Source organism: Lygodium microphyllum, chromosome 13 (genome assembly GCF_053477565.2).
Source record: "Lygodium microphyllum isolate KBCC chromosome 13, Lygodium_microphyllum_v1.1.10, whole genome shotgun sequence".
Taxonomy (NCBI): Eukaryota; Viridiplantae; Streptophyta; class Polypodiopsida; order Schizaeales; family Lygodiaceae; genus Lygodium; species Lygodium microphyllum.
In genome coordinates, this window is record NC_141147.1 from 138,851,478 (window position 1) to 138,923,566 (window position 72,089).

At 38.3% G+C, this 72,089-nt stretch overlaps 1 protein-coding gene across 4 annotated transcripts; it reads left to right on the forward strand.

The window, feature by feature from the left end:
- The first annotated feature begins 19,379 nt into the window (after positions 1-19,379).
- LOC148027270 (uncharacterized) lies at positions 19,380-35,801 on the forward strand. 4 transcript variants are annotated; one of them, XM_087691843.1, is made up of 2 exons: positions 19,380-21,439; positions 35,187-35,801. In XM_087691843.1, exon 1 carries the CDS (start codon positions 19,907-19,909, stop codon positions 21,254-21,256), a length of 1,350 nt encoding a protein of 449 aa, XP_087547969.1. In that variant the 5' UTR covers positions 19,380-19,906; the 3' UTR covers positions 21,257-21,439; positions 35,187-35,801. The 4 variants fall into 4 exon arrangements, with proteins under 4 accessions (XP_087547969.1, XP_087547971.1, XP_087547972.1 ...); XM_087691845.1 differs by lacking the exon at positions 35,187-35,801 and adding an exon at positions 29,367-31,228; XM_087691846.1 differs by lacking the exon at positions 35,187-35,801 and adding an exon at positions 28,725-29,329.
- Positions 35,802-72,089: the final 36,288 nt, after the last annotated feature.

Consider the following 72,089-nt stretch of genomic DNA (forward strand, 5'->3'; position numbering starts at 1 on the left):
ACACTTGATTCCCTACGTAAGAGCTAATCAACACCTGTATGCTCCTCCTGCACCTCGTCCTACATGTGGCTCTTGAGAAGAGCCATCATCAAGGTGAACTGGCCTCAAAATCTGTTGGAGGCAAGAACTAACGTTACATCCAGCTCCGCGTCGGGGAGGCACTCATAATCTAGCCAATCCTCTACTATCTGCTCTCTGGGGATGCCGCTTGCCCCACAAGATAGTCCTCAAAGTGATCAACAAACTATTCCTGGAAGAAGCCATGTATGTAGATGACATGTTTTCAAAAACAAAAAAAAACGTAACATGTCAATATAAGAAAAAAAAACTAACACATCATGTGGCAATGAGGACAGGATCCTATTCCAGGTATTCATATTCACTTTCAGGTATGTATGTATGTATGTATGTATGTATGTATGTATATGTATGTATGTATGTATATGTATGTATGTATGTATGTATGTATGTATGTATGTATGTATGTATGTATGTATATGTGTGTGTGCGTGTGTGTGTGTGTGTGTGTGTATGTATATGTTTGTATGTATCTATTGATTCACACAAACTCTCTCTCTCTCTCTCTCTCTCTCTCATATGTCCGTCCTCCAAGAGATGGTAGTCTAACAGTAGGGATGACAGTCCGGCATGAATGCTGACATGAAGGAGCTGCTCTGAAGGGTCACGTTTCTACATAGGGGGACACCCATTGTCTTGCAGGGTTAGGTCCATACACAAGGAGATAGATATTGTCTTGGAAGCTGCAGATGTATTGGCGGTTGTTTAGGGGTCTCTGCAGGGTCAACATGGGGTTGTGTAAGGTACAAATGCAAGCACATTGATTGGATGCCTTGGATTGTGAGACATCATAGACTACTGATAAAGAAACCAATGGACATGAGACCAAACTTGACACAAAACCAATTGGGCTAACCATAGGAGGCACTGAATTAGAAGGACAATACAAGACACCCACTAAGAACTAAAAGTTCTACTACATAAAAAACAGAAGGAGAGCTCGTGAAAATGCCACTCCCACAAGCGCCAAGCGATGGACAAAGATGCAAAGGCTGATTGCAAAAAATGGTTTGGATGATATGAAAGCCCTCATAAGAGCTGAGATTGCAACAACATGTATGCCACCGATTGACAAGGTGTCAAGTGACATGAATGCAATGCATGAAACATGGGGAAAGGAATTGAATGCTAAAATGTATGCAAACCTAAAAGCATGCATGAGGGTGTGTGGCAACATGCAACAAAAAGTCATGAACGACATGGATACAAAGTAAAAAGACATGTATGAAAAATTGCAAGACATTCACGAAAGAACTAAATGATGCTGCAGAAACAAATGGAAAATCATGCTCTAATAGTTGGGATGCTGAAAAATATAAAGAAATCAAGGCTCACTTGCAAATGGATATGATAGATAACTTGAACATGGAAAGGGATGCTTGGAAAGTAGATATGGATGCATTGAAAGTTGATACAAATGCACGCATAGGAGCCAAGGACATGGAGATTGTTGAACTCAAAAGGCAGTTAGAGTCATGTAAGAATGAATTAGGGACATACAAGTCAATGATGGATGCACAAACAACAATGCCGGATGCACCAAAATTAAAGAAAGAGGTGGAAAGTTTAAAAAAAGGCATGTACACATGGGTGAATGTGGTAGAGGGAGCTCAAATAAAGTAGAAAATGTTCAGCAAATAGTGAATGAAAATGCACAATGGATTGAGGTAGTTAAAAGAAACAAAGAGATGCCTTAGAACAAAGTAAAAATGATGAATGCAACACCAGAGGAGGAACCAAAGAGAAAACTCTGTGCATTGTGTATACGTGTGGTGGGATGGGCTAAAAAAGAAACCCCCAAGAGGATGCCAAAACACTTTGTGCTAAGATGGGTGCAGAAGAGACACACATTATAGATGCTTGGAGGATAGGTGATCCAAATGACAAAAGAGGTCAGATCCTCATGCTAAAATTTGAGGACATGGATAGCAAAAGGGCCTTCTTATCAAAGAGAAAGCCTTTGAAGGGCGGAGAGATTTATCTTGATGAGGATCTCACACCGCACAGTTGGAGAATATGAGGGCTAGCATGCCAAAAGTATTGTAGGCATGTAAAGAAGGCAAGTATGCTTTGTATAGAGATGGCAAAGTAGTCATAGTAGAATGGAGGTCACAATGACAGTACGAGGTCTATGAGATGCTAAAGATGTCCCTTTGGAATTGTAATGGTTCAGTGAGACTTGATGTAGGTTATTTTGAGCATAATTTTTGTGGGAAAGACATAGCTATGTATACATAGACACATCAATGTATAAATTCTAGATTATCACATGTTGTGGGATACAAATGGGAGAGTATCTATAGACCTCAACTGCATAGACTAGGAGGAACCAAGGGGTCAGGTGGGCTGGCTATTCTTTATTGTGAGAGCCTCCAATACAGGATCCACATGGTTTCACGAGATGTGCATGCTAGATATATGTGGGTAAGGCTAAGGATAGGGCACTTGAGGGATCTATATGTTGCAGTATGTTACTTCCCACCTGTCTCTTCAACATTTTCTCTTAGGGAGGGATCACCATTTGAAGTCCTACATGAGGATATTATGAGATGTGCAACTAGTGGGGACATACTACTAGTGGGAGACTTTAATGCTCAAACAAGAAGTGAGCAATCCACCTTTTATGATACTGAACATGAAATGTTTAAGGAATTGGCATTGGATGAACTAAGGCTTGTTAGGACATCTCAAGACAAGGAGGTGATAGCATATGGATCCCATCTGTTAGCTTTAGGAAGCGCTCACAAATTGGCTATATTCAATGGCCTATTAAGATGGCCGGGGGTGGATGCATTCACTTGTTGGAACATAAAAAAAGGGGTCAGTATTGTGGCCTATTAAGATGGTAGGGGGTGGATGCTTTCACTTGTTGGAACATCAAAAAAGGGGCCAGTATTGTGGACTATGTAATGGGCTCACCAATGTTAATCCCAAAAATTAAGCATTTTGAGATATTTGATACGCCGATTGGTATAACAGTTGACCATGTGATCTTAAAATTTACTCTAACATGTGGTTAGAGACAAGAAACATGCACACATTACACACATTCTCACATTATGAATTTCTAGAGCAAACGTCGCATATCTATATTGATGCAGTACGAGATGGCTTACGCCAGCTAGACCAACATGAACCACTGGAAGATGTCACTAGATCTCTAGCAAAGGTTTTACATGCTATAGCTTCAGAGGCATTCTCATGTAAGATGGGCTCTACAGCAATATGCAGATGTATTGCCCCTCAAAATGCTTGGTATGATGATGAGTGGAGACAGACTAGGACCCGCCTATAGAGGGATATTACACTAGAGACATGCACACACAAACAAGCAAGGGATATCTTTCATCGACTTGTGCGGAAAAAGAAGAGAGATTATTTAGCCAAACTAGAGTTAGAGATGTATCAACTCTTTTTGAGCAGAGACAACAAGAAGGCATGGATGAAATTTCATGGAGACAACCCCCAATTCAGTTGACATCACCTATGGTATGTCATGAACATGCTAGGGCACTATATGATGTTCCATCACAAGAGCAGATACCCTGTACATCAAACTCTAGGCCAACACAATGTGGTTTCTTTACGAAAAAGATGGTGAGATATTCCATTTGGAGGTTGAAGAATGGGAGAGCACATGATGAAGATGGCCTTGCGATGGCAGAGCATTTTGCACATGCATGTTATGCATTGGCCTCTATCTTGGCGAATCTCTTCAATAGAGCCGTATGTGAGGGGTTTCTAGTAAGTTGGTGTGACCACACAATAGTGTTGATTTTTAAGAGTGGAGATCCATTGGTGTGACCACACAATAGTGTTGATTTTTAAGTTGGTGTGACCACACAATAGTGTTGATTTTTAAGAGTGGAGATCCATCGATCGCTAACAACTACTGTACTATTATGATTCGGCATATGCTAGCAAAGATATATGCCTCTATTGTGGAACATGAGTTGAGTTGGTGGGCTGAAACAAAGAAAATATGATTTGCAGAATCGTATGCTTCCGCTGCAAATACAACATGCTAGACCATATATTCACACTAAGGGCCTTGATTGAGGAGGGACGATCATAGAGACAAGAAATCTATTGTTGCTTTGTGGATTTTTACAAGCCTTTTGATATTGTACCACATGCAAGACTCATGCAAAGGTTGTGAGACATTGGGGTCCCAGAGCATATGTAGGGGTGCATATATGCATTGTGTGAAACTATAACAAGGAGAGTATGAGTGCCTGGAGGTACAATAGACTCAATGTCTAGCACGGTTGGTGTAAAGCAAGGTTGTCCCCTCTCTCCTCGCTACTATGTGGAATGTACATTGATGAGATTTTTTATTACATACAAAGATGGGGTGGTATGGGAGCTAGCTTGGCTGGGATACAAATACCAATTTTGTTATATGGAGACGATATGGTGCTCATCTCAAATTCACCTGAGGGACTACAACAACATCTAGATGCATTGCATGTGTTCTATGAAGATAAAGATCTCAAGGTTAATCTTGGAAAGACTAAAATTATGATCTTTAACACCTCATTAACTTGGGTGACACGTTCAGAGCATCACTTATGTATGAGAGTCAGCCTGTGGAAATGGTTAGACAATGTGTATACCTTGGGGTCACTTTCAAAGGGCCATAGTTTTCATGGAAGGAAACTTTGGAGGCTAGGGCGTATGCAACTTTGGGTACCCTAGAGCGATAGTGTTCACACATACAGTTTCAAGAGCCTCGTACCAAATTGTGGCTTTTTGACACTTTAGTTATGCCCACACTACTCTATGGGGCAACCATTTTGGGGCCCAAGCCTTTATCATACTAGACGGATGCCACTTATGGACTGTGATGGACCAGAACCACAACATTATGATGGTTGGGAGCATATGGAAAGACCACTGGTCATGATGATAGCACATATGATAAGGGCAAGAGCCTTGGTACCACAGGAGATTATCCGAGAATAATTGGGCACTGTGCCCATGGTAGTTGAGGCATTATTCCAAGCAATTACTTTCCTCTAGAGAACATGGCAGGTCCCTAAAGATCGATACCCTAGACTAGCCATGGAGTCTTCAAGAGAGCTTGCAGCAAAGGGAGATAGACAATGTTGGTATGCACATATGAGCTCTAGCTGAACTTAAATAGCATGAGTACAGATAGATTGCCACCGTTCGATTATAGGCTTGATTTCCCTACTTTCAGTCTCAGTCGTGTAGAGCTGAATAGTGTGATCAAAGAAGATATCACTAAAGTGGAGACAGGAAGAATTTGGTCAAAGCCCCCTTTCCCATTAGGCATGAAAATGGCACAATACCAATGCCACTGCTTGCAACTCTCTCGTGATGGTTTCATAGTGAGGCCGAGATACATGGATACTCAACTCTCCCATGGACTCCGAGTTGCTATTGGTTAGATTTGCACAGCATCGCATCAATTGTTATTGATTGAGACAGGTTGATGGAGCCGTATTGTAGCCAATGAGAGGATGTACCATCTTTGTGGATGGGAGCTAGAGAGAGAGGAGCACTACATCCGCAGATGTACTGTATACTATGATATATGAGACCGCTATCATTGCCTCTTTAAGGAGGGCTTTGGACCACTAAGATGGGTGATGGACTATGAGGACCAAAGTTGTTTGGGTCTTTCTTATTGGAGCTCTAGCAGCGCAGAGTAGTATTGTTATTGGATAGGAGGCGATCCCAGCTTCATCCACCCCTCTAGAGAGCAATTACAAACTTTTTCAGTGTAGCTAAACCCCCAGCCGCTACTACCACCCCAAACATTACATCTCCTACTGATAGGCGTCATCGAGGGGCATCATCAAGCGGCATCACAGCTGACAGAACTATATCATTATGCAGAGCACGATACCCTAGAGTACCTAGTCAGTGACATAGGCATGCCCATATGTGTCACATTCACATCACGATTGCTCATCACAGATGCACAATGGCGCACTGAGGTAGTCGAAGGTAGCTTGCAGAGTCTTGGTGGATTCCATAGACTGAGGAGGAGATACTCTTTTGATATTTTTAAACCTAGTTTTTTCAGCTTTTTCATCTTTTTTAGTTCTCCATACTTCTCATACCTTTCACCCAAATCCACCATGTAGACCTACACATTTATCTCTCTCTCTTCTTCTCTTATGAGAGATGATACTAGTTGTATTGTCTATGGTCTCATAGGCCATTCTGGCCTTTTAGAGATTTTAATAGATCTTATCTTGTCTTATCTCTTATATATATATATATATATATATATATATATATCTCTTTTCAATTCATATCAGGTGATGGGTCCTAGGGTGTTTGACCATAGTATGTTGCAATGTTCTTGTGAGAAGACAATTACTTGGAATGTCTTTGAGGTGCGCGTAGGGCGGCAGGGGAGGTGGGGCATGGCTGGAACAATCACACACACACACACACACACAATGTGGTGTGTGTGTGTGTTGGGGGGGGGGGGGGGGGGGGTAGGGGAAAGAGTGTGTGGGTGGGTAAGGCTCTCTCTCGCTCTCTCGTGGGCTAGGAATTGACCCACCCCACGAAGAAATTAACGACACCGTCACTTAATCGACACCATCCATATTGCAAATGTCGGTTAACGTGTCGCAATTATGCATCGCTTAAGCAACTACATTTGCAACGTAAAATTGTGCCACTTATACGATGACACTTCGAATGTCGCTTAAGCCACGTCTACTAAAAAGTAAAAATTTTTAAAAATGGGCTTCACATAGGTGATGCCAAAGCTTTGCTTAAGCGATGCTTGTCATTTCTTGATGTGTCTCTCTAACACCCCCTCTTTCTTCTAGTGAAGGCTTGTACTAGAAGGGGTGATCACTAATTACTAGGCTCTCTAGGATGTTATATCCAAACACAACTAGCTCATAAGCCATAGTATCGATGATATGGAGAGTGAGGATATGGTCAGGGGTGAGGTGACTAAGACAAGGATCCTAGGTTGAGTGCTCAAGGGGGCTCCTCATAAATATATATGTATATCATGTGGATTCAACATAAGAGATTTTTCAAATACCATTTTTACACATTTTTTATATACAAACAAGTGGCATATGAAGGGATTAGTTACATATTGAATAGAAAAGGATTATGCATTATTTTAAAAATTCACAAATAAAGGTATTTGTAAATAGGCTTTGAATGCATCTAGTATAGAGGAGATACATATAATACCCCCCCCTCCTCGAGGTTGAGTGTGGCATAAAGGCCATCCTAGAAGTAGTCTCTAATACAAGAATCGAAGAAGGCTTTGTTGGTTGTCCCCCCTATGATGCTAGGGAAAGGAGGATCTGTTGAGCTCAGGGTTGTCACTATGATGATGAGATACTGTCATTATCTCTAGAAGAGTTTCAGCAACCACAGCTGCAAGACTAATGGTGACTAACAAGGACATGACTACATCCACTCTATATTGTGTGAGCCAAGCACTTTGACTTTGATTGAAATGTCGATCATGATAGTCTTTGCTCTATTCTCTTGAGGACTCATTGTATTTTATCAATGTCCATGCCCTCCATAAAAGAGAATATCTCATCATCGGTCGTGTTATATTGGCTCATAATGGTTGTTCTAATCAAAACTTGTCAAAATAAACAAACATGTATATTTAGATTTTTTCCTCTCTACCTATCTATGTCTTTGCCCTCCTCTCTCTCTCTCTCTCTCTCTCTCTCATTTGTATCTATATCAATGTACTATCTCTATACCATTTTCTCTTTCGCTTGTAAGAAATGTTAGAAATGTAGTATGTCTACGATACATGTAAGTCTACATAGCTACACTTGAGTTTGATTAAGTATGCAAGTTTGAGTATGACATGCTATTTCCACACACCACCAAATTGATCCCTTGCAGTGCATAACCCTATTGCAAAACACAAACTAACCCATACTACCCATAGGAGTTCATCTTTAGAGAACAAACACTAAATATAGCATTGTCCATCTCACCACTGTAAAACTCAACACTTACACCCACCTATTCAGCACTATATTTTGATTATACCTGCTTAAATCGAAGATTGGCTCTCACAACACCTTCTCGATTTACTAGCATTACTAGAAATGTTTCAAAATGTTGGCATATGGTATGCAAACTATCCATGACCTTCCCTATCTTTTGAAACTAGTGTGACTAGCCAACCAACAACTATTTCCTCACATTTTCCCTTGCACCTACACTAAAAAAACCCACCCTTAGTAGTAGGAGTATTACTTCGATATCATAGAAATATAATTTCTCAAGTGTCTTGGACCAAGGTTCCAATAATCTTAAATTTTTAAACCTATTGGAATGAATTTGTATGTCTATTTCTTGTTGGCCATATTTGATATGAATTGATTCGACATTTTGTCCCATTTAAGCTCTCTTATCCCATATGCTATACCTCTTGCACATAATCAATTAGATGTGTATTACAAACTTGTTTGCATCTTATAGTATGGTTATATATGCTAGCATAGAAATTATAACTACTTACATGCATTCATAAATGTGCTACAAATAGTTATGTAAATATGTTAAGGATTCCTAAGGTCTACTATTGTCTACATCTATCAATTAGTTAATCATTTCAGTTTAAGATACAATGAGATATTGTTTTTGCCATTTAGATCCATGCTTATATATTTTTCATAATTAAAATAATAGAGAAGGAATATATAAAGTTGTAAACATTACATAGCCATTAATTTTTTTCCATTAATCAAATCATCTTGTTGAGGATTCCTTCTCTTGGACCTCCCACCATCCTAAGGGGTGAGTACCTTGCACCACCATTGCAAGGGGTATGTGCCTTACTGCTTGTCATATTTTCACATTTCATGAAATCAAAGTTTAGCTATGGTTGCTCATTAGTGGGAATATGGACTCAAAAAGGACATTGTAAGAAATTGATTAGGAATCCTTAATCTTGGATTAGTCCCTCTTCAATGGTTATCATGGCATGCCTTTTGTCCCTTGGCCCCCTATATTTCTAGGCTCCACCCACTTTTTGTGATGAACACTACCTAGAAAGGAGGGAGGTCTCCCTTTCTTTTCACCTTGGTAACTATCCTTTTTCATCCTCCAAGTTAAGATCACTACTCTTTCAAAAGTGCCATATTAGCAACTTAGATTTAATTTTACCCCAAAAGATAACTTTTTAAAATTTTTTACAAAACTGTGATATCTTTTTCCTAAAAGATACTCAACCATATTGCAAGTTGAAATACTCATTTTATATATACTTTTTTTGCTTTAAAGACCCTCTAAATCAGTTTACTCACCAAGAAGGAAACACCACTCTTCCAAATGTGCCACATTAGCAAGTCAGATTTATTAACCCAAAAATATATTTTCAAATATTTTTTTTATAAAATAGGTTTTTTTTCTCAAAAGACATCCAATTATATTGCAAGTTGAGATACTTATTTTGTATATGATTTTCTATATTAAAGGCCCTCCAAATCAGCTTATATTTTTTAATACACATCGATATGATACATGGGACCCTGCAGAGATAGTTACATACCTACTTTGTGCTCCACTACTCCTAATTGCTACATCAGTAGGGTTGACTAATTTTGATCCCAAAAAGTGACTTTCTTCCTCTCTTCTTAAAACATGGTATTTTCCATCTCTAGTGGTGTCCTAATGAGATTATATATATATCTAAGCATTTTTCAATGCTCTCTTTTGCCCTCTTATCCTTTCCTATCAATATTATACATTGAAAACTTAATAGTCTATTTCCTCTCTTGCTTTGGTGGAACCACCTAGGGATATAAGCAATCATAAGAGAAAGGTGAATTTACATGTTCGTGAAGATAAAGTGTATGCTATTGCAATGTCTCCTTATAACAAGCATGGCTTGGATCGATACAACAATTGCTTTCCAGTATTGTTTAGAGAGAATGAAAAATATTGATATTTAGGTGGATGGTTCCTTGTATCCTAATGATCCTAGAACTAGGCTAAATTCACCTTTCAATTCCAATTCTTCGTTACTCAAATTTTTTGGGAATGGTGAAAATGGTCTAGTAGGTTATTGCAAATGCTTAAATGGAAATATTAATATGTATCAATATTATCAATCAATGTTATATAGTGCTCACATCAATCTTTGTTACCATCCCAATGTTCTTTAAATGTGTTGCAAAAAGTCTTGCAATATCAACAAATCAAAGTGTAGAATCTTGAAGAAGAATTGAAGCTATGTAAAGACAAGGGACAAGACATGCCAAAAGACACACAAAGAAATTCAACCTTGGAGGAGAAGAATGATTCATTAAAATCATTTTTGGAGAAAATAGGAAAGGATAAGAATGTTGTAGAAGCAAAGGTGCAAGAAAAATCCCATGGATTATAAAAGAAAATGAGATATTGATTACTACCAATGCTATTACTATCCTTGAATAATGGAGCATGAAAAAAACATGTGCAAGCATTAAGGTTCATCATTTTCTATTGAAAGATAATATAAATCTACATTCTTTCCTAAAAATATTGTTTTTTCTTAGAAATTTTTCTGATAACGCTCGAGGTCAAGGTGAGGGTTAGTAGATGGAGCTTCTAAAGGTATTCTTAAAACACAAGCATCTAATTGGATTTTTGAGAGATCCTCAACATCAAGCCCTCTGGTTTACTACTTTGAATGAGATTCTTATGGATATTCTTAATAGTTTATTCATGGAAGAAATTCAAATAGCATGTGATATAGTCGAGGTTAGTCGACAAGGCTATGAGACCATATATGGTATGATAGCAACTACATGGGCTCATAGAAAAATAAAGCACATGAGTTTTCCTCATCTGTTTCGACTGAGAACTGTAAGACCAGCAAGAAATATGTTCATTAATGATTCAATAGGAGAATATTTTTTTATCATTGACAAAATGAAGGTGGAGGGAACTAAAGCCCAAAATCTTTCTTATGACTATGGTAACTTCAATAATAAGTTGCAAAGTGCCATGGCTTGTTTCTACAAGGTGCAATGCTTGAAAGGCATTGATTTATCCGAATATAACATTATGGATTTAATATAATACATTTGTTTCTACTAAGTTTGTGCCAGCTAGTGGAACAAAGACAAAGAGATTCTTGAGAAATATGACACTAACAAGTCATCAAAGTGAAAGTGGAAGCTATGAAAAGATTTATACAAATGCAATACAGATTTGGAAAGAGACCTTAGTCTTAAGAATACCCAAGCAAAAGGTTGGCATTCTTTTGATAAGCTAGTGTGTATAATGCTAAAACCATCAACAAATTGTTTCACTCAAGTTGAATTTCATATAGTGGTCAATGATTTTACAAAGCTAGTTGTCAATGCATGGAAAAAAACCAACATTACCCACTACATGGCATACATTCTTACATGTTTTTTAATATTTGGATAATGCTCCATACTTTTGGAGCATATACTATATGCCCACATATCATATTTTTTGAAGAAATATGGGTCTTTGGAAATTTGGAGCACCCAAAGTATGGAAAAGTCTCATTATTGGCTTGTGGTGCATATTTCAAGAACTCTTGTCATGGAGGTGGTCAAGTCAAGAAAAGCTACCTTTTAGAAATGTTCAATTGGTTTTATAGATTCACATTCGATCATGCTGTGGTCCATATTTCAAGAGCACTTGTTAAGGAGGTGGTTGCATCAAGAAAAGCTACCTTGTATACCGCATTGGCTAAATCTCTTAGGCAATCAATCCAAGTGCATAATAAGGAAAGGTGAAAAAACACATATGCAATGAATATGTATATAGGATGGCACATGACAAGGTGAAGGGAAGGGTCAAAATGGGCACATATGTAAAATCATGTGTGAATCCCTCTTAAATCCAAATACTAGGTTTCATATAAATAGAGCTCTTTTAGTTTATTTTTTATTTCATACTTCTATTCTTGTATTCTCTTCTAATCCACCTCATGGCCTGGACCAAGAAAATTGCACGATGACATCCACTACCATGCCAAGGCTAAGGACAAGTTTTCATTTCTTCACTATGGCAAGGCAAAGAGATCCCCAATTTCATCTAGTAGGATAACTTCAATATCATCATAACCTTTGTCATCTCCATGGACTCCTTCCCCCCTTGTCCATCATCAGGCTCAAAGACCCTCCCTAAATTGGTCTTGGGGAATTTGAAAAAAGCTCGCAAGCAAGAAGAATCTTCTGAAGAGGAAGGAAGAAGCAAGCGAGAATGTGGAAGTTGACAACAACCAACTAGAGAGCAATAAGGGTGACACTTCTATGGATAAGGAAGGTGGGAATAATGATGACAATGTTAACATCAATGATCACATCAATAGGTCCTACGAGAGGATAGAATGGCCCAAGGCTAGTGGAGATGCAACCCAGGGGAACTCAATAGGTAGTAAGGGACACATGTGATATCCCAAGCTAAAAATGAAGCAAGCTACTAGACAACTTCCTTGTCCTCCTCTAGTACCCCTCCTCCCTACTCTCGAACTAAGCAACCTGCATTTGAGCCCTAACCATAAGACCAACAAGCATAAGGATGGCAACCACAGTGAGGTCTAGCCAAATGAGTCTTGAGGCAAAGGTGAAAGTGGAGAAAGAACTATCACTTGGCAACTCTCAGGGAGATTTGTAAGTACAAAAAGAGTACAGACTTGATGATCAGGAAAGTGCACTTTATGTGCGAGTGAAGAAAATCCTTCACTCTTATAGATATCAATTCCACATACAAGGGATTGCAATGAAGGCTATCCAAGAAGTCATAGAAGCATGTCTTATCGCCCTTTTTGAGGATGCATATCTGTGCATGATTCATGCCAAGTAGATGACCATTATGTAGAGAGACATGTAGTTAGCTAGATGGAGAAGAGGGGAGAGAGATTAGATATACCAAGGGACTAGAGTGTTTGTAGCACACTATAGTGCAATGTACTTTGTAAACTTTGATATGTAATCAAAAACCTTTACTTTTATTGTCCCTCGCATATCTCATATTGTATTTGTACATGATGATGTAATGATTAAATTTGCAATGTCAATTGAAACCTCAATGATTAAGTAGAAAGAGTATTTGATTATCGAGGCAGATGTCCAATTAACCTTTTTGATTTACTTAATGATAAACTATGTAGGATGACTTGGATGCCATAGCACGTGAATGGGCAAGACAATAGTGTAGACCATTATTTTTTTGGCATTTTTGGGGATTTGGAGACAAAACTAAGGACTCTAGTTTGTCAAACTATAACATTTTTATTGATAAGTTTTTAATTATATTTTTTGCATCTATCGTACTTTGAAAATATCAACTTTACAACACTTTTGATAGGGCCTTCAAGATAGAGAGTTGAGCTCACTCATCTAAGGTGAATATGGCATGGATAATGGCTATGTTGTCATAAATAAGGATCTAGCCAATGGAGTGACCTATCAAGACATCCATCCCCAACACTCCCTGACTCTTTTGACAACTTGTAAAATCATTGATGTTAAGCATGGCCTACATTGACATGAACTTATCCCAAAATAGTATGCATAGTTTTTTTAAAAAATCCAGATGGACTATTGATACACTTAATTTCTCCTTGGTATTAGCAATAACTTGTAAGGGTTTGGTGAAGTTTGCACTTGACTTGGACTCATCGATCGTAGAGACTTACTACTCTTCTAAGGACACATGTCCTACCATCAAGCTAGCCTGCATTGTCTCAAACTCTTAGGTGCCAAACCATAGCATACTCAACCAAGTCCATGGCATCTCTAAGAGCTATTAGTGTGCCCTGTATGTCTTCCAACTTTGGGTTGATATACTCCATAGAAAAATCATCTGACATGAGAGGGAAGTCATTGGCGATTGCGAGCATCAACAACACCTCATCCTTCCTCACTCCAAAAATATTATTTATGTCATGGAGACACATGAATTCTTTGTCTCATCAATAAAGACTTTGCTCATGCTGTCGATGTGATAGTTTGCATCAATGATAGAGCGTGTGGCCTCTTGTTCACCACATGAGCCATCTCCTAAGATGTTTTTTACAACAACTATAGCTTTATCAACCATAAGGTCTAGAGCTTTACCTCTTCTATAGCCTCTAGTTCCTCTCTGGCATTGTCCACTAGTGAAATCTTTGGATCAAGGACATCCTTGGGAAACCCTCCCATGTGCTTTTTAGCACCCATTATGACTACAAGTGCACCCTTATCTTTATTGAGCAACAAAGGAAGGTGGTAGTCCGTGAGAGATAGGTATTGCCATGCTGATCAAAGCTATATATCCTAGCCTACCGAGGAGTGAGGTGCTTAAAGTAGGCAGAGGTGAGATTTGCATAGAAATGACCTAGTCATTTGCAAATTGCATGTACCATTGATGTAAATTAGGAGATTGGAGAGCACTCATTGTTGGAATCCTCGAACCCTAGAATATACTCTCGACTTTGTCGTAAGTATGTGTTGATGTCGTTGACAAGGTATCATAAGCTTGGACTATGCCATAATAACGTATTGTAGTACTTGATATTGGGACAAAATATATTTTAAAGAGTAGATCTCCCAATGAATTCTATGCCTTGAAGGAAATGCATAAAGCTATTAAGTGTGTGATCCATCATTGGAGGAGGGGAGTAGGAGGTAAGCATAGGGGTGCTTGGAAGAGAAGAAGTGGTTGGAGAGTTGAAAAATAAAAAAAAGATCAAGAAAATGGTTTTTATAGGACATGGACTTATATTTTTAGTTTTAAAAGATCTATTAAATTTTTAAATAGATTTTTGAAAAGTTAAAAAAATGAATTCATAAAACAAGATAAAATATACAATGTTAGACAGTTTAAAATACATATAAAGAGTTAAAATAAAACCCCTTGATCTATTCATTATAAATTTCTAATATATCTTCACACAAATTTTGACTTGTTGGAAAGCACTCAATAACATATAATTCTTATTCTTCTTTTTTGCAAATCTAAAAGAATAAAATCAAATAAGATTCAAAATATTGTGTCCCAACCAAAATTTAAAAATTCCAATATTAAGTAAGCTCACCTTTCTACCACCAATGGAGAAGTTGAAGCTCTTCGTATATGAACACTTTCCATCAAGACAAGATGTTTTTGCAAATTTAGGAGACTCTAACAATCACTAATTGTGATTAACTTGAGCATTCCACCTAGCATATGAATTTGAAAATCAAACAATTGTCCCATGTCTTTAATGGACTATAAGGGAATGCATTGACCTACTTTCTTCATCCAACATTGGTAATAAAGTGTATGTACAATGATTAATGCATAATCAAGTAACAAAATGTAATACTAGAGACCACCACTCTACATGAGAAGATGTCACCTTTGTATACTCCACCCACTTTATTCCATCATTTTTCAAAATTGGAATTAAGAAATTCCTTAGTTATGTCCTTACAAATGAACATGGGGGAACATTGATGCACATTAATGGTTTTGAATATATAAGCAAAACATGAATTAGTACAATCCACTAATCTTAAAGCTCTCCATATCTCAACAAGCTATGAATGTCATGTATGATCTTCATTTTTAATGTTTGAAGCATCCACTCATCTAAAAATGGGCCATTTCAAAGAATTGAGAGATGGACTAGAAAGTAATTCAAGAGAATCATGTAAATCAATGGATGTAGACACTATATACATGAATTTATAGAAGAAAATCTTGCGATATAAAAGATATTGCGATGGCTTTTCAATCATCATTGTCTCAACCACATCCACATATAGAGCTTTGTATATCCTAGAAAATCTTCTTAAACATTGATCCTCAACAAGATTTGAAGGGAATATATTTTATAGGAGAGAAGAAGTAAAAACCTCAATAACATATGAGAAGTTAAGAACATAAAAGCAGTGACTTACAACTTGAGGGGAAGAATTGTCGAGTAGTTCTAGGAGGTATCTTCAAGTCCTTCACACCATACACATATTGAATTGATGAAACAAAATCACCATCTCGAGTCTCTCGAAACCAAGTACTCTCCCTTCTAATGATTTTGTAGTATGCCACAACAATGAACTCGATGAGGCCCTATTGTTGAAGGTTGTATGTGGATCCATGAATCCTTCTTGAATTATTTTTTTTTCCATATTCCATGCTCATTCTTTGTATTGTGTATATAGACAATAGATATAGAATCACATGGTCATCTAACTGACATGTAGATGCCATAGGAATGGTAATGGAAGTTAGGAGGGCTATGTGGCTATGGTTGTGTGAGCACAAAAATATGAGAAATTTTGTGGAATGGAAAAAAGAGAATAACCATGGAAGAAAGACAAAAATTGTATACTGGGTGACTATATAGGGCTAGGAGAAGATGGGGAATGTATGGTTATGGCTATGCTCAGAAGAAAAAAGAAGTCGGGTGTTGTGTGGCTTTGGCTAGGAGAAGCTGGGGGCTATGTGGCTATGGCTATGTGAGGATTAAAAGATGAGAAGAATTGTGAAAGGGAGGTAAGATAATGACCATGGAAGAAAGAGAGAAGCGGGGTGTTGTGTGGCTATCATTGAGAAAAGCTAGGGGCTATGTGGCTATGGCTACGAGAATTTGGAAGCATAGAAAACAGAGAAGATTTGTGGAATGGCATTAAGAGAATGTCCAAACTAAAAGCATATCTTATAGAAAGACACCAAAAAATGTATTTTTTTTTACTGTACATGTCATAAAAAGAGGTTTTGAGAGGGAAAGCCATTTTTTAAATGGGATTTTTTTTTTGGGTCACGTTTTTGGATGCTTAGTGGGACCCACCTGACAGGGGGGTGGTAAAAGGGTTGGGGGGAGGGGGTAAAAGGGGACATAGGGGGACAAGCATATAAGTGGTAGGACAAGGGAAAAAAGGGAGTGGATAAAATTTGCACATCATCCCCTCTCCCATTGGTCCACCTCGAATCTCTATTTATTAGGAGAGTCATTCACTCTTAAGCAAAAAGTCCCTTTCTGAGTCCATATTTTCCCTAATGTGATCATGGCATTTTCTTGAGTTTGATGTAACTAAAATTTTTACATTGGTATTAGAGCATGGATTGAGCACTGATTTCATCATGTTAAATGGTCAATTTCATGTCTATTTGCATCTAGTCACACAATCAATTGTAGGCAAGGCACAATAGTTAGATTTTGATTACTAGGTGTAGTCACATCATATCTGTGACTAGATAAGATTTGTCAGGGTGAGTAGATCTAGCATTTTAAAAATTGACATAGAGCTCGTTATGGCATTTGAAGAATGGATGCGAGACTTTTTAGTATCTAACTATAACATTTCTTATACTGAAAAGAATATTGGATATCTTCTTTTCAACTCTTGAAGAGTATTCTTTATGTTGATCATAAGAAATCCTTGCTCTCTCTGATAAAAGTAAGAAAATTAAGGAATTCTTCAATGTTTTTGGAAGACAAAAGGAGAAGAGAAAGGGATTCTTGAGATGTTTCACATCGTGGACAAACCCTAATACTAATTGTTGCTACTATATCATTTCTCATGTTCATGTTACTTAATGTTCGATCCAACATAAAAGAGTGGAATATTTAGGGGTACATTAGGGGGACCACATGCTTCCAAATCTAGATTTTCATTGGTTTGAGTTCCAATAGAGATGCCACTTATCATCAATTGGTTTATGAGGGAGGATATTTTGTGGTGGGATCTATGGCTATCTAGACTCTCATATAGATCATGTCGGATTGAACTAACCTCTAATCCAAATGGTCTTGGCTAGAGCAAGCTCTCTTTGATGGATTTTGTTTAGAATCAAGGTGCATTCTCTTATCTTCTAACTTGGCTCAAATAGTTTGTGGAGTCAATTAGTTAGATCTTTGGAAGTCCCTTAGTTATTCCCATTGCTAGACCCCCTTTTTGAAGATCTTAGAGCCTTCGAAAAATAAGTGGTCAAGGAGATTATCATAGAAGAAGCTAAACCAAACAGAGCCTTTGTAGGACCAAGGAATGTTGATGCTTAAAATAATTATTTCCTTGAACTTAAACTAAGCATTCCATATATTTTTTGTTAGACTACAACCCTTGTCCATACATACCTAAGTTTTAGAGAAGGCAACTATGATGACATTCAAGTGTTTCCATTTTTAACTCCCCTTAACATCTATGTGACCTTACATTCCTATGAAGTAGAATAGCCCAATCTCAACAAGAGAAAAAGAGAACCCATGTACAAGGAAAAAGGGGAAGAGGTGGTGGAGATTCTCAAAAGCCTCCAATAAGCATTCAACATCCCCTCTAACTCCCTTGCAACATGTAGCTATCATAATGACTCGTGGAAGAAGTCCCCTTTTTTGTCAAGAAGAGAACAACTCTTAAATTTCGTGGGATTCATGATCCCCTTCACTATTAGGGTAAAAGGAAGATTAGAGTAGCTTCTCACGGCACGTCTTGAAATATCACTGAGAAGGAATAGAACTGGATCAAAAGGAACACGTTATCTGTTCTGTCACCTTCCCATGACCTCAATAATTAGTTGGAGGAATGGTGAATGTAGGTGAACCAAAAGAAAAATGCAAATATTATTGCCAATTATGCAGTGAGTAGGTTTGAAGTTTGAAGGATCTGAACATGAGACCTTTTTACTGGAACTCGTTGAGATTGAGAGGGAGATGATTCATAACTTTTTCTAAGTAGAAGTTCAAAACACAGGAATGGACACAAATTGATGAAACTCACTGCATGAAAGGTCTTAAATGAAGCGATCATGGTTTCTTTCCCATTTCAAAACACTTCATAGGAAGCCTCTCTTAGAAGGTTTTGTTGCGCTAGAAAATTCACCTCTCCAAGTACACGTCTTGTAAAACTCCTTTCCTCCACAACACTCCTTATGTTACATTGATAAGGGCTAATGCCCCACTCTTAATACTTCATCTTCATCTTCATTTATCACTAAAATTAACTAACGCCTTTTCTCGGAAAGAAGAAAATTTAGGCTCCCGGACCCCGGTAACAACATCTTTGACCCTACGAATAGAACCGAAAATAATGGAACGGAGGGTTAAATCATTGCGAGCGGTGGTATGAAGGAGACCTCGAGTGGGTGCACGAACGTGTAGTACCGTGAAAAGGCGGGTCATCGTCAGCGGAGCATCATGCCCACGAGCGCGCTGTCGCATTGCGGGCCAGGGCTTGTTTCCTGCGCGGGACCCACCCACGGGACAGCGACATACACAGGGAGAGTCTAGAGAGAGACGAAGAGAGAGAGACCAAAGTGCCGCTGCCGCTGCCGATCCCGCCCCGTCCCTTCTACATACATCTTGTCGTAACTTTAATTTTCTCCTCTCTCTCTTTTTTTTTCGTAAATTCTCCTCTCTCTCTCTCTCTCTCTCTCTCAACCTTCTTCCCGAATCCCCCTTCCTTTGATCCTTGCTCATGGCTGCCTGCCCTCACTGTGTTTTTGCACCCGCTTTGAAATTATCTTCATTTACACCAGCTCCGGGAGCGCCTTTCTGACTACCCGCCAGCCTCCAGCTTTTGCCGCACTTCTAGCCCTTCTTATATATCCATCCGGATCAAGATCCCAACTCTCCCTTTCATGCTTCCCAAGTGCTCTCCGCGCCGCAGATCCATAATACATCAGCAAATTTTGGCCTCTCATGATCATCATGGACTTCAAGTGAGTGCCATCATTCGAGACGAATAAGTAGAGAGCTGCTACTGCTACTTCATACGATCACAATAGTTTGTCGCATCCGCCCCGTGTGCTGCTCCTGCTCCAACTCATGATAACTGCACCTCTAGTATTCCTCATGATAACACCTATATTTCGTTGAATTCAAATAATCCTCTGGCTCCTGTGCGAAGCATCCATGAACGGCAAGCCGTTGTCGCAGCAGCAGCAGCAGCAGCAGCGAGGGATGATGATAAGCACTGGAATGCTGGGCCACGGCAGCGGCGGCGGCAACAGCAGCTTTGGCATGCAGGGGGTAATGGCAGCTGGATCGGGGCAGCAACAGCATCAGCTACTGCAGCAGGACCTCTCAGCGATGGTCGACGATGGTGGAACAATATCAGGAGCTGGAGGATTGACTAATCGGGAAGAGAGAGGGAGGATGATAATGAATATTGATCAAGGAGCGGGTGCAGCTGCAGCGCCAGATCATCAGAGACGAGGCGCCAGCACCAGTAATACTGCTGCTGCTGCTAGTACAGCTACTAATAATTCTAGTCAGCCGCCGAGCCGGTACGAGTCGCAGAAGAGGAGGGACTGGAATACGTTCGGGCAGTATCTGAAGAACCACAGGCCACCATTGAACCTGGCGAGGTGCAGCGGGGCGCATGTGCTGGAGTTCCTGAGGTACCTCGACCAGTTCGGGAAGACGAAAGTGCACGGAATGGGATGCCCGTTCTTTGGGCAGCCGCACCCGTCGGGGCCGTGCGGCTGCCCGCTGCGGCAGGCGTGGGGCAGCCTGGACGCTCTCATCGGCCGTCTGCGGGCCGCCTTCGAGGAGCACGGCGGTAAGCCCGAGTCCAACCCCTTCGGCGCCAAGGCTGTTCGCCTGTACCTCCGCGAGGTGCGCGAGCTGCAGGCGAAAGCTCGCGGCATCGCCTACGAGAAGAAAAAGCGGAAGCGCCCCCCAGGAGCTGGAGGAGCGGCGGCGGCTGTTGCTGCTGCTGCAGGAGGCGCCATCATCACGACTACTACTTCTTCTACAGCTGCTGCAAGCGCGCCAGCTCCTCCCTCCTCGATTCACAATACCGTTGTTCCTCATCCTAACCACCTCATCGTTAACGCTATTCCCGCTATTAATTCTAACCCTACCTGCGCCGCCTCCTCGTCTTATTCGCCCGCCCCCTTGCAACACTCGCCAGCTGCTGAGGCATCCTTTCACGCTAATTCTGCTGCTGCTGCTGCCACAACTAGATCCTCTTCTCCCGCTAATACCTCCCTGCTGATCGGCCCCCAATCTATGTCTCTCGGCCATATCCAGCAAGCGGCTGGCGCTCACCTTCCATATCATCATCATCGCGCTCTTCTCCAACAAGCGGCGGCGGCGGCACACCACGGCCTCCCTCAGCAATCGCAGCTGCACCAGCTACAACAGCAGTCGCACCAACTGGCTCTGCAGCAGCAACAGCACGAGCCATCCTCCATCAACATTAACCCCTCAGTTAATGACCCAGCCTCCTCCCTTCTCAATATGCCTCGACGCAATTGAAGATCACATTACGACGTCCTAGCAACTTCGTGGCAATTACATTATGCAGCATACATAACGGTTTTTTAAAACATATCTATGTACCGGCTCTACATGATACCGGCAAGTAATAACAAGCTATGGACGCCACCCGACTGAGATCGACGCTCTCGCAGCGGGTTTCCCCCACAAATTCTCACGCAGGTTAGACCCCTTGCACCCTAACAAAAAAGTATTCTGCTTTGATCACGATCTTATATCACAGTGCATGGCGTTAGCTTACCTTATCATGCTCTAATATTAGTTAGGAGCTGTCTATTACTCAATACCATACATGTACATCTATAACCTCCAGCACATATGGGCTACGTCTATAAGTACCATGCAATGTAATTATTCCAACTCAATATTAGACTCATGTTGCCCTATATTTGTAAAGCCTTTTCTCAATTCCTCGCACTTATGTGGTGAGTTTCGTCATGTTTCATATTTTTGAGTATTCACTTCTTAGCCTTTGGTTAGAGAGCTGCTGCCATAGTTAGACAGCGTCAGACCTTATCAAGCCAATTATGTGCATGCTCGAGTTGAAGTGAAATAGTACATTTATCGAATTCGAATCTGATGTTCAAAAGGAGCAACCAAACACATACCTGGACTTGAACTGAATAAAAAGGCAAGGGCCAAGTACCCAATAAAAATAGTCACGCTTGTTAGGCCATGCTGTGATGCCATTTGAGCTTCTTATCATCATCAATGTCATGACTACAAGGCTCGCAGCCCATAATTTGGGTGTCATTGTAGTTTAGTATTTACGTCAAAAATTTCGTTTCGTCGAGGTTCTTCGAGCCTTGTGTTTTGACCAAGCTAAAAGTACGTTGTTAGCGTACTAGCCCCGATCCCGTAGCCAAACCAATCATTCCATCATCCTTCCCGTATTTATGAACAATGTGGTAGAGATCTTCGTACAGATATGCACACCATCCTTCTCGTTGGGACTGTTGGATTCTTGCGTTCCCATATTGGCTAAATACGAAGCCATTGGTCTCAAACAGCGTGATTATAACACTAGTATCTCAACCACTATTCGGGTATGATCCTCTTTTATCAGGAGTAAGCTGCATGCATGCCGAAGCCATTTGAAGCCATTGGTCTCAAGCCAAATATCTTAACTAGTCATCAATAGTTATGACCCTCTTCTATTAGAGTAAGCTGGATGCCAAAGGCCTTTTCCACATAATCAATCCCTTGCTCCCAACCCACTACCTTTAGGTCCGTGCATTGCCACAACATCACTAATTGATTTTTGAGAAATCAACTATTCCAAACTACGTTGAAGTGTTTACATTGCCAGCTAAAGAGATAGACACAATCATCACTCTTTAATATGAGAGAAATCAACCATTGACCAAGCTTTTGTTTTAAAACTTTCACTTCTTTGTTGCTCCAATCATGATCCTCTTTACCCATGCCATTAGCATCAAGTGACAACTACTAAGAACGATGTAATATCTCTTAGTGATAAAAGCTCTCACAAGGGAAACTACCATTCATTTCAATGTGATTTGTAATGATGTACAAATTCTTGTTTGATCTCTTCACATGAGTCCAAAACATCCTCCCAACTTCCACGATGGCTTCCTTCCATTTCCTTGATATGCTAGAATTGAGACAACAAATTCCTTTTGTTATTTACCCTATAGTCTCGATGGCTATAATGAAGTAGGGCAAAGGAAACTAGTTCTACTTTACCTAATGCCACCACCAAGAAGACACTTCAACTTACTCGAGTTTGCCCTTTTGAGTTTGCATAGTACAATAACTTATCAAATTTTTAATTTAAGTAGGCTCAAAAAATGAGTGGCTTGATAAATTACTTGTACTTGTTAAAACTTGGATAGACTAATGCCCAAGATAGCATAGGTCCTTCAATCCTCAAGAGGTTCACCTTGAAAGGCTTCATCAAGAGGGGTTTTATTAAAAAATTATCAAAATTCAACTTGTGCCAACTTTCAATATAAGTCAGCTCCAAAAATGAGTAACTTGATTTCTTGCTAATACTTGGAGATACTAATATTCAAGATAGTATAGTTCCTTCAATCTTGAAGGGTTTCACCTTAAATATGTAGATATGATGACATGTGACACCATTAGCAAGAGGGGTTTCATTCTAAATTTTATCAAAAGTCAATGTAATTACAAAGCTGCTTAAATTTAAAGGAAATCCATAAGTTTAAGAGTCGAGTGGGGTCATTATATATTCATGAAAATATCTAACTGCAAGAGTTTTTAAAATAACCCTTCATCACACATAATAAAAAGGATTATACCCCTAGGCTTTAAAATATTAAGTTATGTGGAGTACTATGTTGAAAACCCTTACAAGTTCTTGATTTTGTATTGCAAACATAGTTTCATTGTGTAATATAAAGAAGTTGCCCAAGTGTACATCTAGCTACATGACATAGCTCCAAATTTCCTAGGGAAATTATTCCATGTTAAATAGCCTAAAGATTACAAGTTGATCAGCTTTTTTTGCCAGATTATTAGAGAAAGTATCATGGAAAGCTTGGGGCCAATTTTTGGGAAGTATGATGGAAGGCTTGAGGCCTACTTTGGGAAGTAGTACCTTGTTGAACCGATATACTTGATTAGTTGAAAATAACATAATATGTCAAATATTTTAGGCTTAGGTGTTGACTTGTGTCATAATGTCTTCTACTTGATGAATCCATGGAGTTGGGAATAATGGACATGGCCATTTCTTAATTCTGGATTCTTGGATATGCAATTACAAGCCTAGCATAATGTGTTAACTAGCATCCATACAACATAATATAGTGCATCTCATCAAGGAACTTTATTGCAAGATTTGGAAGGTGGTATCACTAATGGCACTTGGTTTAGGCTTCTTTTCCTGTATACAAGTTAGGTTTATACAATGATCCTACCCATCACATTAGGTGAACTTCATCTTTTGAAGAGATTATACTAGAAGTTAGTATGGATTCCATGAGGAGAATATAGCTATAATTTGTGATTGAACATGTGAAAGGTCCTATAGTCTTGCATTTAAGGATGCATTGGGTTTTGTTTGTATAAATTTTAAAAAAATCTATTAGAGTTATGATTAATAGTTGAGTACTTGTAGAAAGAAGAAACATCCACTATAAATTCATAAATATAATAGTAAATTGAATATTTCATGAGATTACAAGCCTAGCATAATGTGTTAACTAGCATCCATACAACATAATATAGTGCATCTCATCAAGGAACTTTATTGCAAGATTTGGAAGGTGGTATCACTAATGGCACTTGGTTTAGGCTTCTTTTCCTGTATACAAGTTAGGTTTATACAATGATCCTACCCATCACATTAGGTGAACTTCATCTTTTGAAGAGATTATACTAGAAGTTAGTATGGATTCCATGAGGAGAATATAGCTATAATTTGTGATTGAACATGTGAAAGGTCCTATAGTCTTGCATTTAAGGATGCATTGGGTTTTGTTTGTATAAATTTTAAAAAAATCTATTAGAGTTATGATTAATAGTTGAGTACTTGTAGAAAGAAGAAACATCCACTATAAATTCATAAATATAATAGTAAATTGAATATTTCATGAGATTATAATTGGATCATAAAGATTGCAAATTACTTTAGGTGTTAAATATTATCATTAGATGTCAATCACTAAGATAAATTTCAATATTTGGTCACTATCACCATGAGCAACTACATCATTAATGGGCACTCTTTCCATTGCTATGTGAATTTGATGTTGAGACTTTGGGTATTTTATAATAAAAAGGGAGGCTAGTTGTAAAATCCAAACAAAATATGAAGCTATATGGGGTCAATAGAATGGCTAGAGAAAAACAAGGGTGCATCCTCTTAGTAGGGTTGAAGTTGCATCAAATGGATACAAAGCCTCCTAAGGCAATTAATAAGAAATGGGGGAAAGGAGCCAAGGTAGAGCAAGTGACTCTTTCCTATAATAACTTGAAGCGTAGGGTTAGTCTCTCGTAGATATTGAGAAGTTAAGCTTCATGAGCTCCTATTTTGACATCAGTTGCCCTAAAGTTAATCCCACTAACATTATATATGCAAAATGGAGCTCCAAAGATAGGGGACTAGACATCATAGACATCTTACATTCAAGTTGGTATTGGGCTTACAAATATGCTACCTTTTGAGACTAAAAAAATATTTGTGTTGGATGCCAAAAGCTCCAAACTTGTCCAATATAGAGTCATCTAGGTCACCAAAAAATATTAAAAATCCTCGATAATGAAAGTGTTGTTGCCTACATTTGGGCTAATACAGTAATAAGTAGTGCCTAAAGTTGATAAACTAGTTGCTAATAGAAATCCTCTTACATAATGTATCCGGAGCTTTACTTTTGCTTAGTGAGAATGCCATAAGCACCTATTCAAAGTAGCCAAGTCTCCTTGCGTACCCTAACATAGTGTTTTAAAGTCTTTAAGTGATATATGGTGCAATACATGGTGTATCCTCAACAAACCATGTCTACTACATTGGTGACAACAATAATAAGTACTACATCTTGCTTCATCCATGACAATAGTAATGAGTGCATCACATTTCAATGGGACTAATTAATGAGAGGAAGGGAAAGTTTTCCCTTCAATACTCAACTTGCTAAGGGTGCTTGTAGGAAGTGCATTCAAAGGTACTCTAGTTGTACGAGTCAAATATTGTGCTTCAACAAATGCCTACTCCTTATAAGTAATTGTGCAACAAATTGATTGACCAATCTTGCTTGAATATAAGAATAATATTAAAGCTCAATAGAGAAGTAGACTCACGATAATCCAAAGCCATTTAAGCCATAAATATGAGATAAGAATATATAAAAACAAATAAGTATATTAATGCCTTGCTTGATTTTCATTATCAAAGTCAAGACTTTAGGGCATATGGGGGTTAGTATATACAACCCATCGATATAGCACTTGTATTCATGCCATAATATATTTGCAAAACCCCTATTTACATTTTTTTTTTTGGGATTTGATGGAACTCATATGTGCCTCTACTTGTACGATATGTTTCCTTAAGGTAATGTTGGATGTCCAAGAGGTTAAGTTGGATGTTATAGATTCTTAGAATAGTAAGTTCGATCAATATACAATTTTTAAAAATGTGGTGATGAGGGGACATAGTAGGACCCTTTTACTAGTAAGGGATACACTAAAGTCAAAGTCTCTTTGGGTAGAAGGGCATGAATATGCTATAGGGGGAATCCAGAAGGGAAAAAAGTGGATATATTCTAAGTTTACCCTCCTAAAATCTTTGCACAACAAGGCCATGCTTGTGGCACAAGCTTGTGAAGGTAATTGATTATCCTTCTACTATTATATTGGGGGACTAATATATGACTATCAAGGATGTTGATAGGTCACATGGGATGCATTGTGTGATTCATGAAGAGCATCACAATGTGAAAGTTAATGGATTTTGGGATGGGCTGTATGATTCATGAGGAGCACCACAATGTGGAGCTATTGATGTAAAGCCATCAACTACAACATGTCACTTTAATGATGCCACCAAAAAAAGAAATTCCTTAAGTTTGAAAATATGACTTTAGCATTAATAAGTTGTATCTCCCTAGGTTCTCTCCTTTTCCACTTGACACAACTCTCACTTAATAAGCACATGAAGAGCCACCTAGTTAGAAGGAGCTTATGTGATGAGGATGGTGACTATGTCCTCTTGAAGGTATTTCTATTAAGTCACTCTTCAATCATGATGGTAGTGAGATTGTTTACAGTACATGGTGGCCTCCTCCTTTAAATTCAATCTCTCCTTCTATAATGAGACTAGTTTTATGTATAAGATCAAAAGGTGCTAGAGTTGGATGGCAAAAGAATGGTTTGTTCTTTGACTAAGTTGGCAATCATGTATTAAGGCTATTACTAAGTTATCTAAGAGTTGTGACCATGCTAAGGCTAGGACTAGATTGCAGTGTTTTGATCTTACTATAAGATTTTGATATACTCTTCTTCATGAGGATCTTAGGATGGATCCTTCTGATAAAATTTTGTTGCTCCTTTGTTGAAGAGCATTGAATACTATAGCAAACAAAAGAAACATGTTAATATTGAAAGTGCAAAAGTAAAATTAAAGGTTAATTGGGAGTTTCTTGTTGATGCTCTATTAGGACTCTATCACAAGAAATCCATTGAAAGGTGAGCGTGGTCATACGAGATGTTGAGATGGTGGTAGTTTGCTAAAAGCATATGACAACCTTGGATGAACTATGATAGTAATGATAATGATGATTAGCGAGGACAACTTTTCCAATTCCTCGATTTCCAAGCTAACAACATCCCAGATCATGTGAAGCTCTTGGTGAATAGACATTCCTCATTAGAGGAGGTCTATTCTATTTTGAGGTCTGTGTCAAAAATCAAGCCACTTGGTCCAAACAAGTTTCAAGTGGAGTTTTTAATGGCAATCCAAGATGTTTGTGCAAAAAATTTGTGATTTTATAAAGTTGATTTCCAAATGCCAAGAGAGGAATAAGCAATCTCACTACTGTCCAATTACCATGCTAAATCTTGCCTATAAATTTTTTCTAAAGCTTTTTTGCTTAGGATCAAGATCATTCTTTCGAGGATTATGCACCTTAAACATTATGTTTTGATGTAGAAAGGAAAATTCATGGAGTGGTTGTGAATATGAGGTTTGCCTTAGATTTTGTTGTTGGGATAAAGGGCAATGCTCGTGTTTGCCCGCAAGGGCCAGGTTGTACATAGTACATATACCTATCTAAAATCATTATTGAGGTAACCTCTTCATTACCACAAATCGTGTGTCTTTGTCTCTTCTCTCTCTCAACTTGCATCTCTACACAGAAGCTCCACTGTAGTTAACTCAAGAAAGTGGTATTAGAGCTTGGTTTAGGCAATCAGGAGCTTGGCGTTTCTTTAGGTATGCAGGAGCTTGAAGTTGAAGAAGAGTTCACTATGAAGAGTCTATAGAGGTCGGCCAGCAAGGTTTGAAGCTCCCCTCTTCATTTGAGCTTGTTGGCTACCATCATTGGCCACTTGGGGACCCTCCCCATAATCTCCGACACTTGGACCAGCATTCCAATCCCTTCATAGGGTTGAAGGTACCATTAGCGTGGGTATGCAAATCTTGTTTTTAGCATGCTCAGGACCTACAACAACTGCTTCTCTTCATTTGGCATCATGGTTGTGCTTCAGACTTTGCATCTAATGCATAGGATTGAGCATTGAAGTGTAGTATTATAGTTCGGGCTGATATACATTCAGCTTTAGGTTTGAAATACATAGTATTCAGATCTATAATAGATAGGGTAGCACCTGCTCTCTTGAGATTGATGCTTATATGATAGCTATTTAGATGTATCTTAATACTAGATGATTTGGAAACCATGTGGCATTGTCTTGAGGCCATTTTGAGCTAATCTTGGCAAGGATTTGGCTCATTTTGCAGACATATTTGTGGTTGGAAACATGGCGGCAACTATTTCTTAAGTGAATAATGCTTATGATTCACTTATATGATGACTATCTGATGTCCATTTGGTGCTACATGACTTGGAGATGTTATGCCCATGATTGGAGATCATTTTAGGGTGATTAGAGTCATCGTTTTACTTGGATTTGATAGAGATTTGGCTATTGGAACAATAGGGTTGAATGACATTTTGACTACATATGCATTATGTCTTGCTTCTAGACTTGGTCTCCGGCATTTTGAACCATGTATTCATTCTTATGGTCGATGTTACATTCTTGGATTTGATTTCGAAATGTATTTTAGTGATTAAAACGTATTTTTTGGATCACCTTTACCTACATGTCTACTGATGTACATTTAGGACAATTTCTTGCATATTCAGGACAACATACCTCATTGTCAAGAAATTTGATATGTTTCTATGCAAGAACATTATAGTGATGTTTTGAGCAGCTTTGCATGATCTTTGGAGCTCAATCTCAGTCAGTCTGGGAGGTTATTTCAGTTTTGAGTTTTCAAGATAGATTTTTCCTGAATGTTAGGACTGCACTTTTGAATTGCACGATAGCCACGTGTATTGTCAAGAATTTCAAGACTGCACTCTGTTTTTGTCAGGAAATTGATATGTTTACTGTCATTAAATGCTTTTGAGGCATTTTGGGCAATGAACTGATGTATGTTCTTGCTGCTACATACTTGAGGATATTTCTCACATACTATTGAGTGGATTTTGGAGCTTCCATTGCTTGGCATTAGCTGTCATTCACTATGATACAGTTATTTGGGGGAGGTTGTTGGAATAAAGGGCAGTGCCTGTATCCACCCAGAAGAGCCAGGTTATACATGGTACATATACCTATCTAAAATCATTATTGAGGTACACTCTTCAGTACCACAAATCATGTGTCTGTCTCTCTTCTCTCTCTCAACCTACATCTCTACATAGAAGCTCCATTGTAGCTAACTCAACATTTGTGACTCTACTCACTAGGAAATCCTCATAAATATGGACTTGGATAAGGCCTACAATTGGGTTCCGTGGGATTTTATTATAGTTGTCCCATCTCATCTTGGGTTTGGTGTAGGTTTCTATAACATCATTTGTGCCCTATTCACTAATGCATTTTCCTAGGTGGCGGTGGTTAATGGGAATGTATTATAAGGTTTTATACTTAAGAGATTTATAAGGTAAGATTGTACTATTGGCCCCCTTCTCTTCACACTTTTGACACTAACCCACTTTTTAGAATATGGATGTCAAGCTTATTCGTGAAAGTTCCACTAACACCGTAAGGCTTCGTCATGGCCATCCCTTTGTGGCAGAACTTTTTGCAGCTAACAAGTCTAATTTTCTACAAGTGGAGAAAGGATCCAATGGATAACTTGCCAGCCCTGTATGAGGAGTTTTCCAGTTAGTTTCATGCTCTTTAATGAGAAAATTCAAAACTGGCACTATCTTTTTGTGGTTGGGAAACCCTTCTCTATGGTTTTTTTGCTTATGGCTTTAAATTGATCCCTCATTAGTCATGGTTAATTATTCCAATGTCTGGGAGCAATGGGAGTGGCTAAAGGTGTTCTCTCATCCTATGTTATCTATGTTGGTATGATATCCTCCTTTTTGCAGGTAGCTTGAAAGGAGGTGTATGCCATGATTTGAAGGTTTATTTAGACCTATATTAGTGATTCTCATGTCTAGCATATTTTTTCTTGGAGAATTAGGTGGTCAAAAATACCAATGATGATGGTGTGCTTGGCCTAGAGGAGACACAATAGAAGGTGGTAGGGCTCAATTTCTCCCTCTTGAAACACCTCCATTAGGACAAAATATAGATAGTTTTACTATCACATTGGCTAAGAGAAGCGCCTAGTTTTGGCTACCTATTACAACCTCTTTCTATACTTTGCAAATTACTTTTGCCTAAAGGAAAACTTAGGATTCATGCATCTATAGTAGCCCAAAGATTGGTTTAGAACTAGCATAGTATACTAAAGGATGATGTGTGGATTGGCTAGCCTAGTTTAAAGGGTGATGAATCTTTACTTATGGTCATTCAGACTAAGGAAGCAACATTTAGAACTAGCATATTATCTTGCATTGGCTACCCTAGTTTAAAGGGCAATGAATCTTTACTAAAAGTCATTTGGACTAATGAAGCAACATTAAGAGATTACTATATCTCTTATAAACTAAATCCAACCTTGTCCACTACATGTTGGAAGAAAGGCATGTAGTGTTGGGTGGACTCATGGGATTCAAGGACCTTGGAATTTAAGAATATGGAGAGGACTACTTTGGAGTTTCATCTTAACTAGCAAGAATATGATTGGGTTCGACTGATATGTGAGAATATAGTGGATTAGTGGCATACCTCTTATTTTATCAATGAATCAAACCCCTTTCATTGCTATTGTTCTAATCTTAAGGATACATACTTGGTAAAATTGAAAGGGAGGAAGGACTTTCAAAGCATGTCCTTGGATTGCTTTTGGGGGGGGGGGGAGGGGTGTCACTAATAAATATATGTGTGTATCACATGGGTTCAATACAAGTGATTTTTCAAATACCATTTTTATATATAGAAGGGTGTCATATAAAAGGGCAATTTACCGATTGAATAGAAAAGGGGTGTATTTTACTCAAAAAAATCTCACATATGAGGGTATTTTTAAATAATTCTTGAACACATGTGTAATAGAAGGTATACATATAGTGAACCCCTTGAGTCAAATTGATCATCTAAGCTTGCAAAATCATGGAAAAAGTACTTCACAAGAAATTCGCTATGGCCTAAAAAAGAAGGATTCAGAAGATATGAACGGTGACCGGGGTTCACTATATATATACTCTATATAATGTGTGTTCATGGCCTATTTATAAATATCCTAATCTATGAATTTTTCTTGAATAAAACACAACCCTTTTCTATTCAATCTGTAAGTAACCCCTTTATATGATACCCTTATGTATGTAAAAAATGTATAAAAATAATGTTTTCAAAACCCCTTATTTTGAACTCAAGTTATATATATACATATATTCATGACTGACCCGCTCTCCCCCCCCCCCCCCCCCCCCCCTTTAACATATGAGTACATTTAGTGAACATTATTTCTAGTTCATGAGGTACAAATACCTCAAAACAATATATGTTAAGCATAGTGAAGAAGTTAAAAAGATGTAATCTTAAATAGCTCACTTTGTTAGCATATTGATTGAATCTAGGTGTAAACAAAACTAAGTTTTAGTATTGGTTGAGTCTAGCCATAGATGAGATTAAGCTTAGTACTAGTCTTGTGATTTGCTACAAAAGTGGCACTAAGCCAGTTAAGCAGTTCAAATCCTATTTCGCTACATTTGAAATAACTTGTGCATATGATACAAAATTGAATGAGACTCAACAAATATTGTTAGATAGTAGAATAAACGTTTTGAACCAAGTGTGAATGAAAATTCATTATCTATACAAATGTGCTTTTTAAAAGTATATGAAAATTGGTCAAAAGAGCACTCAACAATACTATGTGAAGCTATTGAAAAAGTTAATAATTTTTATTAAATATAATTCTCTTTATGGAAAGTCATGCTATATATCAAGGTATTTTTCATGAAAGTCTTAGCTTGATGAAAAAAGTTTTGAGATGGTTTTGACTAGAAGTACTAAAAGATATTGATTTTGTGCAAAAATGATCTCAAAGATGGACATAGATATATATACTTCCTAGTGTGTTTTGACCCCTTCTATTTTCATCAACTACTTGTTGTGTTGGCGGTCAGATTTCCTTGAAAGTATTTGCTCTTAATCTTTATTGTTGAGGAGAATGAATTGTTGTAGAGGGTCCAAATTGCCACAAAAGCGGCTTTTTGCACCACAAGACTAGTGTTAAGAATTGATTAAGCCAAACAATTGTTTTCTAGATCAAGTTATTTGACAAGTGCTAGACTACTTGATCTAGGAAATAATTCCTAGTAGCTAATTTGCAAGCAATTGGTGTACAAATGTACCAATAATTTAAGTTAATGATTTGTTCTACTTGCATTTATTTTAGTGGAAATTTTCTAGGATTGTCTTTCTAGAAGGTTATATTAGTATATTGTTTCTAGAATATATCTATGTCGTCCAATCTTCAACATGGTTCAAACTTTATTCTTTCTTCGGTAGATTTACCTATGTAATTAACAAATGTGAACGAGGTGATGTAGTGCGATCTCATTATTAATCCATATTGCTAGTTTGTTAAGAGTTTTTCGTCAAAAGAATGTTCAATTGGATTTCTCTGGCTCATATTAAATCTCAGTCTCTACCTAGTGATGTGGCACCCGATCACAGCCGGTGACAATGAAAAGCCTTCCCGATGGGCCAAAACGATACGACGTTACTGCCAGGAATTAAACCCACGCAATTCCACTGATAGGGAGACACCGTACCATCTCACCCGTGCAGGTTAGGAAATGAATGTTCTATTTTTCATATATTAAAAGAACGAATGCAACACCAACATGTGGCCTATCTACAGACGATAGCCCATACTAGCAGGCCGATATATAACGTCAGCCGATTTCTCCGTAGCACTGTTTCCAATCAAGAAGAATAGTTTAAGCTCATTCGGCTTTTTCCTACCAAAATATGAAGGATATATGAAGGGGTTAGAGCTCGCACCTCTTAGGGAAGTGCCAGTTCAGTTACTCTCACTCGAGGCACCCACAAGACGTACTCTCACCGAAGCTGTGCATGCTATATACCTAGAAAGGAAGGGATTGAGCTTAACGAGTCGTATGACGATTAATGCAAACGAGCTTGAAGGTGGATTGCCCGGATGCGCAGGCGCATTCGTTTCGAACCTAGGATTACATGATTTGCCACGTGCATGCATCAAGACGTTGGACAGCAGCTAGGTAGGCTAATCAAAGTGGATATTGTCTTGGGAAACAACGTCCGACTAGTCACTAGGAGGGCGGGGCGCCTAATTATTGATCCACCTCTCACATTGACAGGATCCAATAACAGCTGTGACGTTACAGTTGGCAGAGATCAGGACGGCCGTCGATGATCGTCGACGGCTGGCTGGCGGATCATCATGGATGCTGCAAGCATCCGATCTCGCAACCTCTAATCTGATGCAACTAATTAGACGTTCGAGTGCAGATAACTATACCTTGTTGATTAACAACGAAGCTAATATAATTGCATGCAGGGCGATGTTCGCGCAGCATTTTGCTGATCTGCGCGCAATGTTGTTGGCCCTTTTTAAATGTACGTATAATAATCTAAACAGGAAAAATAAAAAATATCACCGGCTGTGTAGAATTACCAGCAATCCTTCGGTCGAAGTAGCCCATTCTCAGGACACACCCTTGGGTGATAGAGGGCAATCCTTTTACATAACCAAAAGTTTGGGAATCATGGAGTTTTAAAATGTAAAAAGGATTTGAATATGATTAAGAAGCATGCTAAGTAGAGAATTACATTGAAAGTTTTTATGAGATTTGCCCGTGCAGAGTACAGTATTTGCAATAAGAAATCGTTAGATCTAAAAATGCTGCAAACGTAGCCATCTTCGCATGCATTACAAAACAATTCCAAACATGCATCCATCTCTTGTACCTAGGAAATAAATCACTCTTGTTTTGCTCGAGCAGTTGGACTTTTCCTTTGCAACTAAGAATAGGATGTCTGGTAGGTTTAATGGCTAGGATGTAGATGCTCTTTCCCTCCTACGTGTATTTGATTGGAAGAAGAATAACTTGACTATTATAAGAGATTGATTCACTGGGTTAAAAGTGACGGGGATAGAGGTTGATCACATATGCCCCACATGTTGTTTCGTTATATCATAGGTAGTAAGTCATTGAAAGTTCTAGTCAAGGGTTGTTACCAAACATCTGTTGTGCAGCGCAACTCACAAAAGTTAGAAGGCTTATTTAGTATGCCAAAGGTGGTATATAGACTCATGAACCTCATCCAACAAGCAACAAGGCTCATGATGTCTTACTAAAGAACAAAATATTGATAGCTTTATACTTATCATGGTGTGGATGTGTGTGTGTGTGTGTGTGAAATCTTCTTAGTATGCATTTAATTGGCCTCATGTTGGATATGCATAAGATATCCTACCCTTCTATGCTCCTTTAGATATTGCATTGGTCTAGTTCCTAGGGCCATGTGCCTTGGAATTGTCAATCTACCTCTAGAGTTTGAGTTTGGTGACTTATACAAATGTGATGTTGCCTCGTTGCAAGCTACTTGCTTTAGAATATTTAGACTTAGCAATAGATATGTATAATTTTCTCTAAACATTTTTTATATTCCTACTTCAATGCCAAATCTAAGCATGGCATTAAAGCTCCATGTTTTTACTCTTGGGAAGCTTAACTAACATTGTCAACATTTCCTTTATATTTAGCCTTGTTAATTATACAAATATTTTTTTCTATAGAGTTATGCAAACTGTGGAGAATGCACTTGTGGAGGAACTCTTGCCTTTTCCTTTCAATCACACTCATTGAGTTGGATTTACTTGTATTTCCATCAATTCACCGTTTTTGAATCTCTATCCATGTGCCTTCGATGAGCATCATTACCCTTCATCTACTCCTATCTTTGTTTTGAGGTATGCCGCTAACCTTTGCAACCAAATCTAATTTCCCCTTAATCAACATTTATGACGTTGAATATAGTGAAAACATCTAGATCACTAGTTTGGTGGTGTTTGCTTGTAACATCAAAATGGGCATTGTTGGAGTTGTTTTGGGTGCTTCTATCATTTATACAAGCAAGGTTGTCTCTGGCTCTTTGAGGATGGAAAATCCCTTCTATAATCATTGTTAATTCATAAGATACCTCATTTGAATTGTATTAGGGAGTATCTTATAGAGGAGGTATTCTTGCTTGAGAAGCTTTCTTTTTAGCTTTTCCTACTAGAGCAAGGAGGGATCTTCTAGTTACCACCCTACTAAGAACGCATAATTCTCATATACCTCGTATGTGTGGAATATCTTTTTCTAACATCTCATTATAGCTACTTATCCACAATTCTTGAGATTTATATTATCATGGAGAAGTTGTGCTACATTAATGTTGTAGTAACATAATGATTCATCACATTAAGAAAAGTGATCAAAGCGTGACTAAGAAAGTTGTGTCTAAGGATTTGTGATGTTCATATTGGTTTTATGAAAAACAAAGTTCTTGTAAACATTAGCTTTTACCCCTATAAACTTGTTGGTACCAAAAGTTCAATTTATCAACTAAGTTGTGTACTCTAGAAATATGACATTATACTGATTAGGTGCTAAGCATGCCATATTCTATGTGCATTAAGTATTAAGTACACAACATTCTATGCACATTTGATCACAACCAGAAATTTTCTTCCTTTTTAATACTTTTCTTGTAGGAGAAAAGCCACTTTTTTGGCTATTCGGACCCTCAATTAAAATTTCACTCTCTTGCACCAAAAAGAGTTAGGGAAACCATTTTAGGAAAAAGTGCACACTTGTGGCATTTATAAAAACTAAGAGTTTTCTATTGGTGTTGAAAATGGTTGTCTATGTTTGGTTAGTATTGATCAATCTTTTGTCCTAATTTTGCTTATTATCTATTGTACTGCTATCATGCTTTTTTAAAGTTTTGATGCTTATTTAAGACCTCTTAAAGACTTTTGTGTAACATAGTTGGTATACACATTTGCACATTGTTTGCGTGGTTGATGCCAAGATTGTTTTGTCACTAGAGACTTGCTTCAATCTATAAAGGTCCATGATTGTTGGGTTGTCACAATACTCAACACTTTCATTATTCCTTGTGTCCTTGACGAATGACATCTAGTACCCCTTGTTCCATTGGACCTTATAAACTGATGTATAGGAGACTTGTTGGAGATTATAGTACTTGGTGTAGCAAAGTTTCCCATTGTTTCGGGCTTGGTGATACATATTCAAAACTAGAGTTCTAATATGCTACATTTGGCACAGCTCTATAATTGTGAGCAGCAAAGGAGATCCTTTCTATAGTTTCACTCCTAAAGCTTGAAGCAACATTTCCAATAATTGAATGAAGTTTGGTGCATTCATATATGCAAGATTGGCAACATATCCACCAGTTGATCCACCATTTGTAGGTGTCTCAATGGGTAGATAAGCAAGACTAGTTGCATTTGTAGCTAGAGTATTAGGACTCTGGAAGCTCCATCTTCAAACTCAAGTAGAAAAATAGTGTAGAGTTCATCAATGATTTTAAGCAATTGAGTTTGTGGTTTGTATTGACTAGCAGTTCACGCCTACAAGGAACCTTCTATTGGAAGAGTACTACCGTGTAGGAGTTGATCCCATTGGGTATTGAAGCTAAAAGATGACATGATGGTCCATAGAAAATGGGACCAATTTGAGAATAGAAACCACTAGGCACATGGTTTTTTAAAGCAGGATTCTATCTGAAGTCTAGCATAGGAAAACATGGCCATTGTGGGACTGATCTGAAGTGGCTTACTCTTGGATCTTCTAACACTATTGGGAGTTGCAAGAGGAAGGGCCCAGTCTAAGGAGAAAGAAATAAACTAGCATTTGTATCTAGGGAGTGAGTCTTGCTAATCAACACTACATATTTGTGCACAACTTCATGTCATATCCAATTCCTCAGTAAGCCATGCTGAATCACCAGTCCATGACTTCTATTATGCACAAGTCAAATGGTTGGCATGGCCAATTTATACCTCGAATATAAGACATGATGTGATAGACAAGCAAGGTAGGTCCTACGACCATGAGATAAGTGTAAGCTTCAAACTCTTTAAGATGCTTATATTTTAGATTAATTAATGAGATTAAGAGATTAAATTAATGAACTTTGTTTAGTTTTCTATTATTCTTTGTTCATGATTTTGGTCAAAATTTTGTTGTTTCCATTGCACTACATAATTCTCAAATCTTATAGTATTCTTACTACCATCTTGATACAACATATCAAATTGAGATATAGTTTGTTGCAATTGTCACCTCAAATAAGTGCAGCTGTGTCAATTTTCACCTGAACTTGATGCATTTTGTCAAGTTGATATATGTTCTTTTTTATGGTTTTTCAACTCAACTTGATGCAATGCATCAAGTTTTCATGTATTTTCTAGAAATTTTCACCTCAACTTGATATATGCATAAATTTGAGATGTATTATTACATTAGTTTCATCCTCAACTTGATGTAATACATCAAGTCCCAATGAACTTTGATGTTGTAAGAGGTCTGTTGGCCATATAACCTATGAAATACAAGTATAATTAAGAAAATATGAGAATTTCCATGATCACAACAACAATAGCTAATCCTTAGAATTCACATGAATAATTTACAATGGAGCTGTGGAATGGATAATTGGCAAGATACTCATCTCTTTGCCATCGTGGGACTAGCAACTTACATCTAATCTAGGTGGGAGGTCCTCAAGTTGGGAATCCTCAAGATGAACTTTATTAATGCCAAAAAGATCACTATATTTGGTAGACTTTCTCTCCGACACTGCATTACTCTACCCTTGGGCATTCTGTACACTCTTACATTCATTTACAACATTAATTCACTTCAAAGTTTCTTCTCTCTGTGTTTGTCTTTGTGTTTGAGTTTTGAGTTTTTACATTTTGCATTTTGCATTTAGGGTTTGAGTTTTGCTTGTCTCTATTTGAGTCTTTGTGTTTTAGCCTTGGTCATACATGTTGTGTTTCCTCAGCACAAACCCTAGCATATCTTCATAGGGAACCTATGTTGTATCTACATGTCTTGATTCAAAGTTGGTGTGAGGATATACGAAGCTACCCAATGGCATATGGTACACCATGAGACAACTGTGCATCCATGTATCTCGAGTGGACAACAAAGCCATTAGGGGATATGTGTAAAAGATGCTTCTAGTAGAAAGTCATCTTTGTCCCCAAATCCTCAGTAGGTGTCACCCATATCCTTTCTTTTTCCAAGAAAAGAAATTTCAATTAATAACACCTTGGCGAATAACTTGATATAAAATACAAAGTATAAGGAATTATGTGAAGCGTAACTAAATACATCACAAATAGAATGGTTGTGTGAACAACCAATTCGGTGGGTTGTAATGCCAAACCATACGAGGGACAGTGTGAAAAAAGTTATGGCAAATGCTAAAGGATAACCATAAATTTGAAGACTAAGGCTAATTGTCCCTACATGACAAGCCATTTCCTCGTAAAGAAGCTTTTTCCTCAACACTTAGGAGGCAGAAGACTAGAAGAATGAATCATGTGGGAAAAAACTCTACCGTGAAGTATTATTGTTGAATATGCTCCATGAAGTCATGAAGAATCTGACTCAAGAAATATGCTACATCAAAAGCTTGAAACTATGAAAAGCCTTCATGCTGTCCTAAACAGGGCTATTGAAGAAAAAATACCATAACTTGAGATATCTATGTCCAATTTTAGAAAATGAGGTATCATTGGAGAGTGAACTCTAGATAGAAGCTTCTCCATCCATAAAAATGAGACTTTGACCAAGTTAGGCTAATTTAATTTGTGATAAAATTTAATATACCAACCTATCCATTGTTGTGAAATTGAAACAATCTCATTGTTTTGAAGGATTCTTGATGCCCTTGAAAGGTCGGTTAAATGCACTTAAGGTAGGTATGGAATGTGTGTTTGAAATTTACTAAAATGGAATGTCATGAAGCTAAATACCCCTTGGATCAAATGAATAACCTTCAAAATGCACTTAAGGTAGGTATGGAATGAGTGTTTGAAACTTACTAAAATAGAATGCCATGAAGCCAAATACCCCTCGAATCAAATGAATAACCATCAAAATATTCATCACATCTAGAGGTACCCATTGTAGAAAAATGCTTTCCATCATCACCTCCTGGATCAAAAGGAAACATGTCAAATGCATTATGATATTCTTCGTAAGTGTCTTCCACATTTGCATGCATGTCCTTAATAGTTGGAATGGCCTTTATTTGATATAAATTGCCTTTATTATAGTCATCTATAATGAGCATATTAACATTTGCATTCTTGGCCTTATACTTGTCCTTATGATCAACAGTCCAATTTTCACCACACTTGGAACACAATCCTTTAGAGAGCATCTCTTGAAGAAATTCATTGCAAAGATACTTACTTTGAGTCATTTGTGAAAAAATTGTACATCACTAGTAGGTCTTGTACCACCATACTTTCCTTTATCATTATGCCTTAAATTGGTACCTTGTTTCAATACATGAATGGTGGGGTAAGTTGGAATCTCATAAGACAAAGAAAACCCTATTTCATGCTAGAAAGTAGACATATATTTTCTATAATATTGGCTATATCTCTTGGCAAAATCTTAATTTATTCATGTATGTTCTTGGACTGCATGGCCCCAACCTTGAAGAAAGATGCAAATCAAGCCTATAAGTGTACTTATTTAGCTCTGTTAAATATGTGACTCCCTCCACATACATGGATAGATTTAGGAACATGTTAAAATACTCCCATATAGACACTTCCCTTTGCTTCAAGTCATACCTCCTTATTTGCAAATTTTCCTTTTCCATGGGAGATACAAATGCATCAAGAATTATTTGCTAAATTCATTGGAAGTACCAAAATCTTCCCCGATCTTTTGTATATACCTCCACCAAGTGTGGGCATAACCTTCAAGGTGAAAGGATGCATAATAAATCTTAGCTTCATTACTCATGGGGTAGAGTGTAAAGTACATTTGATTTTTGTTGGGAGTAAAGGCGCCTTTGCCTAGCTACCCATGTATTACTACACTAACAGTCACACCGCCATTGCACACTGTAGGTGGCGGGCGCCCGTCACCGTCACTTTATTCTTTATTCTTTTAGTGACAGTTTGAATAAAGGAAGGCCTAGTGACACATTGTGACTGTTGGAGTTTCCATTTCTTGTCTCTCTCTTGCTCTTGCTCTCTCGCCATAGCTCTCAAGTCCAAGATTCGGTCCTTCTTTCCCTTTCAACTGGTATCAGAGCTCGGCTTCCCGACTCTTGAGCTTGGTTCGCCGACATTCTCAGCTTCCCATCAACTCCCTACTCACATTGGGTCTCCTTCTCGACAGCCATAGCTCATTCTCTTGAGCTCCCGTCACTCCCCAGCTTCCCAAACTTCTTCCTGGCCTATTGAGGCACCATCAGGGCATTGACATTGAGGTATTGCTTCATTGTTTCAGAGTTTTACTTCAGTTCTCAGGTCTTACAGGCTATAAACAAGTTGTGGGCAGCCATGGCTCACACCTCTTGGAGCTTCCTTCACCTGCATCTTGCTTCCAGCCTATCAAGGCTTGCTGAGGCTTAGTGTAGGTCTTCTTTGGCCCTCATTTATGCCCCCTTTGGGTCCCATTGTTGACACGCAGGACAGCAGACCCCCCCAGCCAACTCACTTTTTTTTTTGCGTTTGTTTCAAAATCTAGCCCAAAAATCTCTCTTTTTGTCATATCTTGGGCATTCGGAACCCGATTCAAGCAAGGTAAGAGTCTAAGTTGGGGTTTTGGCACGCTCCGGACGCGATGGTGATGTGGAATTTGCCAAATTTTGATGATAGAATCTTTTGCAACAGATTTCAGGTCTGAGATAGCTTGCATTTGTATGCCTATGCTTGTTTGGGCATGACTATATAACCGATTTGATGCCTATTGCATCCCGATTGATTGGGGGATTGAAGCTACATGTAATGCTTTGATTTTGGCCTGATTTTGGGGCTGGAAATACATAGTTTATAACAGTAAATGCATATTGAATACTCTTGGACTAAAGCTATCTTTCATGCTTTGACATATGCCTATTGGTTCCGGATGTATGTCTTGGGTTATGCTATGATGTATTGATCATCAAGGGACAACTTTGAGCTTGTCATTGAATCCGGATGCTTTTGGAAGCTTGAGCTTATTTCAGTCCGCACTTATTGACATTGGTATATGCTTTGACAATTATGCTTCTTGGGTTTATGCATACCCGTTGCCTACGGCTTGATGCTCATGTCACGGTTGATTACTCTATGCATATGTTGAGCTTGAGTGCTCATTGAAGCTCCACCTTGGATGCATTTTGGATTATCTGGAGTAGTCTTAAATGTTACTTGGCTTGTCAGAGTTTGGATTGGGATGCTATTTGATATCTTACATGCTTACAAATGCTACATACAGATGCTCTACTGCCTACATATTCGGGATGTACTATTGATGTATTCTCTTGGACTTATGTCATTAGCATTGTGTCTTGCCTTGGCTTGAGCTCTTGAGCTCATACATACGACTTTTGTGCCAGTGGGAGCATTCTTGAATGCTTATCAAACATTGAGCAGGTGGTACTTTTATGCATTGAGCAGTTACAGACACTTGAGACTTTGGGACTTCTTACCTTTTGGGATGATACATCATATGTCTTGATTCATTGTATGCTTATGAGCTAAGTCTCAGTTTTGGATCCATATCTTTGTGAACTGACACCTACTTGTGTCAAGTTTTGGTAGTGGCAGGAACACTTTGTCCCATTGCCTGGGGGGTGTGCCTAATCACTGGCAGATGTTTGTATGACATACTTGGATGTTAGATTTATGCTTATCGACCATCATATGCTTATGCTATGCCCGCATAATGCCGGCTTTGGTCTTGGCAGTATCTGATTGCCTTGGGATCCGATCTTGGCACTGTTAGCTCTCTTTTACTGAAATCTAAAATTTATTACAGCAAGCATATATGTATGGACTGACATGGATTCTTCATACTTAAACACTCTGAAATGATGTACTTTTACTAGTACTTGGTCGGCAGCAGCTTTGGTTTCACTTTCTTCGCCATTTTTTCTCGATTTTGGTGAATTTTTTGCAATAAACAGCAAGCAGTTTTGAACTGTCTACAGTCTTTCAGCCTGCATTATGGTGAGTTCGTCCACTGATCATGCTATTTTCAACATCACTAAGATTGATTGTACAAATTACTATTATTGGAAGAACCAGATTTGGCAGGTGTTGGTGCAAAAATTGCATATCAAACCTTTGAGATTAAGCGGGCATTCGCCTACAACTATGCCAGATGAGGAATAGCTTGAGCTTGATGAGTTATGCAAGTCCACTATTATATTGTCTATCACAGAACAAGTTCACTATAATGTCTTTGAGGAAGAACTGAGTGCATGCAGTTGTGGAAAAATATCAAAAATCTCTATGACAAGAAAAGTCCAGCGAGTCAGATATATTGGCTGAAGCAGCTTATGGATCTGCGCATGAAGGAGAATGTGACTATGTCTGCTCACTTGAGCCAGTTCCATGCTATACTCAAGAACTCGACTTTGTAGGACATCACTTTTGCAGAGGATGTCACTCCTCTTTTCTTGCTTGGTACTCTTAATGAGTCATGGGATGTATTCCGCACTGCATTATATGCCTCTACTGCTACCTTGAAATTATCTGATGTTGAGAGTGCTCTTCTGTAGGAAGAGGTTAACCGTAAGAATTTGGATGCCTCTTGTGTGTCTCATGCTATGAGAGTTAGAGGCAGGAATGATGGATATGGAAAGCATGGTAGTGGTAGTGGCCGTGGACCGGATTCTCAAAAATCTTGGTCCAAGTCACATAGCAAATCCCATGGCAAGAATGCAGATATTACTTATCACCATTGTGGAAAAAAGAGCCATATTAGGCCACAATGTCATGAATTGTGCAATGAAAGGCGTAAAGATAAGGGGAAAGACAAAGTGCAGGATAAGTCTTCTGATCGCAGCATAGTGCCTGCAATGTTAAAATTGAAGAGATCAATGTTATGTAGCCTGAGAATGTTGATGATGATGATTATATCCTAGCAACTTCTTCTAGTGCTTCACAGATGACAGAGATACACTCTATGTATACACAGTGTTGGCTCTTGGACTCAGCTGCGTCCTTTCATGTGACACCTTGCCGAGAGTGGTTTCATTCATACCGTACTATTTCGGATACTGTGCGCTTGGGTGATGACAGCTCTCTTGATATTGTGGGCATTGGTAATGTTAGGTTGCAGTTTCCTTCTGGCAGCAGTTTTGTAATGCTGGATGTACGTCATGTACCTGCTTTGACACGCAGTCTCATGTCAGCTGGACAGCTTGATGAGTAGGTTATCATGTATCTTTTGGAGACTCTGCATGGAAGATCACTCATGGCAGACTTGTGATTGCGAGAGGTGCCAAGACTGGCAGTCTCTACCCCTTGATTGTATCAGCTTCTTCCCTTGATCATGTTTTGTATGTGGGTTCTATCCCACATGTGTAGTGAAATACCTTTCAATGCTTGATGGAGATGCTTTAAATGACAATTAAAAGAAAACAGAAGCCCCCTTTGATCAATCAACAAGAAGAAATATAAAAAATTTTGCTACTATAGTGACTAGAAAATCAATGCAATTTGTGCCACGATGGCTATTATCCATGTGCACTATATAACATGTTTTCCAACAAGAATTGGCAGTGGCGCTAAAAGCATTGTTATTTGCAACACAATATAGAGCAAAAATTCATGATGTAGATAGAAACTCTTTGTGATATCAATACTAACAATGTACTAAGAAAAAAAAGCATTAAAAAATCGAGCATGAAATTTTATAGTAAATGAGTAAGAGAGGATGAGAGAGAGAGAGAGAGAGAGAGAGAGAGAGAGAGAGAGAGAGAGAGAGTGTGTGTGTGTGTGTGTGTGTGTGTGTTGTTGCTGCCATCTCTGAAGAAAGACGAGAGGGGTGTAGAGAAGGAGGCAAGCTACGAAGGAGAAGGAGGAGTAGGAGGAAGTGTGAATGGATTCTTCTTTGAGCCCTTTGAGATAGGTCCATTGTCTATTCTCTCTTGGTTTTTCTATTTTCTTATCTTCTCTCTTTCTTTTTGTTTATGGAGAAATATGTAGAGAGAGGAAGGTAAAGGAGAGATGGAGAGAGGGAGGGAGAGAGAGAAAGAGAGGGAGAAAGAGAGAGAGAGAGAGGAGAGAGAGAGATCGAGAGAACCAAAGAAAGGGAGGAGGAGAAACAAAGAGGGGGAGAGAGGAGAGAGAGAGAGAGGAAAATAAAGAGAGGGAGGGAGAGAGAAATAGAGAGATGGAGAGAGAGAGAGAGAGAGAGAGAGAGTATAATATACATGCCATATACCGACATCTAAAGCAACAAGAATATTTATCTAAACTATTATCCCCATCGTCACTAAAAATATTGATTTATACGTCTCTACAGATCCATCGCTATTAGCGTCACTATTAGTATCATCAACACAAATAATGATGCTTTTCGACATATTTACTGACATTGATAGTGACACGTGCAATAAATTAGAGTGATGGGTTACAGAGAAAAAAATTAGGTGTGGCAGGGTAGCATGCTGCCCTACCACCATCCAACACCATGCGCTAAATAATATTCCATAAGGAAATTATAAAATGAGCATATAATCATAATCGAAATATGTGCATGAAATGTTGACAAAAAAATTTAATTTAATATTCAAATAAGTACAAGATCGATGATGACAACTTATAAAATTACATGAAACGATAGAGAGGAGAGTCCAAAAAAAAAGAGTATCTATATAAATATCACAAAATGCGATTCCATACAAGGGATGAGAAATATATCCATGGAATGCTACATGGAAAGAGCCTACATGGATCATAGGACCAAAAAAGGAAAGAATGTGTGCTCCACGAATCTGAGCAACTACTACAGCTCCTCACGATTTGAGAGCTTGTTGTGATGCAATGGAGTGTCGAATGAAATGTGTAATATAAACACCTAGAGATTAATCCACGATACATAATGTATCATAAAAAAAGGAATGATTAAAATTAAGAAAGAAGTATGACTTATTGGGATTTTGCACACATACAATCTATCGATGAGTGTAGTGAGACTGTGTCTCTCAGTATACCGAGTCTTTAAACTTGTAGGATTGCAATTTGTGATCGAGTGCTACAAAGAAAACAAAGTAGCATTATTAGAAAGAAGGTTATTAGTAAAAGTGGTATTCCAAATAAGAAAGTGAGAACAAATAAAAGAAAACTTATAAAATCCTCCAAATAAGTTCTAGGGCTAGCACTCTCTAGATGATGCAGGACCCCTGCCTCTCCAATTATGCCCTTGCTACCTCCTGCTATTGCCGCCATCATCCTGGAGAGTCTATGGCCTCTTCCCTAAGTCTTTGCTAGTCCTTTGCATCCAATCACTTAGGCTTTGAAGCACCACTCTTTATTTCTTTGTGTGTATCTAATTGTCTATGTGACATGTATATACACATACAATCCATCATCCATCCTGTGGAAAACCTCTCTGCCATTGTAGGTATTGAGAGCTCCTCGTATAAGGATGCTACCACATAGTCCTTACTCCCCTCTAATATATTTTTCCAGTGGTCTAAAACATTGTGCCGCCTAAATACTTGTTGGCAACTCTCTCATGTAAGCCATCATCCTCCTCCCCTCATCATTCATGATCACAACACCTATTTTATCATCCACTAGATATCCATAGCTTGTCGGTATACATTTAAGGTGCGCCCTCACCCACCTATGACTACGCTCCTAAGCATAACCAATAGATAACCAACAGATTGTCCATCTAGCATACCTACAAGGGTGATATCTCTCAAAATAGCACCCATAGGGGTGCTACTTATAGACGCCTGAGTGAAACTTGAAGTCATGGAAGTATGTTACATGACAAATATCGTGACAGATATTTGTCATGTAACATATAAGTATGTAACATATCATGACAAATATCTGTCATGTAACACGCCTGAGTGAAACTTGAAGTCATGGAAGTATGTTACATGACAAAGATCAAATCGACACAAAATAGTGAAATACCAATTATACTTGCTATTAAGTCTAGGACAAACCTAACATATCTTGGGCTAATCATGAGATTTTAGTCATGTTAGTTGGTCATCTTTAGAAAAAGTAGACTTGAGAGAACACATCATATTTTTTGGGGTACAGATAGACTTAATAATTTTCTTTACCATGCACTCTTCCTTAGTTGATAGAACCTAAGAAGTGTAAGATAGTTGCATACAACCATTAGAGCTTCGATTGTGGCCAAATCACTTCCATCTTGCCTATCTCCTTCAAATCCATATGTACCTGTATAGTGTCTCTCCTTCCCGTGTTATGGTCCCATAATAAACTACCCACATTCTTGAAAATGTGCACTAGACCTAATAAATGGTTGATTTATAAGCGAATCCAATACGGAAACTCATAGAAAATTGAGAACTGTCGCACTTTTCTTGAAAGTGACACCTCGTGGACCATTTTGCACTCGTATCAGATTGGGGCATTCATTCATGTTGGAGATCGTCTAAGCAAACCTATGCTCAATTCATGGCCCTCTGGCAAGAAAGTGGTATGTCCTTGATATACTATCTTCTTCATGGACTTCGACCTTTGGGAGTCTACACAATACACATGCATGATAACCTAAGGTAACTAGACATGTCATCATATCCCTATCTAGACACAAATATAAATGAGCCATATTATATATCAGTAATGAGAATGGAAGCTCATTTACCTGAGCACACCACAAATCCTAGAAAGTCATGCATGGTCCACATAAGAATGGCTTTTATGTTAGTAGACTACTGATCAATATGCTTGCTCATATCTTCCAAGCAATCCCCTTCTTTTAGAAAATCTTAAGCTCATCAACTAATGGATGGAGATAGACATCCATGTTCTTGAATTTATAGCACATATGAACGAGAAAGCTAAGGATCATGTGTCTCTTCTTTATAGAAATCCATGGCATGATGTTGTAATTTATAAGGACTACATGCCATACATTGTAAGAAGTTGAGCGGAGATCAAATGTATTCATGCCATCCATAGCAAGACTGAGCCAAAGATTCCTTAGCTCTTGTGCAAAGACTAAAAAGGTGGAGTCAATGTGACTCTATGCATGTGAGTTGATGATATTCATTGGACTCCATCTATGGATTTATTTTGTGCATGTAATATTGTTAAGCTTTCTATGCTTGATATGTGAAACATGTGATATATACACAGTATAAGTAAAAAGTGTCTAAGAACCTTCTAAAAGACAGTTTACCTTACAAGTCCTATCGATACCTATGAGCATCACACTTCGGGTATATTTCTATAGTCTTCTAGTCATCTCGAAATAGCACACAATCATTGAAACATGCATGACTGTTGTTGTAGTCCATGCCAAGCTTTTGTAACATGAGACTTGATATTGTATTTTCAAGTGGTAATATGTGATATTTTAGCAATTTGAAAAAAAAAATCCAAGCACCTTTGAAGAGCATAAAAATTATTTTTACAATGGAGTCAAAAGATAAAGGAGCATAGTATGTACCTAAAATCGATCACACTCGCATCACCCCATCCGCACTTTGCATATATCAATCATATAATGGTATGGACATCTCCTCTCTCAATGGATCAGATGATCCAACATCTATGCACAGTAATGCATAGATTATTTGCTCCATCTCGGGCTCTAAAATTGGAGAGAGGTCCGAAAGACCCATCATCTCTTCTGGTGCCAAGGGTATAGTTAGCAGCATATGCTCCAATCATGGGTTTATCGACTAAGGCGCTCTATCGATTGCATACCCATGAACTCTTCTTTTACGAGCCACAATAGGTGCATTTCTTGCGATGAAATGACACCTCTCTGTAGACTTTTTCAAGATACATCTAATATTAATATATATGATATTCATTTATAGTTTGAATATAAAGCATGATTGCTACAAACTTTTCTTATCATTAACTCAAAGTCTGAGTTACTTGGTCAATGATCTCCGATTAAAACTCATCGAAGCATCGTATTACATGCTCTATAGCTTATATTGACTGCAAGGGTATTGGACACGCTAATTGAGGTACACCTCGTGATCTTGAATGTCATGATCATCATCATTGTCCATTTCATCTATGTTGCAAACATGCAATATGCTTTTTTTTCCTCATTGTTTCTCTTTTCCCATCTCCCTGTATTTTTCTCTCACTTTTCTCTCTCATTCTTCTTTTGATTCCTTTTCATCTCTCACTCACTCTCACTCTTGCTCTCTATTCTTCTCTTTCCCTCCATCTCTCTATTTGTGTCTCCCTCCCTCGCTATTTCCTTCTCATCCATCTCTCCACAAACAAAATTACAAAGAGAAAATAAGAGACTTAAGAAATGGAAAGCAATGTCTCCCTCCCTCTCTCTCTCCCCTCTCTCTCATTCTCCCTTTGTTTTCCTATTTCTCTCTCCCTCTCTCTTGCTCTCTATTTCTATCTTTCTATTCATCTCTCTAGTATGTCTCTCTCCCTCTCTTTTTCTCTCTCTCCCTCTCCCTCTCCTTCTCTCTTTTCCTCTCTCTCTCTCTCTCTCTCTCTCTATTTTTCTTTTTCCTCATATCTCTTTTTCTATCTCCTTTTATCTCTCTATAACTCTCTCCCTCTTTCTCTCTTCCTTTCTCTCCCCCTTCCTTCTATTTCTCTTCCTTTCTCTCTTCCTTTCTCTCTTTCTTCCTCTCTCTCTCTCTCTCTCTCTCTCTCTCTCTCTCTCTCTCTCTCTCACTTTCATGAAGCTTCCTTCCTTTGTCTCCCTCCCTTCTCTCTCTCCCTCTCTATTTTTATCTCCTCTTCCTCTCTACTCCCTCTCCATCTCTCTATTTCTCTCCCTCTCTTTGTTTTTTTATTTCCTCTCTTTATTTATCTCCCCAGTGTTGTTTCTCTCTCTCTTTCCCTTTCTTTGTTTCCCTCCCTTCCTCTCTCTTTGTTTATCTTTCCCCCCTCTCTCTCTCTCATTGTTTCTCTCTCTTACCCTCCCTCCATATCTCTATTTCTCTCTTCCCCTCCCTTTCTCATTCTCTCTCCATCTCTCATTTTTTCATGAAGCTCCCTCTCCTCCCCTTTTTCTTTCTCTCCTTCTTTCTCAATTAGACCATTTAGGAGCGTATCAAGAAAAACATCAAAGCAAGGGAGAAAATGGTAAACTTTCTTATTATAGTATGTATATCTATCCTTCATGTTGGGAATCCTTCATGCAGGCAGAGGCACACACGCAGCCATACATACCCAACCCACTTTCACTAGTATTTAGACAGAGTATTGCACGACTTCGAACTCGATCACACACTTTATTGATTGAGACAGATGCATGGCATGTACAGGCAAGAGAGATGAGGTTATGCAAGTTGTGTGGACTACAGAGTGTAGAATCATTGGAGCACATGATTATGACATGCCAAACATATGCACACATACGGGCTGACTTTAATATCCCTTTACAGGGACCACTTCAACAGTTTTTGACCACTACTCCTATATCGAAGTTAGGTGCTCTCATCACTTAATGTTACACTTTCAGGAGGACCACACTACATAGATCGTTCTTTTACCATAGCTAGCCCTTTCCTACCATGGGGGAGGAGAATCATTGTATATTTGGAAAGGTCCCATGAGTCATAATTTGGCCTTCCGTGGATGATAATAAACTAGTCTACTCTCTTCCTCTCCCTCCCTCTCACCCTCTCCCTCATGCATCTCTCTACAAAAAAAAGAAAAGAGAGAAAATAAGAAACTTAAAAAACAAAGAAATGGGAAGTAACATCTCCATCCCTATCTTTATCTCTCTCCCCCCCTCTCTCTACTTTTCTATCTTTCCCCTCTCTCTCATTCTCTCATTGTTTCTCTATTTCTCTCTCCCTTTCTCTTGCTCTCTAATTTTATCTTTTCCTCCATCTCTCTTTCTATCTCTCTATACCCTCTCTCTCTCTCTATTTTTTTTCCCCTCCATGTCTTTATTTGTTTCTCTCTTATTTTCACTCTTCTCCCTCTCTTTCCCTCGCCCTTCTTTTCTCTCTCTTCTCTCTGCCCTTCTTTTCTCTCTCTTATCTCTATCTCTCATTTTCTACTCTCTTCCCTCTCTATTTTTATCTCTCCTCCCTTTGTATTTTTCTCCCCACCCCTCTTTCTCTCTCTTTCTCTTTCTTTGTTTTCTCCCCTTCCTCTCTCTTTGTTTCTCCCTCCCCCTCTCTTGCTCAATGTTCCTCTCACTCACCCTCCTTCTCTCTTCCTCCCTCCGTCTTTTTTTTAATCGCTTCTCCCTTCCTTTCCTTACCCCTCTTTATTTCCCTTCTCCTCTTTCTCTCTTTCTCTCTCTCCTTTATTTCCATATCCTCTCTCCCTCTCTCTCAATGCATCTCTCCATAAATAAAAATAAAGAAGAAAAGAAGAAAACACAAAAACGAAGGAAGAAGAGGCAATGTACCTATCTCAAAGAGTTGAAGATGAAACCCTTTGTGCCTCCTTTTTGCACCTTCCTTCCCTTCTCCTTTGCACCTTCTTCTTCTTCTTTGCATACGATGATGGAGGCGATGATGAGATCTCTCTCTCTCTCTCTCTCTCTCTCTCTCTCTCTCTCTCTCTCTCTCTCTCTCTCTCTCTCTCTCTCTCTCTCTCTCTCTCTCATTTGAGCTCTCACTCTCTCCTTCATTCTCTTTAACAAATGATTCTGAGAAATGCATGCTCGGGTTTTTAGTGTCTTTTTTTCCTAGAGCAACATCACTATTTGTATCGTTATCAATGTTGCTACTATCAGTATCGTAGAATAAAATTAGCGATGCTTATATCGACACTATAATGTCAGGAATATTTTTTGTCGAAACCAGCCATCACCATTGGCCCACTTCCTTGTAGTGAGAAATAAAAAGGATGGAGAGAAAAATAAAAAATAAGAAAAAATACATAGAAAGAGAGAGAAAGAAAGAGAGGATGTGAGATATATGTATACATAAATATGCATATACATATACATGTGTGTGTGTGTGTGTGTGTGTGTGTGTGTGTGTGTGTGTGTGTGTGTGTGTGTGTGTGTGTGTGTGTGTGTGTGTGTGTGTGTGTGTGTGTGTGTGTGTGTGTGTGTGTGTGTGTGTGTGTGTGTGTGTGTGTGTGTGTGTGTGTAGGGAGGAAGGGAATGAGAGAGAAATAGAGGGAGAAAATGTAAAGAAAATGAGAGAGAGAGAAATAGAGAGAGATTAGGAAGGGAGAGAGACAAATAGAGGGAGGGAGAGAGAAAAATATATAGAGGGAGGTGGAGAGAGAGAGATGAATATATATATATATATATATAAAGAGAGGCTATGAAGGGAGAGAAAATAATAAATAGAGAGAGAGGGGGGATAGAGGAAGAGGCCATGGAAGAAAATAAATAGAGTTAGAAAGACAAGGAGAGGTAGAAAGAGAAAAAGGGATAGAGGGAGTGAGGGGAAGAAGGACATAAGGGAGGGAGATAGATAGATATGGAGACAGTGAGAGACAAATAGTGGGAGGGAGAGACAAAAATAGGGAGAGGTAGAAATAGAGAAAGAGATAGAGGGAGAGCGAGGAAGTAAATAAGACGAGAGAGAGAGAGAGAGAGAGAGAGAGAGAGAGAGAGAGAGAGAGAGAGAGAGAGAGAGAGAGAGAGAGAGAGAGAGAGAGAGAGAGAGAGAGGGGGGGAAGTATAGAGATTGAGAGAGAGGAAGGGAGAGTGACAATAAAGGGAGGAAAAATAGAGAGAGAGAGAGAGAGAGGGATAAGAAGAGAGTGAGAGATAGAAAGAGATAGAGAGAGACATGGAGATAAGAAGAGAGAAATAGAGAGGGGGAGGGAGAGGGATAGAGAATGAGAGAGAAGGAGGGAGGGAGAGTGAAATAGACATTAAATAAGAGAAAGAGAACGAAAAAGAGTTATATTTAGAGAGGGAGGAAGAGTCAAAAAGAGAACTAAGTCCAAATAGAGAGGGAGGGAGAGAGAGAGAGAGACACTAATGAATTATGAAAGAAAAATGTATTGTTCATCGTTGTGATATAGAAGAAATGGACAATGATGAGGCCACTATGTCATAGATAAAGAGGCGTATCTCAATTAGCATGTTCCTTGTCCTTGCACTTAGTGCAAGCTTGAAATTTAACAAAAATGTCTCTTGTCTATAAACCATTGTGATGCTTTGATGAGTTTCAACTAGAAATAATTGATCAAGCGGTCTTGGACTTTTAAGTTAATGATGAGTAAAGTGTGGTGACCAATCATGCGCTTTACAATCAAACTCTAATTGAAATTATTTTCAATAATATTAAATATCTATTAAAATTATTTGCAAATAGATACCGGTCCATCCCAAGCAATGCATCTATTGTGGCCAATAAGAGGAGTTTATGAGCATATAATAGAGGGAGCACCCAAGCCAATAAACCTATTGAAGAATACTACATCCAGTACACCCTTGAAATTAGAACATATTGGGGACCTTTCAGACCTTCATTAAATCTTGGAGCCTTAGATGGAGGCAATGATTGATGCATTACTACCCATGGATGTCGAATCATCTGATCCATTAAGAGAGGAGGTGTCTATACCATTATATGATGAGTGCCAAGTATCTCACTTAAAGATGATCCTTGTGCTCCTAAGTATACAAGCAAAGTATGGATGGAGTGATGCAAGTGTGATTGGGTTGTTTAGGTATGTTCTACACTCCTTTGTCTGTGATGCATAAAATTAAAAATGTTTTTTATTTTTTCAAGATGTTTGAAGCAACCAACGGCACCAACAAAGAAGCAACCAACGGCACCAACAAAGACTTCATAACCGGTCGCCAAGTATGCCAAGGCCAAGATGCCAAGGTCTATGCCTTAGTCATTGCCTTAGTCATCGGCCTTGGAGTGACGCCGCTTGACAATGAGACATGCAGCACTTTCCCATATATTCATTAAATTGGTATCCTCACATTATGAAAATGGAGCCCCTCCCTAACGTCATCAATGACGTCCTCAAGAATGCTAGAAAAAATTGTTCCCTCTTTATTATCGATGACATTATCAAAAATGCTAGAAAGCAAACATCCTCCTTTTACCCCGCGGTTACTATATAAATAGGGATAGAGTGTTATGTCAACACACATAAACACAAACAGACACAATAACGACCATGCAAAAGTCTCTCTACTGGTTGACATGACGAAGCCCTACTGTAACTAGTCAAACCTCTCTCTCTATCCCTCCACACCTACATGGGAGGGTTGCTTGAATCCATCAGCTTCTTCCATGGCTCCCAAGAGACGTCAAGATGTTGAGCTAGGTCATGCTCATAGAGCTCCCCAACACAAAGAAGTGGCCACTGCTGAGGGAAGTCAACACGATATTGAAGCGCAAGTGGAGGTTAACACCAAATCCATTCAAACCAAAGAACCAGCCATCCCACAACAAATCGAGGATACAACCATAAATCGTAATCACGATGGGTGGCCGAACGGAGATAATCAGGTTTAGTACATAAAAGAAGGATTAATTTTTAAGCTATTAATTATACAATTTTCTAATGAGGGATAAGCTAGTCCATTACATAGATTATGATAAATTAAAACGTACTTAAATTTACAAAAATATATTAGTATTATCAAAAATTTTAAAGGAAGGAACACAAAAATTTATGGAGAAGATAGATTCCATGCATCACATTGACAAGTGTGTTAAAATGTCTTATGGTTATGATTGCTTTTGGATTTGTGAATGATGAATTATGGTTCTTATGATTTCGGGCTTGCATAGCCGGAGGAGTTGTGGATCGTGGTGGTTCGGAACATTGGGATTCCCAACCCAATGCTCCCTAACACTCTGCGGAGCGTGGAAAAACTCACCTGTGGGTGGGGTCCTAAGCTCCTGAGGGAGGTGGGCACTTTTGCTCTTTGATCACTTGTGCACCTGAGAGGGCAAAGGGCCAAGTGGTAAGTTCCCTTGTTATGTAGAATGGCTCCAGAGGCTCATGGAAGCTTAGAGGGGCTCTAAGCCAATAAATTCCCTATTGACCGCGAATGGAGTGCGATCACATACAGCCCAATCCTGAGGGATTGGAAGGTCCTATCCTAGAATGGACGGTGTCTTTCTACAGAAAGATGGTTTTGTATCACTCTGCGGAGTGATGGTGAAATAAAGTATCCGATTTTCGAATTGCTTGATATGTGCTAAACATTGAGTTTAACCATCCCAGTTTAACGATAATCAAAGGAAACAGATTTTATATGTCCAAATAGTGTGGTAGTATGCTTTGCTAATTAGAAAACTAAGAAAAACCCATCGAGGAAAATGGGAGGCTTCGATCTTGACAATTGGATGCCTATGGCTAGGTGGACCCGATAAATTGGGTAACTTTCCAACATTAGATAGAGCTGATTAAATCGTGGTCCTCCCAATATTGGTAGGATTAGTTACCAGGTTTAATACCGTTTTAGGGGGCCAAAGCCAAGATTTTACCTTATGGGTAGGGGGATCAAGTTACACTCTCCCCCATCTCTCACTCTTTCCTTCGATTGATTACAAAGTGGTCTTTCTTAGATGGGTGTTAGATTGTTGTTAGGGGTGACTTGTCCATGCTTCCCCTATGAAGTAAAATCAAGATTCCCATGTTCAACTAAGTCCAAGGATTCCCATGGGGAGACAGAATAGTGATGTGCATGTATATGAATTTCAATCGACTACTAAGAGGACTCCTCCGAGTTTGTTGGAGGAGGGCCCTCACACGTGGTATCAGACCCTAGGTTTCAAAAGATCTTTTAGTGTAAGAGGAATTAATAAAATAACCACACTTGTTTGAAGAAAACTATTTTTGATTATCATGCATTAACACTAGCATTCACATTGTGCTCATCAGGAACTTAGCGATAAGAAAGCTACATGTTTGCAGGATATTTTTTCCATCATGTATCAAGTAGCCTTAGGGTCGAATAAATTCTCATATCGTGAGGCTATATTTGAGATAATGGAAATGATCTTTATTCCTTCAATTGTTTTGCAACCTCATCCTAACTCATGGTACATGAGAAATTTTTGGCCAAGGAAAAGGTCACATATGGAGATATATTATGGGCGTAACATTCTTCTTCATTAAGAACTATGGAGGGTTCGATAGGCTGAACAACTAAGGATAGTTAAGATATATATTTTGTTCAGTGCCTTTTTTGAATAGTTACTAAACATTGGGGATGAGCCTGTATCTGAAACCTTGTGGGTATATCGGAAAATGTTACAAATAGTAGCACCCGAGAGAGTTGTTGTAGTACCAAGAAGGTCTTATTTTGGTTTAGGATGTTTTGGTTATCCCCAAGGGCCACCACATTATGTTGTTTGCCATGTACATGAGAATCCCCCAAGATATGAGAGTATAGACCTTGATACTTTTCATGAGGATTTTCATGAGAAAAGGATCCATGAGATGATGTATTGGTAGATCATGGTATGATCAATACATCTTTGTAAATAATTTTCATAAATATAAAGTCTCATTATTATTTTTGAAGAGTGTGAGTTATGAGCTTATGAGATGATAGTTGAGCTGCTTTGACAAGTTAATGATGAAGTACACTTTATGCAAATGATTTTTGAGATCATGTACTCCACTACTTGCTAGTCAAACATGTTGGAATTAAGAGAAAGCGTAATGGATTTCTTAGAGAAGACTCATTTATGGAATTGTTTAATCTTATGAAGGGGCTAAAGCTGGAGCCCAAACATGGGGAAGAGACAACCCTTACTTTTCCTTAGACTCAACTTTGTACAAAGATGTGAAAGTCCATCTCAAGTTATTGAAATGGCTTGAGAACCGCAACTTGATAAGACTTTATAAAAGTACGATACTCTTTGAAATGATAAGGCAAAATATATAGATGGAAAAATTGTAATGAGAAATAAATGGGTGTATGACCAATATACAAAGGTTATTTCTCCCGATAGGTTAACCCTTATAGGAGTGTAAATTCTATGAGCTTCCAAAGGATCCCAATCTCTCAAAATCTTATCGATTCATAGAAACAAAGGCCAAACCATCTCGTTTTGTGAAAAAGAAGTTACAGAGATAATTAGAATTGCCAACTGGTGCAAATTGATGAAACATACAATGAATTCCAAGAGAAGTTCTTCTCAAGCAAACACCAACACCTAGGTTTAGCGGTGAAGGACCCAAGGTGGAGCAAGATGCATAAGCGTGGATTGAGACTTTGGACGACTATTTCCTAGCCACTGAAATTACTGCTATAAATTAGTTCATGACTGCTTGTGACTTACTAGCAAAGCTAAGCTTTGGTGGAAACAGTTTTGCCAAGATAAAGGGGTAACAGAGGCTTCCCAAACTTCCTCTTCTGGCCCTCCAAAACGGGTAACTAGAAAAACATCTGAACAACCAAAGCTTGCTAAAAATATAATCCCAAATCAAGAGATGGAAGATGTGCCACAAACAAAGGAGACCGAAGGAAAGGAGAACGGTAAGCAACCAGGCTACAAATTACAGTCTGACATAGAATCTGCAACCAATCTCAAACGAGTCCTAAAAGAACAAATTCTAGGAAGAAAAATCAAATTCACCTTAGGCGAAATTCTTGGAATTGCCAAACGTGAATTCCATGATGTAATTATTAATGTAATAAAAAGAAAAAGACAATATGTTGGTGATGAACCTGAAGAAAGAGTGCATGCTTTTCTGCAAGTTCTTTGAGTTTTTGTGCAAGATGAAGAGAAGCTGACTTCACAAGGAAGAATCAATTCAGAAATTGAAGCTGAAGATGAAGAAAACATGAATGCAAAAATTAAAGAAGTGAAAGATGAAGATGTAATGGTCGGCTCGTCCAAACTAGATGGGTAGCCCACCTCTCAAAAAGAAGGCCGTTTACAAAAATTAAAGAAGTGAAAGATGAAAATGTAATGGTCGGCTGGTCCAAACCAGATGGACAGCCCACCTCTCAAAAAGAAGGCCGTCTACAGCACATGCATGAGGAAGAAGAGGCTTGATTCCAAGCAGTCACTACTCCTGTTCGCATTGGGCAAGAGCAACAACAAAGACAGTCAAAACACCATATATTGCACTCTTAGACCATGGCTCGGAGATAAACGTCATGGCAAGGAGTCTCTATGAAAGTGGCGGATGGCCCATATATGTTGATCCAGGTTGGCGAATGAGAGCTGCAAACAACTCTTCTAGAGAGTTATATGCTACATGTCCTAATGTGTAGGTAACTATTGGAGACATAAAAGACAATTTTCACTTTTTTATTCAAGACTCTTGTAGTTACCTTATCATTCTTGGGCAACCTTACATTTCTGAAGCCCGCTTGGAAACCAAAGCTCTTGATGATGGTTCTCCCTATGCTCGAATCCGAAGGAAGGATAATGAACAAGTTGTCCAATTTCGTACTGTGTGTGTTAACTATCATCGAAACAGAGATCGACTGCATGATTATCCTGTGCCTCCTAATGCTTGAGAATTCAAGGGTTTTCGGGCTACACTACTATAAAGGGAGGCTATGGTAGTGCGTCATGTAAAAGGATTGAACCTCCTTATGCTACAGAAATTGTGTCTCTAGCAAATTTATATGTATGTACAAACAATAGTATGGGCTATTATAAGTCTCTTTCGGCCATGATTAAGGCTGAAAGAAAATATTTATGGCATGTAAAAAGGGAGCTGAAAAAGATTGAAAATGAAGATATTTCGAGCTTTTTTTTTTTACTGATTACTATTGACACAATGGCTGAAATATATGCAGCTGCTCATGTAGAAAATCAGGGTGAAAATCAGTCCATAGAAGTATGCACATTGGATTTTTATCAAATAATTCAAGATTTTTTTGAGCAGGAAGACAATGGTTTACTCAACAAGGTTGAAGTACAAGTGGAGATAAAATATAAGACAGTGGATAAGAAAGTCAAACTTGTGGCAGTCCCACTGCCTCCTAAAAATGAAGGGATCACTGATAGAGCAGCAAATCAGCCAAGTCTTTGTGATCCTTCCAACATTGGTCACAAGTTCACATCTAAAAGTATAAAAGAGCTCAAAATAGGTGAAAATTATTTCCTTTCATTGGCTAAAAAACACTCATTTATGCAAATGCTAATGAAACATGGAAAAGCTTTTTCATTTCAACCAAGTGAAATAGGCTATGTGGATCCAAATATTGTGGCTCCTATGGTCATTTTTATGGTCCCACATGTGCCTTGGAACCTCAATCTCATTCCCGTTCCAAGGGCGCATCTGCCCAAATTTTTGCAACTTCTAAATGAGAAGATCAGAATGAAGATTTTAGAACCTTCATCAGCACCTTACTCAAACCGATGGTTTACTGTGCCTAAGAAAAATGGATCTTTACGATTCGTTCAAGATCTACAATTTGTCACTCGTGTCACAATCCGAAATGTTGGTTCAGATCCAATTGTTTATGAGTTTGCTGAAGCTTTTGTAGGTAGAGTAATTTATTCTATGGGCAACCTATATTTAGGATATGACCAATTTCAGATTTCATTAGAAATCCAAGACATTACTATAATGAAGACACCTCTTGGATTGGTCCACATGTGCACTCTACCACAAGGTGCAACAAACTCCTTAGCCCATATGATGAATGCCATGCACAAAGTCGTAAGGGACTTTATTCCACAACTTACTCTTCCATTTCTTGATGATGTACCTATCAAGGGATGTGAATTCAATGAAAAGAATGAGGAGCTTGACGAAGATAGTTGCAGGACATTTTTACTTAATCATATTCATGATTGTGACAGGATTTTGACAAGGCTAGAAGAGGTACATCTTACCCTTTCTGGAGCTAAGTCGATTTTTGGAGTAGAAGAAGTCCTAGTGGTCAGTTATCTATGTGGCCCCTATGGACACAAACCTTCTCCAATCAAGATAGATGCCATCAGCAAAATGCAAGAAAAATGCACAAATGTTTCAGAGGTGAGAAGATTTCTTGGCACATGTGTATTCTATCTCATATGGATTGGCCAATATTTGAGCACAATGAAGAAGAAGGAGACTTGAACTGATGAGGAGTTCAAGCACATCAAGAGGAAAGCTTATGGCTTTTTACTTAAAGAATGACATCTATGGAAGCACGCAAAGAAGAAGAAAGGAGAAACTGTCCGAGTTTTAGGTAACAAAAGATTGCAACAACAGGTGTAATGAAGGAATTTCATGAAAGCCTATGGGCTAGCCATAGAGGCATATGGGGAACCTTTAGTAAAGTAAAAGAAAAATATTGGTGGAAAAACATGTATCGGGACATAGCACATTTTATTGAAACCTGTTATGTGTGTCAAATGTATTCTATGGTCAAGTATCGAGATGGGTTACAACCAACTTATCCTTTGTCTATACATTATAGATGGGTTATTGATCTTGTAACTAAGCCTACAGGAATATGAAATATGTGGTATTTAGTGCTTACAAGAGAGGATCTAATCAATCAAGTTGAAGGCAAAGCCTTAACAACCAAATCCACTCAAGTTGTTTGTCGTTTTTTGCTTGAAGAAGTGTTTTGTAGATATGGTTGTGTGGGTAAAGTAACTGCATATAGAGGAGAGTTGAATGCTGATGAGGCACGCAACTTCTTTGCTCAATTGGGTATTAAGTTGGCTTTAACATCATCCTACAACCCTAAAGGCAATGGAAAGAGTGAGAGAGGTCATCAACCTATTCTCAAAACTCTAGCAAAGTCTTGTAGAGGAATGTCCTGAGAAAGGGGAATCATGAGCTTCCCACAATATCTTCTGCTTAAGTGACTGGCTTGCCGGTATACATAGCCTCGTTCTATAGTAGACAAGTCCACTATTGACACAGAATTCATGATACTTAGCCTGTAGCTTTTGGTCTTGGTCCTTGATAGAGATTTCCCTTAGCATCTTTTGAAAGGATGAATCATGGCATGCTTCCTCTCTAGCTAGCTCAAGTATTGATGGATCAATAGTTAGATCTCTAGCAAAAAAAAATCAAATCCAACGATCTAGGAAAATACATCATCCTCCAAATTCTTCAGATTCCTCAAATCATAACCACACTAAAAAATGTTCAAATCCCACAAATCCCAACCATAATCCGAAATCTTTATATCCCACCCATCCTCCCTAGGAAAAACCATGTTACTTTTAGAGCCTCTAAATAAATTTTTGTCCCTTTCTTTGTTGCCAATCTCAAATTCATCCGCTGATTGATCTACAACTTCTCCTAAGGATACTATGTAAGGATCTCCCAACTCAATATCCAAATCAAACACAACATCAAAAGGAGTCAACTCCATATTCATAACACCACAAAAACCAACAACATCCATAAATGGGGTCACTCTAGGACACCCAGCCACATCACTCAACTCATCAACAATACAAGACTCCATTGAGTCTAGTATCCTTACAAGAAATCTCATAAGAAACTTTCACATCTACATCATCACAAACAACATCTTCACAATGCAACAACTTCGGATCAATAACCTCAACCAAAGACTCCTCAACTACCAAATCCTTAACTTTCTCCTCACAAATACCTTCCAACTCTATTTCCTTGGTTTTAAATCTCTCTTCCCTCAAGTTTTCAATTCTTTTCAAAGCCTTACTCAAATTCTCTCTTACATCCTCATCGACGTCACTCTCAAGATCCTCAAAACCCCAATCAGAATCATCACAAATCCTAGGAGAACTCAAAGAAACTGAAAGACTATCAGATGAAGTTTTCTCTTCGACATCGTTGCCTAAACCGATCAAACAATCATCCACACAACTATCAAGAAACATGAGGTTAGGTCTACTCAAAACAACATCATCAACACCACAAACAAAAGCCTCTCCAGGGCTACTCAAAACATCACCAACCACCTCACAACACTCAACTAAGTCAACAACACCAATGCCAGAATCACAACAAGAGTCAGAACCTAAAACCTCAATACTCTCTTGATTAACAGGCTCATAACCAAACTCAACAAACTCAATAGGCAACAAATTCGAATCCTTAACTTCATCTTGAAAACTTACAATTTCTAAGCCCTCCCCCTCATAGTTTTACAAAAAACTCAAAAAATCATCCTCTATTCTCTCTTCATCTTTTAAGCTATCAGATCCATCTATACTATCACCAAGGCAAACAAGCTCACTCTCTAAATTTCCTTTACTCTCTTCAGCACTGCCATAAATATCAGAATTTTCATCATACCTTCCCTCATCAGAAATATCAAAACTTTCTTGACTCTCATTCTCTCCCAAGGAACATGAGAACTCTTGGTCCTTAAAACAATTTGGTCTCTCATTTTCTTCTTTACAACTTAGATCTAACTCTAACTCATCTTTATAGTCCTCAAGCTCCAAAGTATCATCAGTCGGTCCCTCTTCTTTAGTTAAATCACTAATCATTGAACTAGAAGTATCCATGGTAAATGGGTATGAATTTACACTCCTAAACTATTCACTCCAATCAGTCAAACAAGTATTTTTCTCCTCAACCACCCTAGGGAGTTTCTCCTCACATACTTCAATTGATTTCTTACAAGTCAACTCATCTCTCCTAAATAGAGAATATAGTATACCTCTCTCAAGATAGATATAACTAGCTCGCTTCTCCTCAAAAACTTTTCTCTCAACTCACCTTGAACTCAACCTTTCCCTTGGTTCATCAAACCCTAACTCTTTTTTTCTTTTGGTCTTCCTCTCTTGATATTGAGCTATCTTCACCGCTTCCTCAAAAGTCTTAGGGTTTTTTACCTCTAATTTCACTCTCCAATCTTCTAATTTCAACCCATCTATAAAATACAATATCTTCAACATAACTGGGGCTACCTCGCCTTCCAACAATGTTAAACTCCATCAATTCCACAATCTTTCAAACTCCCTAGCAAAATCCTCAACACATTGATAATCTTTTTGAACACAAGTTTCTATTTTTGCCCAAATCTCACTTTGACTTTCTTTTTTTTAAAACCTAGATAGAAAAGCATTTTTAGTGGTCTCATAGTCCAATTTCTGTCTCGTAAATTTTAGGCTTCTTTCAAAGTCAAGCAACCAATTTCGTGCTTCTCCCTGCAATTGATACCTAAGAATTTGGAGTTTAGCCTCAGGATTGGTCACTCTCCCTATCAAACAACACAGCTCTATTTTTTCTAAAAATCTTTCGGGATCTTTAGTATGATTACCATGGAACTCAGGAAACTTATCAACAATTTTCAACAACCACAAGAAATCAAAACAAACTCATATTCAAAATAACAACAATGTCAATTTCGGCACTCCTCCATGGGGGCACCAAAAAAGAGATGTTACGCGAGCGGTGATCGAGAGCAAGCCTCACTCACAACCCCATAACGAGACGTTAAGGAGTACCGATTGGGGTAATTTACTTTTTCGAATGCACAACTCAATTTGAAAAATTCAGATATTCGATAAAACACCACAAAACAAAACTAAAAGCAATGCCTCTTATAGCTCACAAGAAATTTAAAACTCGTATGCGGGTAGAGTATCACACAACCACACAATGGAAATACCAATAATTCGAAAACAAACCAAGCGAGATATATATTTGTACCTTAACAACCTTGAGCCGATGCTCGGTGCTTTGACACCCAAAAGATCCAACTTCCAAATTGGCATGAAAAGAGCTCACTCTAGCATGCGACCCTCCACTCTCCTCTCTCATAAAATACAATTTTAATCAAGGGGGAACGCCCTTAACTCTCCATTCTCATCTCCTTTTATAGTTTTCTATCCATACTCACACACATTAGGCTTTCTGCTTTTAGCTTTTGGCTTTTGCTTTTCTATTGCTTTTCACTATTTTCGTTTTTTCTGCTTTATGACTAATTGTAACTTGTTTGGATCATAACTTCGTCATTTGAACTCTGAATATACTTGTTTGGATACTCAAAATGATCGGAATGCATCTGGTCGACAAGCCAACTCGTGCAGAATTACGAAAATCTATCAGAAATTGGCAAAAATACTGATTTTTGTAAATCGCATTAGTTTTCTCCATCTTTTATCTTGGACGAGTTATTCCCTTTCTTTGCCTATTGTTCTTATAATTGCACACACTTTCAGTACACATGTCCTCTTTTTCTTCAAGAAATACTTGCTGACGATGTAAAACGTACAATCTTTTCCTTTGATCCTTGGGTCTTCAAAATAAACATTCTCTGGATATGAACCTCTTTTCTATGTAGTGTGCCCTAGTGGGAATATGGTTTTTTGAAATGAACTCTAAGCCCAATCTTTCATGATTTGAAAAAAATATGCAGAGTCAAATCCATGAAATGCAATCAATCAGTCCATGCTCACACAAAAATAATGTATGCATTGGAAGAATTGTGCCTAGCCTATCTAGATGTGATCGTGCGTCATGCAAATTGCAAACAAAAGTTCTTGATTAATTTAAAATTCCTGATCCTCACCTCTTCAGCTCTCGTACAAAAGATATGATATACTACTCTCCACCCATCAAAAATCTCACAATCACTCTAGAAAATGATGGTCCTCAAGATGTTGACAAAATATGAACAACCCTTCTCACAATTGATGGCGTCCTTCACGACCCTCTACCTCACCCAACCTCCTTGCACTCTCAACCACAGGTTTCAAACTTTGTGATGAACATCCCAAATGGTGTGTGCAAGAAATGTGCGTGCTCAATGACAGGTGCTCTCTCATGTGCGCATGCATCTAAGATTTACTGCATATAGCTGCAGCGTACCTCATGCCGTGCTAGTGCTCAATGATGGTGCAAAACGTACATAATCCCAACCCATGGCATGGATGTATTTGATAAGAACAGGAGACGGCCCCTGAGTGTAGTGCATCCACAAGTGCAACGTGAAGTGCTCGTGAACCCATTATCCCCGTGATGTGCAAAAGTCTCGACAAGAAAACATACCTAGCTCCTCAATGTTCAATAGTTATTGACAAACACAAGCTTCATCCTGTCTAAAAAAAATACCAAGCTCGACCAAGGCTATCAAGTTTCACACTCAACAAATCAAACAAATTGACAAAAGCAAATCCTAGGCTAAACAAACACAAGTAATCCAACTACAAAATAACAAAACAAACTGTCACGCAAATAACTAAGCTAGCAAAAATCAAACCTAACTACAGTTTGTTGACTAGGGCTTTTCAGTTTTCAAAAAAACACTTGACATATTTAGCCCTCCCCCTAGTCTGCAAACATTCATGTGCAGAAATTACTTTCATAAAACGATGCAACATTTATGAGCCAATCAAAAATCAAATCCAACGATCTATCCACAATCTTCTCAACAAACACAAATGGCACATTTCTCTCAAACAACTCCTTTGCAGGTAGACAAAACTCATCCATGAAATTCTCATCAAAATCCTTGAGACAATCCTCTCCATCCAAGGAAAATACATCATCCTCCAAATTCTTCAGATTCCTCAAATCATAACCACTTTAAAAAATGTTCAAATCCCACAAATCCCAACCATAATCTGAAATCTTTATATTCCACCCATCGTCCTTAGGAAAAACCATGTTACTTTTAGAGCCTCTAAATAAAGTTTTGTCCCTTTCTTTGTTGCCAATCTCAAATTCATCCGTTGATTCATCTACAACTTCTCCTAAGGATACTATGTAAGCATCTCCCAACTCAATATCCAAATCAAACACAACATCAAAACAAGTCAACTCCAGACTCATAACACCACAAAAACCAACAACATCCATAAATGGGGTCACTCTAGGACACCCAGCCACATCACTCAACTCATCAACAATACAAGACTCCATTGAGTCTTTCACACACAAAGAGTGGTAAACACCTTCCATAGTATCCTTATAAGAAACCTCATAAGAAATTGAAGAAACTTTCACATCTACATCCTCACAAACAACATCTTCACAATGCAACAACTTCGGATCAATAACCTCAAGCAAAGACTCGTCAAGTACCAAATCCTTAACTTTCTCCTCACGAATATCTTCCAACTCTATTTCCTTGGTTTTAAATCTCTCTTCCCTCAAGTTTTCAGTTCTTTTCAAAGCCTTACTCAAATTCTCTCTTACATCCTCATCGACGTCACTCTCAAGATCCTCAAAACCCCAATCAGAATCATCACAAATCCTAGGAGAACTCAAAGAAACTGAAAGACTATCAGATGAAGTTTTCTCTTTGACGTCATTGCCTAAACCAATCAAACAATCATCCACACAACTATAAAGAAACATGAGGTTAGGTCTACTCAAAATAACATCATCAACACCACAAACAAAAGCCTCTCCAGGGCTACTCAAAACATCACCAACCAACTCACAAGACTTAACTAAGTCAACAACACCAATACCAGAATCACAACAAGAGGCAGAACCTAAAACCTCAATATTCTCTTGACTAACAAGCTCATAACCAAACTCAACAAACTCAACAGGCAACAAATTCGAATCCTTAACTTCATCTTGAAAACTTATAGTTTCTAAGCCCTTGCCCTCATAGTTTTCCAAAAAACTCAAAAAATCATCCTCTATTCTCCCTTCATCTTTTAAGCAATCAGATCCATCTATACTATCACCAAGGTAAACAAGCTCACTCTCTAAATTGTCTTTACTCTCTTCAACACTGCCATGACTATCAGAATTTTCATCACACCTTCCCTCATCAGAAATATCAAAACTTCCTTGATATTGAGCTATCTTCACCACTTCCTCAAAAGTCTTAGGGTTTTTAACCTCTAATTTCACTCTCCAATCTTCTAATTTCAACCCATCTACAAAATACAATATCTTCAACATAACTGGGGCTATCTCACCTTCTAACAAGGTTAAACTCCATCGATTTCACAATCTTTCAAACTCCCTAGCAAAATCCTCAACATATTGATCATCTTTTTGAACACAAGTTTCTATTTTTGTCCAAATCTCACTTTGACTTTCTTTTTTTAAAAACCTAGATAGAAAAGCATTTTTAGTAGTCTCATAATCCAATTTCTGTCTCTTAAATTTTAGGCTTCTTTCAAAGTCAAGCAACCAATTTCGTGCTTCTCCCTGCAATTGATACCTAAGAATTTGGAGTTTAGCCTCAGGATTGGTCACTCTCCCTATCAAACAACACAGCTCTATTTTCTCTAAAAATCTTTCGAGATCTTTAGTATGATTACCATGGAACTCAGGAAACTTATCAACCATTTTCAACAATCACAAGCAATCAAAACAAACTCACATTCAAAATAACAACAATGTCAATTTCGGCACTCCTCCGTGGGGGCACCGAAAAAAAGATGTTACGCGAGCGATGATCGAGAGCAAGCCTCACTCACAACCCGATAACAAGACGTTAAGGAGTACCGATTGGGGTAATTGACTATTTCGAATGCACAACTCAATTTGAAAAATTCAAATATTCGATAAAACACCACAAAACAATACTAAAAACAATGCCTCTTATAGCTCACAAGAAATGTAAAACTCATATGCGGGTAGAGCATCACACAACCACACCATGGAAATACCAATAATTCAAAAACAAACCAAGTGAGATATATTTTCGTACCTTAACAACCTTGAGCCGATGCTCGGTGCTTTGACACCCAAAAGATCCAACATCCAAATTGGCATGAAAAGAGCTCACTCTAGCATGCGACCCTCCACTCTCCTCTCTCATAAAATACAATTGTAATCAAGGGGGAACGCCCTTAACTCTCCATTCTCATCTCCTTTTATAGTTTTCTATCCATACTCACACACATTAGGCTTTTTGCTTTTAGCTTTTGGCTTTTGCTTTTCTATTGATTTTCACTATTTTCGTTTTTTCTGCTTTATGACTAATTGCAACTTGTTTGGATCATAACTTCGTCATTTGAACTCTGAATATAGTTGTTTGGATACTCAAAATGATCCGAACGCATCTGATCGACAAGCCAACTCGTGCAGAATTACGAAAATCTATCAGAAATTGGCAAAAATACTGATTTTCATAAATCGCATCATTTTTCTCCATCTTTTATCTTGGACGAGTTATTCCCTTTCTTTGCCTATTGTTCTTGTAATTGCACACACTTTCAGTACACATGTCCTCTTTTTCTTCAAGAAATACTTGCTGACGATGTAAAACGTACAATCTTTTCCTTTGTTCCTTGAATCTTCAAAATAAACATTCTCTGGATATGAACCTCTTTCTTATGTAGTGTGCCCTAGCGGGAATATGGTTTTTTGAAATGAACTCTAAGCCCAATCTTTCATGATTTCAAAAAAATATGCAGAGTCGGATCCACGAAATGCAATCAATCAATCCATGCTCACACAAAAATAATGTATGCATTGGAAGAATTGTGCCTAGCCTATCTAGATGTGATCGTGCATCATGCAAAATGCAAACAAAAGTTCTTGATTAATTTAAAATTCATTATCCTTACATCTCAGCTCTCGTACAAAAGATATGATATACTCCTCTCCACCCATCCAAAATCTCACAATCACTCTAGAAAATGATGGTCCTCAAGATGTTGACAAAATATGAACAACCCTTCTCACAATTGATGGCGTCCTTCACGACCCTCTACCTCACCCAACCTCCTTACACTCTCAACCAGAGGTTCCTAACTTTGTGATGAACATCCCAAATGGTGTGTGCAAGAAATGTGCGTGCTCAATGACAGGTGCTCTCTCATATGCGCACGCATCTAAGATTTACTGCATATAGCTGCAGCGTACCTCATGCCGTGCTAGTGCTCCATGATGGTGCAAAACGTACATAATCCCAACCCATGGCATGGATGTATTTGATAAGAATAGGAGAGGGCCCCCGAGTGTAGTGCATCCACAAGTGCAACGTGAAGTGCTCGTGAACCCATTATCCCCGTGATGTGCAAAAGTCTCGACAAGAAAACATACCTAGCTCCTCAATGTTCAATAGTTATTGACAAACACAAGCTTCATCCTGTCTAAAAAAAATACCAAGCTCAACCAAGGCTATCAAGTTTCACACTCAACAAATCAAACAAATTGACAAAAGCAAATCCTAGGCTAAACAAACACAAGTAATCCAACTACAAAATAACAAAACAAACTGTCACGCAAATAACTAAGCTAGCAAAAATCAAACCTAACTACAGTTTGTTGACTAGGGCTTTTCAGTTTTCAAAAAAACACTTGACATATTTAGCCCTCCCCCTAGTTTGCAAACATTCATGTGCAGCAATTACTTTCGTAAAACGATGCAACATTTATGAGCCAATCAAAAATCAAATCCAACGATCTATCCACAATCTTCTCAACAAACACAAATGGCACATTTCTCTCAAACAACTCCTCTGTAGGTAAACAAAACTCATCCATGAAATTCTCATCAAAATCCTTGAGACAATCCTCTCCATCCAAGGAAAATACATCATCCTCCAAATTCTTCAGATTCCTCAAATCATAACCACACTAAAAAATCTTCAAATCCCACAAATCCCAACCATAATCTGAAATCTTTATATCCCACCCATCCTCCCTAGGAAAAACCATGTTACTTTTAGAGCCTCTAAATAAAGTTTTGTCCCTTTCTTTGTTGCCAATCTCAAATTTATCTGCTGATTCATCTACAACTTCTCCTAAGGATACTATGTAAGGATCTCCCAACTCAATATCCAAATCAAACACAACATCAAAAGGAGTCAACTCCAGATTCATAACACCACAAAAACCAACAACATCCATAAATGGAGTCACTCTAGGACACCCAACCACATCACTCAACTCATCAACAATACTAGACTCCATTGAGTCTAGTATCCTTATAAGAAATCTCATAAGAAACTTTCACATCTACATCATCACAAACAAAATCTTCACAATGCAACAACTTCGGATAAATAACCTCAACCAAAGACTCCTCAACTACCAAATCCTTAACATTCTCCTCACAAATACCTTCCAACTCTATTTCCTTGGTTTTAAATCTCTCTTCCCTCAAGTTTTCAATTCTTTTCAAAGCCTTACTCAAATTCTCTCCTACATCCTCATCGACGTCACTCTAAAGATCCTCAAAACCCCAATCAGAATCATCACAAATCCTAGGAGAACTCAAAGAAACTGAAAGACTATCAGAAGAAGTTTTCTCTTTGACGTCGTTGCGTAAACCGATCAAACAATCATCCACACAACTATCAAGAAACATGAGGTTAGGTCTACTCAAAACAACATCATCAACACCACAAACAAAAGCCTCTCCAGGGCTACTCAAAACATCACAAACCAACTCACAAGACTCAACTAAGTCAACAACACCAATACCAGAATCACAACAAGAGTCAGAACCTAAAACCTCAATACTCTCTTCATTAACAAGCTCATAACCAAACTCAACAAACTCAACAGGCAACAAATTCGAATCCTTAACTTCATCTTGAAAACTTACAGTTTCTAAGCCCTTGCCCTCATAGTTTTCCAAAAAACTCAAAAAATCATCCTCTATTATCTCTTCATCTTTTAAGCAATCAGATCCATATATACTATCACCAAGGCAAACAAGCTCACTCTCTAAATTGCCTTTACTCTCTTCAGCACTGCCATGACTATCAGAATTTTCATCACACCTTCCCTCATCAGAAATATCAAAACTTTCTTGACTCTCATCCTCTCCCAAGGAACATGAGAACTCTTGGTCCTTAAAACAATCTGGTCTCTCATTTTCTTCTTTACAACTCAGATCTAACTCTAACTCATCTTTATAGTCCTCCTACTCCAAAGTATCATCAGTCGGTCCCTCTTCTTTAGTTGAATCACTAATCATTGAACTAGAAGTATCCATGGTAAATGGGTATGAATTTACACTCCTAAACTATTCACTACAATTAGTCAAACAAGTATTTTTCTCCTCAACCACCCTAGGGAGATTCTCCTCACATACTTCAATTGATTTCTCACAAGTCAACTCATCTCTCCTAAATAGAGAATATAGTATACCTCTCCTAGGATAGATATAACTAGCTCGCTTCTCCTCAAAAACTTTTCTCTCAACTCACCTTGAACTCAACCTTTTCCTTAGTTCATCATACCCTAACCCTTTTTTTCTTTTGGTCTTCCTCTCTTGATATTGAGCTATCTTCACCGCTTCCTCAAAAGTCTTAGGGTTTTTTACCTCTAATTTCACTCTCCAATCTTCTAATTTCAACCCATTTACAAAATACAATATCTTCAACATAACTGGGGCTATCTCACCTTCTAACAATGTTAAACTCCATCAATTCCACAATCTTTCAAACTCCCTAGCAAAATCCTCAACACATTGATCATCTTTTTGAACACAAGTTTCTATTTTCGCCCAAATCTCACTCTGACTTTCTTTTTTTTTAAACCTAGATAGAAAAGCATTTTTAGTAGTCTCATAGTCCAATTTCTGTCTCTTAAATTTCAGGCTTCTTTCAAAGCCAAGCAACCAATTTCATGCTTCTCCCTGCAATTGATACCTAAGAATTTGGAGTTTAGCCTCAGGATTGGTCACTCTCCCTATCAAACAATACAGTTTTTTTTTTCTAAAAATCTTTCAGGATCTTCAGTATGATTGCCATGGAACTCTGGAAAATTATCAACCATTTTCAACAATCACAAGGAATCAAAACAAACTCACATTCAAAATAACAACAATGTCAATTTCGGCACTCCTCCGTGGGGGCACCGAAAAAAAGATGTTACGCGAGCGATGATCGAGAGCAAGCCTCACTCTCAACCCGATAACAAGACGTTAAGGAGTACCGATTGGGGTAATTGACTATTTCGAATGCACAACTCAATTTGAAAAATTCAAATATTCGATAAAACACCACAAAACAATACTAAAAACAATGCCTCTTATAGCTCACAAGAAATCTAAAACTCGTATGCGGGTAGAGCATCACACAACCACACCATGGAAATACCAATAATTCAAAAACAAACCAAGTGAGATATATTTTCGTACCTTAACAACCTTGAGCCGATGCTCGGTGCTTTGACACCCAAAAGATCCAACATCCAAATTGGCATGAAAAGAGCTCACTCTAGCATGCGACCCTCCACTCTCCTCTCTCATAAAATACAATTGTAATCAAGGGGGAACACCCTTAACTCTCCATTCTCATCTCCTTTTATAGTTTTCTATCCATACTCACACACATTAGGCGTTTTTCTTTCAACTTTTAGCTTTTGCTTTTCTACTGTTTTTCACTATTTTCGTTTTTTCTGCTTTATGACTAATTGCAACTTGTTTGGATCATAACTTCGTCATTTGAACTCTGAATATAGTTGTTTGGATACTCAAAATGATCGAAACACATTTGGTCGACAAGCCGACGCGGGAAAAATTACGAAAATCTATCAGAAATTGGCAAAAATACTAATTTTCGTAAATCGCATCATTTTTCTCTATCTTTTATCTTGGATGAGTTATTCCCTTTCATCACCTATTGTTCTTATAATTGCACACACTTTCAGTACACATGTCCTCTTTTTCTTCAAGAAATACTCGCTGACGATGTAAAATGTACGATCTTTTCCATTGATCCTTGAGTCTTCAAAATAAACATTCTCTAGATATGA

Excerpts from the sequence above, each read along its gene's own strand:
- LOC148027270 (XM_087691843.1), top strand. The coding sequence starts at position 19,907 with ATGAACGGCAAGCCGTTGTCGCAGCAGCAGCAGCAGCAGCAGCGAGGG.